The sequence below is a fragment of the Taudactylus pleione genome, unplaced genomic scaffold (assembly GCF_031769625.1).
Source record: "Taudactylus pleione unplaced genomic scaffold, aTauple2 ptg000199l, whole genome shotgun sequence".
Lineage (NCBI taxonomy): Eukaryota > Metazoa > Chordata > Amphibia > Anura > Myobatrachidae > Taudactylus > Taudactylus pleione.
In genome coordinates, this window is record NW_028284601.1 from 676,563 (window position 1) to 748,651 (window position 72,089).

Sequence of the window (72,089 nt, forward strand, 5' to 3'; positions counted from 1 at the left end):
GGGAGATCGCAATGGCTAATTTATGCATGCTCCCATGAAACGGCAATTAAAGGCATGCCTGCATTTTCTAACCCCACCCCCACCCCCCGTTACACACCCAGATGAGGCATCGCATTAGGATGCATCCTGCCACTGTTCGCATGCATGCCAGTGTTCCTTACATCAGTATGCATGAAAGAATGCGCAAAGGACCGCTCTATGGGTAAGACCAGTCCTTTGTGAATGAGGGACTTCTAGGTTTATTCCAGGTCTAAAGGTGCCCATACACATAGCGATTTTTTCCCCGATCTGGCCGATTCCGGCACATTGGAACGAGAGATCAGGTAAAAAATGCCCAAATCGTGAGTCCCCACTCGGTAGGGTGGGGTGGGGTGGGAAGGGTTAGGTTAGGGGCTCTCAGGGGGACTTAGGGCTAGGCACCCCCCCCTGGAGGGTTAGGTTTAGGCTTGAGGAAGGGGGAGTTAGGGTTAGGCACTTAGATGGGGGTTAGGGTTAGGCATTTGGGGGGGAGTTTAGGGTTAGGGGGTTTAGGTTAGTTTATATTTACTTTTAGCGCAGTCAGGATCTTCACCTCTGCCGTGCTTCCGCTGTCGGGATTTGAACCACTGCCCATGCGGCCGGCAGTAAATCATACCGATCCCCTGAGGCTTGCCCTGTGTATGCATCAGTGATAATAAACAAACACATCTTAACTAAAGTAACGACACAGAGACATGAATTTGGCAGAAACTGTTAGCTACTTGTTTAAATGAGCTGAAAACTTAAAATACGAACAAGAAAATAAAATGAGTATAAAATATGGTGGCAAAGAAAGAACGGCTAAAATCCTCAACCCCAACAGAGTAGGCATTACTACCAGAACATAAATCCAAAAGAACTAAGGGCCTGATTCAGGTTTGATCGCAAGGTTGCATTCGCAAGCAGCCAATCGATGTTTGCATTCTGCGCATGTGTATAAGATGCAGTGTGCGTGCGCGAACAGGCCAGTGTGATCAGGAAGCGATCGCAGTGAGCACGCAGAGTCCTCACACAGTGATTGAGAGGAAGTGACCGTTTGAGGGTGGTGATGGGGGCTGGTCAGAGAAACGCAGGCGTGCATGGTAGTTTAAACGCCGTTACAGGGCGTGCATAATTAAGCCCCAGCGATAGCATACGCTGGCAGAAGTCTAGATGGCGACGGGAAGTTTAGCAGTTTGTGCGGTAGGGTCAGGTCAACCACAACTGTGCCGATGGTTCCGATGTTACTCGATGTTACCGAAGTTTTTGCTGACTTGCGGATGCTTGTCATGGGAAGTGGGCGGCTTTATACAGTGGTGGGCATCTTGGTATAGAGCTGCGGTTGCCGTGCGATTGCATTCATTATCATATTTCCGCAGCGAGCGGGGTGTGTGCGAATGCAGCCTTGCGAAGCAACCTGAATCAGGCCCTAAAACCACAAAGGTATCCACTCCCTTCTACCTTGACTACCCACCTGGAAGACCGATGACACTGCTGCCGGTAAGCAGATATAAACAGTCAACGAAGGCGAGCGCATCTAAAAACATAGCGCTAATCCAACTCGAACCGAGGAAAACGCCCCAAAACAGGTAACCTGCCATTCTTTCCCACCTACAGATAGCCAATGAATGAAAAACAAAATGAAAACAACAATCAAAATAGGGAGGGTGACAGGACAAAATCAAAAAAGGTTGAGCTAATCCCCACATCAGTCCCAATAACAGCACCATGGGCGTTTCTAGTGAGGAGGGGGCCTGTGTGCAGTCTCCGTCATGGGCCCCCTCCTCTCCGTTCGGCAGCCGACAGCGCGCGGAGCTGGAGTTATAGACTCTGGGCACTAGAGTGTATCCATGGTCTATAGCGGATGTGCAGGTCACAGGGAAAATGGCCGCTCGTACTGGTTCGAGCATGCGCATTACGATGCGTACGCATGCACAGAATGCAAACAATTGGCTGGCTGCATGTGAACACATCCTAGCGAGCAGGTCTGAATCAGGTCCCCTGTTCATAGTGGGCTGATTCTGATAGCAAAGTCACCTGCCGACTCTCACTAGCTGACTGTGGAGCCTATTCATCATACTTTAAAACTCTCTGGAGGTAATTAGGTTTAGAACTCCCATGGAGTTCTACCTAATTACTGGGGGAATTCATCATTCCTCCTCTCCATAACTATCTATTCTGAAAAGCTGTCATTTTTGCGATGACAGCTTTTCGGGTAATAGATAGTTTTCTCTATCTATTCTACACTAACTTACCGCAGCTGGAATCCGTTCTGCACATGCGCTGTTATATTCATAAAGTCAGCGCATGCGCAGCACTGCCTAGAGCGGCGGTAAGTTTGTGTGTCCCTGTGATAGGATCACTGGTAAAGTGGTCTGTGGCAGGTACATTTGTCCCAGATCCCTGTCTTTTGTGTTTTAAACCCCCAGGAGAAAGTCTGCAGTGTAGCAGGCTTGAGTTTCGGCTTTTTGAAAAGCCGGTTTGGGACCTGGGGGTTGTGGGTGAGAGGAGAGGGAGGGCTCCACCCACGGCCACTCCAGGTTTTGGTTCTCGCAGCCTGGTAACAGGCTTGTTAGTTTTCCACCTGAGAGTGGCCAATATAAGCCTAGTGTGTTTAGGGCTGATTGTCTCACCTGGGAGAGCAGACAGGGAGTTTGCTCAGAGACACTTGAAAACCTAACTGTGAGTGTTGTGCTGTGCCTTTTGTTGCTGGTGAGGGCATTAGGCCCTGCCAGGTTCTGGTAGTGAGGGAACCACCTGTGAAGTTAGTACCCCGACAGGGCTAGGATTTATGTTTATGTTTTCTTTATGTTATTTCTGACATTTGTACAATAAAGACTGGCGCCGACCAGCTTGTACTCGCATCCAGACTGGTGTGCTGCTTCCCTGCTGCTGTGTGTGTGTGTAAGGAAGGAGTCCCCTACCCAGGAGAGGGACCTCCTAATCTGACTGTGTCACAATATGGTGGAGAATGCGGGCACCCACACATACTGAAGTTGCAGCGAGAGAAAAACTTTCCGTTTAAAAATTAAAGGGACAGACACCCAATTTGTGAGTGTGGAAATAACACTGTGTCCTTGGAGTCCCATAGAGGAGGCGTCAGCCAATGCTCAGAGAGGCAAGGTTCAGCTTCCAACCTACACCCCAGGACAAAATGGAGGACATTATTAAGGCCTTGCTTCAAGCTACAGCAGCTCAGCAGGAGACAAACAAAATTCAGCAGGAATCTACCAGAGCTCAACAGGAATCTACCAGAGCTCAGCAGGAGACTAACAGACTTCAGCAGGTCGCCATTGAGGAAACCCGCCAGGCCTTAGCGGAAAACAGCCAGGCCATAAGAGAGGTGGTACAGCACCTGGTCGCCCGGCCCAGGGATGTTAATACTGGTCCTCCCACCACCACTCACTCCATACGAGCCAGTCAATTCCTCCAAAAGATGACTTTGGGCGATGATGTGGAGGCCTACCTCACCGCATTTGAAAGAACGGCCGAAAGGGAGAGTTGGCCCAAGGAGCAGTGGGCAAGTCTGGTGGCACCTTTTCTGTCGGGGGGAGCCACAAAAGGCTTATTTCGACTTATGCCTGGCTGATGCCAAGGACTATAAAAAACTAAAACAGGAGATCCTAACTCGCTTGGGAGTCACCACCTTTGTTCGTGCCCAACGGGTTCACCGCTGGGAGTTCCATATGGATAAGCCTCCACGTTCACAGATGCATGACCTCGTCCATCTGTCCTCAAAATGGCTGCAGCCCGAGACGCTGACGGGATCACAGATCGTGGAAGGGTCGTGATGGACCGGTACCTGCGATCATTACCTGTAGCTCTGCGCAAGTGGGTGAGCCATGCAGACCCTAAGTCCGCAGACCAGTTGGTCGAGCTGGTGGAGAGGTACATGGCGGCTGAGGAGCTGATGAGTATGCCCCACCGAGCCCCGATGGCGCACTGGCGAACTCCCACAGACACTGGTAAGACTGTTCCAGGGGAGAAGGGTGCTGGGCGGTGGAATGTACCTAAGACTAAGGGTGTAGAACCTGGAGACAGGCCTGCCAGGCCGGGAAGGTTCTTGCCCCGTAAACGACTAGACATTAATATGACTCAGTGTTTCCGATGTGGTGGCTTCGGCCATATTGCCGCTAATTGCTCACTTACAACTGAACCTATGCAATGTGATACTGCTCATGTCTACCGCAGGGGGTCTTTCTTTGCACATATAGCCTGTACGGCTGACCGGCAGGCTGAGACTGATAAGCACATGTGTGTACTCACTGTAGCTGGCAACCGAGTAGAGGCACTGTTAGACTCTGGTAGCTTGGTGACACTTATAAAAGCTGAGCTGGTGAACCCCTTGCGGCGTGAAGGGAAAACTGTTGGTGTGACCTGCATACATGGGGATACTCGATATTATGTTACTGCTGAGGTGAACATCGAGACACCATGTGGTTCTGCTATAGTTTCTGTGGGTTTGGTGCATGGTCTGATGTACGATGCAATAATGGGGAGAGACTTTGCTCACTTCTGGAAGTTGTGGGAAAGCCGTTTTGTTCCAGAGGTGAACAACCCCAATCCATTTGAGAAGGTTGTCAATGTAGTGGAGGAGGGAGTTTCTTCTGAGTCAGAGTTATTCCCTTTTTCTACTATGATTGGCGAACTAGAGAATGCGGAGCGTGACGGTGGCCCGCCAACTGATGTGCCTCCCATTGAGGTGGGAAGTGTTGTTGGGCCAGGTGATCGTCTGCCTGACTTAGAGGTCAGAAGAGAGGTCTTTGCCGTGGAGCAGTTGAATGACCCTACTTTGGTAAAAGCCAGGGAGAATGTAAAAGTAGTTGATTGTAAACCTGTAGACTCTGATAGTCCTTTGTCCTATCCCCACATGGCAATGTGGCAGGATTTGTTATATCAGGTGACTAAGAAGGGGGAAGATGTTGTGGAACAACTAATAGTTCCCAAAGCCTACAGAAGAACAGTGTTGGATCTGGCTCATGGTTATATAACGGCAGGCCATCTAGGGGTAGAGAAGACCACTGAGCGAATAATGCAGAGGTTTTTCTGGCCCGGGCTGCATAAAGAGGTATCTGACTTTTGCGCATCCTGCCCTGAGTGTCAGTACCATGCTCCCAGGCCACATTTTAAGGGTCCACTAGTTCCATTGCCTATTATAGAGGTGCCGTTTGAAAGAATAGCGATGGATTTGGTTGGACCCTTGATGAAGTCTGCCAGGGGACACCAGTATATTCTGGTCATAATGGATTACGCTACCAGGTACCCGGAAGTGATCCCGTTGCGCAATACGTCAACCAAGACCATTGCCAGAGAGCTAGTTCATGTCTTTAGCAGGCTGGGTATACCTAAGGAGATACTAACTGACCAGGGTACACCGTTTATGTCAAAAGTCATGAAAGAATTATGTCGTCTGTTCAAAATTGAACAGTTAAGAACTTCGGTTTATCACCCCCAAACCGATGGGCTGGTCGAGAGGTTTAACAAGACGTTAAAACACATGCTTAGGAAAGTGGTTGACAAGGATGGTAGGGATTGGGATTACTTATTGCCGTATTTATTGTTGGCCATAAGAGAAGTTCCCCAGTCCTCCACCGGGTTTTCACCCTTCGACTTGTTGTATGGAAGACACCCAAGGGGGTTACTAGACATTGCCAAAGAGACATGGGAGGGGCAGTCTAGTCCTTACAAAACGGTGATTGAGTATGTTTCTCAAATGCAGGAGAGAATTGCTGCGGTAGTGCCGATAGTGAGAGAGCACCTGGAACAGGCTCAACAGGCACAGCAGAGGGTATACAACTGCAATGCTCGGTTACGCAGCTTTGCTCCTGGGGACAGAGTGTTAGTATTGGTTCCCACTGTGGAAAATAAACTTTTGGCTAAATGGCAAGGGCCCTTTGAAATCTTAGAAAGAGTGGGGCAGGTCAATTACAAAGTTTACCAGCCGGGGAAAAGAAAGCCGGAACAGATACACCATATAAATCTGTTAAAGCCCTGGAAAGATAGAACGGTACTGTCGGCCGACCGAGCCCCTCCAGTAAATCCAGGGCCCTTAGTTCCCGAAGTGACCGTGGCAAAAACCCTGTCGGCAATTCAACAACAAGAGGTCAAGGAGTTTCTGATTAGAAATAGGGTGCTGTTCTCTGACGTACCTGGGAAAACCTCGGTCATTAAACATGACATCATCACTGACCCAGGGGTTAAAGTTAATCTAAAGCCCTATAGGTTACCAGAAGCACAAAGAGAATCGGTGTCGAAAGAAATTAAAAATATGCTAGAGTTAGGGGTAATTGAAGAATCACATAGTGAATGGTCAAGTCCCATTGTGTTGATTCCAAAGCTCGACGGGAGTGTGCGTTTCTGCAATGACTTCCGAAAGTTGAACAGCGTTTCAAAATTCGATGCCTACCCGATGCCAAGAGTGGATGAACTGATTGAGAGACTAGGGACGGCAAGGTATTTAACCACTCTTGACCTAACCAAAGGGTATTGGCAAGTACCGTTAACGATGAGCGCCAAACAAAAGACAGCTTTTTCAGCGCCAGAGGGCTTGTTTCAGTACAAGATGTTGCCCTTTGGGCTACATGGGGCACCTGCTACCTTCCAAAGAATGATGGACAGGATTCTAAGACCCCATAGATGGTATGCGGCTGCTTATCTGGATGACGTGGTCATTCATAGTCCTGATTGGCAGTCTCACTTACCCAGGGTACAAGCAGTGTTGGACTCCATCTATAAGGCAGGTTTGACAGCCAACCCAAAAAAGTGTTGTCTAGGCATGGAGGAAGTAAAATATCTGGGATACACCATTGGCAGAGGCCTGATAAAGCCTCAGCTCAATATGGTTGATGCCATACAAAACTGGCCACGGCCTCTGAATAAGAAGCAGGTGAGAGCCTTCTTGGGAATTACGGGGTACTACAGGAGGTTTATACCCAACTTTGCCACCATGGCAGTCCCACTGACTGACCTAACCAAAGGCAAACAAAAAGTCATGGTAGAATGGAGTCCTGAGGCAGAGAAAGCTTTTCAGGAGTTGAAAGTAGCGTTGTGTTCCCAACCAGTCCTGATGACTCCTAATTTTGAAAGGGAATTCATAGTACAAACCGATGCATCAGAAGTAGGTATAGGAGCAGTCCTGTCCCAGAACAAGGAGGGTGAGGAACACCCTATTTTCTATCTTAGCAGAAAGTTGAATGTACATGAGAGAAACTATGCTACAGTGGAGAAGGAGGCGTTGGCCATAAAGTGGGCGTTAGAGGCTCTCAGGTACTACTTGGTCGGAAGAAAGTTCAAATTGATCACTGACCATGCCCCTCTGAAGTGGATGTCTGAAAATAAGGACAGTAATGCGAGAATTACAAGATGGTTCTTGGTGTTACAAACTTTTAAATTTTCAGTGGAACACAGGCTAGGAAGCCAGCTGGTCAATCTGACGCGTTGTCACGCGTTCATTGTTTGGGGGCTTCAGTTGTTCCGCCCCACAGGTCGAAACAAAGGGGGGGGATATGTGATAGGATCACTGGTAAAGTGGTCTGTGGCAGGTACATTTGTCCCAGATTCCTGTCTTTTGTGTTTTGAACCCCCAGGAGAAAGTCTGCAGTGTAGCAGGCTTGAGTTTCGGCTTTTTGAAAAGCCGGTTTGGGACCTGGGGGTTGTGGGTGAGAGGAGAGGGAGGGCTCCACTCACGGCCACTCCAGGTTTTGGTTCTCGCAGCCTGGTAACAGGCTTGTTAGTTTTCCACCTGAGAGTGGCCAATATAAGCCTAGTGTGTTTAGGGCTGATTGTCTCACCTGGGAGAGCAGACAGGGAGTTTGCTCAGAGACACTTGAAAACCTAACTGTGAGTGTTGTGCTGTGCCTTTTGTTGCTGGTGAGGGCATTAGGCCCTGCCAGGTTCTGGTAGTGAGGGAACCACCTGTGAAGTTAGTGGCCCGACAGGGCTAGGATTTATGTGTATGTTTTCTTTATGTTATTTCTGACATTTGTACAATAAATACTGGCGCCGACCAGCTTGTACTCGCATCCAGACTGGTGTGCTGCTTCCCTGCTGCTGTGTGTGTGTGTAAGGAAGGAGTCCCCTACCCAGGAGAGGGACCTCCTAATCTTACTGTGTCACAGTCCCCCAACCCACTCCCCCCCGCTCACCTCCCACCCATCCCTGCATTTATCTGCCCGCTGCAGCAACTACGGCTCCGGTGGCTGTGCTGTCACGTGTTCTCCCAGCAGCCCACAGTACAGTTTAGAAAAAAAAAAAAAAATAAAAATTTTTTTTTTCTAAACTTTATTGTGTTCTGCTGGGAGAATACGTGTCTGCACAGCCACCGGAGCCAGAGGACGGACCAGAGTGCTGGAGGAAGACGCCGGGTGACCTCACCAGCTGAAAGCAGGTAAGTGTCACCTGCTATTCGCCACCTCACAGTGGCGGATAGTAACTCCATCAAATTCCGAAAATACATAATTTTCGGAATTTGATGAATAGCATAATTTCCACATCCCCATACTAATGTACTAATGTATGGGGAGTGTGGAAATTAACGCAGGGGGACTTAGCAAGGAGATATCAGTGATATCTCCTGTGCTAAGTGTGTTCATGAATACTAAAATAACGTTAATTAAGGAAAATGTCCTTAAAAACGTTATTTTAGTGTTGATGAATAGGCCCCTGTGGCTGTTAGATGGATCAATTGTTAGGCTGGGTAAAGCAACAGGGTGGCTGACAGCAGGTTTATTGTTGGCTTCAGTCACTGTTTAGGAAAGAATAATCTATTTCTACTGTTTTGCTTCCTTGACTGCAGGGAAAATAGCTGCACTGGCACTAACAGGGAGAGCAGTGTAGTGAATGACTGTCCCTTAAATAGATAGTTGGGTGTGCTGTGAAGAATCTGTCAGCCGGGTGACACAGCATTAACATGGGACGGTGCTTGTGTTTAATTGTTTTTACAGACCTCTCCTGTAGCTTCTCGGGTGATGGGAGTCTCCCTCCGGGGAAATGACCCACCCCTTTAACTGGCACCTCCCTCAGTCTGCCTCCTGGATCAGACAGACCCGCCTCCGCTCTGCGCTCACCCCAGACTTCCTCTGTTGCAGGCAGGGAAAGGAAGTCCCTGAAGCTCCAGTGACTTGTGCGTCAGCAGTCGCGGCTCCCTCCTTCCAGTACTACCGGCTCACAGGTAAGTGCCCCTGTGCAGGTCCGCTCCATCTTCTGCTACCTCAGGACTGCCCAAAGGTCAGCTGGGCAGTCTCCTTTATAACCTTCCTCCGGGTCCCTGGCACGTGCCGGCTCTCCTCCCGCCAGTCTTGTGCGCTAGCCTCCTGCTTTGTTGATGACAGCTGGCCACTGCCTCGCGGGCATGCAGAGCTCATCTCCCAGGTCCAGTGGGGAAGCCCCTGTCTCGTGCCCACACAGTCACCAACAGTCCAGGCCAGCGGGAGGGACCACAGGACCGGGGGGGGGGGGGGGGACTAAACAGGGCATAAGCATACAATGTGCATTTTAGTATACCAGCAATACATATATAATAAAATAGATAACTCTACTAATGGTAGAGGGGTATTTTAACAGAAAATGGTACTCATAAGTGGTACTCCAGAGGCTTTGGGTTCCACACTGCGCATGTGCAGTATGGGTCTGCAATCCCGCACGCAGGCCAACAACAGGCTGTCAGTGATTGACAGTCTGCTGTCCTTTCTGGCTGGAGAGCAGGTGTAGATGGCCTCCGTTTCCCAAAACTGAGGCGTGTCGCTGCCGTTATTGAAGAAGACAGAATCTCCATCGGCTGACGGAGATTTCTTGGCCTCATTTACTCATCTGTGGCGGCCTACTTGTGTGACCCCATGGTCACTCAGCCAGTCGAATGGATTGCAGATGATTCAATGCTGTGTCCTTGGATGCAGCTCGAATCAGAAATGCATGCAGGAGGCGTAACGCCTCCTACTGCCTTACCATATTACAGCAATAGCATATCCATCCTCAGCTGAATCATCCCCTCTCTTCTGCAGTGATTTTTGAAACTTTAGTTGAGCTATACCGATTTCTGCTCTGTAAGTCAGTCTGCTCCCGATACACCCCATTCAAAACAGTATGAGAATACGCTACCTGCACTGTCATTTACTCCTAATTTGCTTAGTTATCCAGGTTATAGGTGAGGACAATGTAAAAAACTGAAGGCTGCAGGTGTACTTCAGTGTCCAGTCTTCAACCCGGAGCCAGAGTAACTGCTGTGTATAGCATGGACAGTAGCTAGATGGGCTGGGAGTAACCCAATAAGGTGCTGGTAGGTTGGCACAGGCATCTGGAGCCATGCTGACTGCAGTGCATCCCAACAGCTGCTAGAGGGTACGTGGTGTAGTATCCATAGAGCATTGGTTGCAGGGTGTTTGTTCTACGTTGTTTCTCGCCTGACACGCCAACGTCCATCCATTTCATGAAAACGTGACTCAAAGGAGAAGGCAACCTTTCACCAACCAGCGGAGGTCCAGTTCCGATACAGGTGTGAAAATGTAAGCCTTTTCTGCTGATGCACCTTCGTTAGCATAGGTGCAGTGTCCGTTCGTTTGCTTCGGAGCCCCATACGCAGCAAGGTTCGCTGAACTGTTGTTTTAGACACACATCTGGTGGCCCCCAGGTTCATTTTGACAGTGAGCTGCTCCACTATAGCGTGTCGGTCGGCCCTCAGGTACAGGGCCGGCTCCAAGGGTCTGAGCACCCTGTGCCGGCCCAGTACGCTGGGCCCTGCTTCGCCGCGCGCGACCGAAATTGGGGGCGTGACCTCATTACCATAGACCATGCCCCCTACGTGACGTTATTTGGAGGCAAAGCCCAGCCCTCCGTCACTGGCTGGGCTTCCCCCAGCCCTCTCCCGTCTGTGAATGGATGCCGCACTCATGCGCGCTGCATCCATTCACACTCCGGGGGTCTGGCACCGCCGCACAGCTGCGATGGTGGGGGTCCCCAACCTCCCGATTTCACCACCCGCGGGCTACTTTGGTCCACGGGTGGAACAGCGGGACAGTACTGTCCCACTGAAATCGGGATGTTGGGGAGGGGTGCGCCCTCTATGGGTGGCCCCCCTGTTCGACCGCACTGGTCAAACACCGCTAGAGCCGGCCCTGCTCAGGTACCTTCGTAGCCGACGTTCACATCTCACATCAATGGCATGTGGTGCTCCTCAGTTTCCACGTCTGTTATTTACAATGGTGCCATTTGTCCGGTCACGATACACCTTCACCACTGCGCTGTTTCAGAAATACTGCCATCCTTGGCCCGAAAGCCAATAATCATGACTTTTTGAAACTCGGATAAATCACCCCTTTTACCCATGACAGCAACGAGTGATATGTGTGCAGATGGCATGTGATGTACTTCATGGGCTATGCGCTGCCGACGTCATATGTAGATGGTGGTCATAATAATATGACTCCACTGTGTGTATATATATATATATATATATATATATTATATATATATATATTAAATTCCCCCTAAGAATTGAAGTAAGGCAGCAGTCTCATCAGGAAGACAGGATAATGACATATCTTCCAGCTCATGTACCTAACACTCTTGCTACAGTTCTGCGCTCCCAGTTGAAGCATTTCATTATCCAATGAGCCTTTCTCACAGAGAGCAGGATGCCGCGCACCCTGTCAGACACAAGTGTATTTAACCGAGTAGGGAAAGAGATTAGCTTGATTAGATGGCAGTGCCCACGAACATGTGAGGACACTAACACCACTGTCCTTAATTAGACAATCTTCTCCTTCTGGCATGTCTGAATTTTAGTATTCTGATTATGTGCCTAAAGAAAGGATAAAGCTGCAAATCATTTCTCCTCTTCAGAACCTCTACGTGTTTTTCTCCTCCATAAAATATAATATGTCCAGCGAGAGTAGGGATAAAACAACAACATCCGTGGCCACGGCGTAGACAACATGCGCTTTTCTGTCCATGGAACGGCTGCACATTTACATCGCATGGCAGAGGTCGGAGACTTGTGCTGTGTGTTTAGACCCCAGACAGTCATTGAATGTGTTCTGGAACGTATTAATGATCTGGCAAGGTCCAAGTATCTTTCTCCAGCAGATGTAGGACCAGATAAAATATCGAATGTCGCCCCATTTCTGGAGCAGCTGAAATTAATGTACCTCAAGAGATGCAGTAAAATGCCATATATTGTCAGCAGCTATAGAACGAGCATCTGTTTTCCGGGATTGAGAATGAGCAGTAGGGTAAAATAAGGATTTAGCTTAAAATCTTTGTTTTATAATTTTACACAGGCTTTATAGTAGAGATGAGCTCAGAGAACTGGACCCACCTGAACTTCCAGATCCGAGGCGAGTACCGAGCTGTTGCTGTGGTGTCCATAAAGGGGCTGGGGCTGCATTATATAAAGGGGGGCTTCAATGGGTGCTGCAGCTGCTGTGTCACTTGTCCTGTCAATCAAGGGGCTGGTGCTGTGTTATACATAAGGGCTGCTGCTGTGTTATTGTCCTGTCCATCAGGCTAGGGCTGCAGTCCATAAAGGGGTGCTGTGTTGTCCAGGGGCGATGCTTTGTCAGTTGGGTGCTCTTCCCCAGTGTAAAAAAAAATAAAAGTGAAATACAAATAATATTATCAATCCACAAAAAATAAAGCAAATATATATATTTTTTGTGTGTATGTGCGTTAGCAACTTAACGGTGCTATTATTGTTTGGTGACACTGCCGGACAGACCACAGTTTATTGTTCACGTATTTGGGACTCTACACTGCAGGTGGTCTGTCCGCACTCAGCAGGGGTGCTCTGTTTTCCATAAAGAAGGGGTGCTGTCTGTTGTTCATCAAGGGGCTTCTGCCTCATTCAGGGGTGCTCTTCCCCAGAGTATAAAACTAAGAGTGCTTTGTACACAGTATGGCCCTCATTCAGAGGCGGTCGGAGGATGCAAGCGGTCGCTCAGAAACTGGACTGGCCGCCTCTGTTTCAGTCGTTAGGCTGTGGGTTAACACCCACAGCTCTAACGACCGCTAGGGTGATGGTCGCGGTGGTCATTGACCATCACGACCATCAGGGCTTACGACGAGACCCTAGGGTAGGGCCTCACTTGTCGTAAGCCCCGGAGAGCTTCTGGCTCTGTCAGAGCCGGGAGCTCTCCACTGACATCACTAGTGATGTCAGTGGGGCCTCCCCGAAATGGCAGGTGTTCCCATGGGAATGCCTCCGTTTGGGCTGCCACCCCCCCATCCCGCCTTCCAAACGGGGCGAGCTGTCAATCAACATCGACAGCTCGTCCCCTTTGGAAAGAGACCCGCTACGACCGACGCTGTCGGTCGTAGCGGGTCTCACGCATGCGCACGAAGGAGCTGGCTCCCTCGTGCGCATGCGCACTAGACAAACATCGAGGCGGCCGTGCGGTCGTAGACCGTACGGCCGCCTCTGAATAAAGCCCTATGTGCTCTGTTTACAGTAAAGTGCTGTTTACAGCATGTTCTAGCAGCACCTCCACAAGCAAGGCCACCTCATTTCTATTAGCTGTATAAATATTAAAAAACCTTCTCCAGATCAAATATGTCTTTTAGGAACTGAAGAACTTGATCCTAGATTGATCTTCCCTTGTCCTTTCCCTGTCTTCATTCCACAAACATATTCCAACTCCGTCGGGCCTCTGACCTAGTTAAGGAAAACACTCTTGGTTTTTAAACTGCCGTCCTGTCTACCACTGCAATGCCACTCTGTGCCATGTTGGAAGCTGAACTGCCACATGTTAGTGCCACCCACTGCTCTTGCTTAGCTTAGTCAGCCAGCTAGCTGGATGCAACCTTTTGGCCTAAACTAGATTAATCAATATTGTGAGCTGTGAGGTGGTCAAAAAAGGCCCAAATTATGTGAGTTTAGCTGTTTTTATGATTTTTTTTTAAAAGAAAAAATACAGATCCAAAAACAAAACCAAAACCAGAAACCAAAACACGCAAGGGTGGTTTTGGCAAAACCAATCCAGATCCAAAACAAGAGGAGATACAGATCAAAACCAAAACACGGGGGTCGGCGCATATCTCTAATTATGTGTAATTACTGTGGGTAACTTGACTTTAATTCTCAGGTTAGTAGCCAGGGTCGGATTGGCCTGCAAGGGTACAAGGGAAATCCCTGGTGGGGCCTTCTGCCTGGGGGCCCCACCTCCTCTTCTAATGTTAGGTTATTTGGTAGAGCAGAAACATGGATGAACAGACCACTGTAGTACTGTAATATCCATGTTGTCTGCATGCTATGTCCTCTGTAATCGTTGGGGGCTGGCCACACCCCTTAACCCTTTAACCAGGGCATCAAAATGTTTTTTTGGCTTGGGGGCTTGGGGATATCTAGATTTTTTTATACATATATACAGTGACACATGGGGAGAGGGGGCACTAAATTGGGCAGGAGTGTGGGCACTAGGAGTGTGGGCACTAGGAGGGTGGGGGTTGTTATTGCAGGGAATCTTTTGACACTGGGGGGGCTATTTTTTATGGGGGAGGCGCGGTAAATTACAATGGGACCCACTCGCTAGATGCGTTCGCACGCAGCCGTCAGCTTCCAAAGTATGCAAATCGCGTGATCGCATGGCAAGACATTAGCACGCCCACTATGTCTTGTTGTGCGATCGCGGTGTGTATTTAGATGCCCCCCAGCCTGTCTTAAAATGCCCACTTTCCCTTAGTAACACACGTCATCTCCAGGAAGTGTATTCAACAATCGGTAACATCGAGTAACATCGGACCCATACGCTGCACTTATGGCTGACCATACCCTACCGCAAGCACTGCGAGTGCTTCAGTGTGTAATTCAGCCATGTGACGTGTATGCTGACGCTGCGTCTTAATTATGTACATCCCTGAAACGGCGTTAAGATGCACAGACACGCCACGTTCACACCACCACCACCCCTTTACCATCGACCTCCCCCTGTCACCACCCACAAACGGCTCGTCCTGTCACTCATTTTAGCAAGGCATCTATGTTCAGGGTGCGAATGCTTCCCGATCACATGGACTAGTTTGCGCACACGCACTACGTCTTATACGCTTGCACACATTGCAAACATCGTCAGGCTACGTGCGAACGCACCCTAGCGAGCGGGTCTGAATCGAGCCCTCAATTCAATGAAAAACTATTTCTTTGTGCTTTGATAAAAAAAAAAAAAGGTCAATTAATTGGTGAAGCTTGGGCCTCTACCACTGCCTTCCCCCGGCGAGCCCTTCATGCCCAGGTCCGACACTGTCAGTAGCTGCATTGTAATAAGTTAATTGTACCCTTTAGATGTATTCAGTATTTCAGGGAGCTGTTCCTGATTTCTTTACTGCAGACGTGATTCAGCAGCGATCGCAAATGCAACTACGCACGCAGATCGATCGATTGCTAGCCATTGCTCATGCGTAGCCGCAATGCACGTGCACGCACTGCCGTTAAGGAGGCACAGAGGAATCCATTGCAGGGTGAGTGACAGGCTATGAGCGTTTGGGGGTGGTGACGGGGTACTGGTAGAAAAAACGCAGGTGCGTCTGTCCATTGGAAAGCCGTTGCTTGGGCGTGCATAATTTAGCCACTGTGATTGCATGTGCAGCATGAGAGCCCTCTGCGTGCGAGTAGACTTGCAGCGTCTGTTGCAGGTCAGACATGGTGTAAATGCTGCGTGAGTGGTTGATGTGCGTCGATAGTAGGGGTGTGCGCCGGCAACTTTTCGTGTTTTGTGTTTTGGTTTTGGATCTGGATCTTTCTTCGTGTTTTGGATCTGGATTGGTTTTGCCAAAACCACCCTTCCGTGTTTTGGGTTCTGGGTTTTGTGTTTTGGATCTGTATTTTTTTGAAAAAAAGCATAAAAACAGCTAAAATCAAAGAATTTGTAGGTTTTTCTGCTCCTATGCTATTATTAACCTCAATAACCTTAATTTCCACTCATTTCCAGTCTATTCTGAACACCTCACACCTCACAATAGTGTTTTCATGTCCAAAAGGTTGCACCGAGGTAGCTGGATGACTATGCTAAGCGACACGAGTGGGCGGCACAAACACGTGACCCATCTAGGCGTGATACTGTGGTGGCAGACAGGATGGCAGTTTGAAAAACTAGGCCCCAAACTGTACATAATGCAAAGAAAAAAAAGAGGTGCAAGATGGAATTGTCCTTGGCCCCTCCCACCCACCCTTATGTTGTATAAACAGAACATGCACACTTTAACAAACCAATCATTTCAGCGCCAGGGTCTGCCACACAACTGTGGCTGAAATGATTGGTTCGTTTGGGCCCACACAAAACAAGCTGGCAATTAATCTGTCCCTGCACAAACTGGCTCTACGGAGGCAAGATGTCATCCTCATCCACCGATTCCTCACCCTCTTCAGTGTGTACATCCTCATCCTCACAAAGTATTAACTCGTCCCCACTTGAATCCACCACCACAGGTCCCTCTGTACGTTCTGGAGGCTGGTCTCCCTGGAAGAGCTGATAATTCATTTTGATGAACATCATCTTCTCCACATTCTGTGGAAGCAACCTCCTACGCCTTTCGCTGACAAGGATCCCGGCTGCACTAAACACTATTTCGGAGTACGCACTGGAGGGGGGGCAACTCAGGTAAAATAGAGCCAGTTTGCACAGGGGCCTCCAAATTGCCTCTTTTTCCTGCCAGTACAGGTATGGACTGTCTGACATGCCTACTTGGATGCTGTCACCGATGTAATCCTCCACCATTCTGTCAATGGTGACAGTATCATATGCAGTGACAGTAGACATGTTAGAAATTGTTGCCAGGTCCTTCAGTCCGGACCAGATGTCCAAACTTGGTCCTGCCTGCCCTGCATCACCGCCAGCGGGTTGCTTAGGATACCTAAGTTTTTTCCTGGCAGCCCCAGTTGCGGGAGAAAATGAAGAAGGAGCTGTTGACGTGTCACGTTCCGCTTCAGCTGACAGTGTGTTCACCAGCAGGTCTTTGCACCTCTGCAGGCTTGTGTTGGCCGGAAAGAGAGACACCACATAGGCTTTAAACCTAGGATCGAGCACGGTGGCCAAAATGTAGTGGTCTGATTTCAACAGATTGACCACCCTGGAATCCTGGCAAAGCGAATGAAGGGCTTCATCCACAAGTCCCACATGCCGAGCGGAATCGCTCCATCTTAGCTCCTCCTTCACTTTCTCCAGCTGCTTCTGCAAAAGCCTGATGAGGGGAATGACCTGACTCAAGCTGGCAGTGTCTGAACTGACTTCACGTGTGGCAAGTTCGAAGGGCTGGAGAACCTTGCACAACACGGAAATCATTCTCCACTGCGCTTGAGTCAGGTGCATACCCCCTCCTTTGCCTATGTCATAGGTGGATGTATAGGCTTGAATGGCCTTTTGCTGCTCCTCCATCCTCTGAAGCATATAGAGGGTTGAGTTCCACCGCGTCACAACCTCTTGCTTCAGGTGATGGTGGGGCAGGTTCAAGAGTGTTTGCTGGCGCTCCAGTCTTCGGCACGCAGTCGCTGAATGGCGAAAGTGGGCAGAAATTTTTCGGGCCACCCAAAGCGTCTCCTGCGCGCCCCTGTCGCTTTTCAGAAAATTCTGCACCACCAAGTTTATTGTGTGAGCAAAACATGGGACGTGCTGGAATTTGCCCAGATGTAATGCCCTCACAATATTGGTGGCGTTGTCAGATATCACAAATCCCCAGGAGAGTCTAAGTGGGGTAAGCCACTGGGCGATGATTTCCCTCAGTTTCTCTAAGAGGTTGTCGGCGGTGTGCCTCTTACTGAAACCGGTGATACACAGCGTAGCCTGCCTTGGAACGAGCTGGCGTTTCTGAGATGCTGCGACTGGTGACGCTGCTGCTGTTGCTGCTTAAGGTGATACAGCTACCCAGTGGGCTGTCACAGTCATATAGTCCTTAGTCTGCCCTGTTCCACTTGTCCACATGTCCGTGGTTAAGTGGACATTGGGTGCAACGGCATTTTTCAGGACACTGAGGACACTTTTTCTGACGTTTCTGTACAGTCTCGGTATCGCCTGCCTAGTGAAGTGGAATCTAGACGGGATTTGGAACCGGGGACACACTACCTCCATCAATTGTCTAAATCCCACTGCACTAATGGCGGATACCGGACGCACGTCTAACACCAACATAGCAGTCAAGGCCTCAGTTATACGTTTTGCTTCAGGATGACTGCTGTCGTACTTCATCCTCCTCGCTAAGGACTGTTGGAGGGTAAATTGTTTAGTAAAAGTAGTGGTGTTCCTACTTCCTCTCTGGGATGATGAATGACTCCCAGCAGCAGCAACAGCAGCAGCAGCAGCAGGAGGCGTAGCAATGCAGGATCCTCCGGAGGAATCCCGGATAGGAGAGTCAGTCATGCCAGTGACATGGCCTGCACGACTACTTCCGATCCTGACTAAGGAGGAAATTGACGAGGAGGGAGTTGACGGTGTGGTTTGCAGGCGCTTGGATACAACAGGACAACGGGATTTAGGTGTCCCTGGACTGCTTACGGTCTTAGCCAAAGTTTCTGAACTTGACAGTAACTTTTTATGAACGTGCTGCAGGTGCCGTATAAGGGAGGATGTTCCTAGGTGGTTAACGTCCCTACCCCTACTTATTCCACCTTTACATATGGTACATATGGCAAGACAGTTGTTGTCCAGATTTGGATAGAAATATTGCCAGACCAAAGAGGTGGAATGTTTGGTCTTCTGCCCAGGCATGACCGTGATGGGCTTTTTCATCCCACGGACAACAACTGTCTCCCCCGGAGCCTGATTTAAACAAACCACATCACCATCAGAATCCTCCTCGCCAACTTCCTCCTCAGCGCCAGCTATACCAGTATCCTCATCCTGTTGTACTTCAACAGTGACATCTTCAATTTGCATATCAGCAAGTGGACTGTGGGTGCTCCTTTCAGCACTTGCTGGGGGCGTGCAAATGGTGGAAAGAGCCACCTCTTCCCGTCCAGTGCTGGGAAGGTCAGGCATCGCAACCACCACCACACTTGGACTCTCCTTGGGGATTTGTGATATCTTCTTAGAACGCACCGTTCTTCGCTGTGCTTTTGCCAGCTTAACTCGTTTGATTTTTTTAGTGGGAGGAGGGCTTTCATCGTCATGTGAAGCTGAACCACTAGTCATGAACATAGGGAAAGACCTTAGCCATTCCTTGCCACTCCGTGTCGTAAATGGCATATTGGCAAGTTTACGTTTCTCTTCAGCTGATTTAAATGTTTTTTTCAAAGTCATTTTCCTGAACTTTGTAATTTGGGATTGTATGTGCCCTCTATTATGACATTGGGCATCGGCTTTGGCAGACGATGTTGATGGCATGTTATCGTCTATGTCATGACTAGTGGCAGCAGCTTCAGCACTAGGAGGAAGTGGTTCTTGATCTTTCTCTATTTTATTTTTATCGGAGAAAGTTTGGTCCTTCATTTATGTTATACCGATTTGATATATACGTGTGGCTAAACACAGAAAATATTTTTTTATTTTTGCTGGAGAGTAGTGCACTTTGTGGGTTACACCAGCCTTTAAGAAATGAGCCAGCCGGCCCTTTACTTATGGGACACAGGCGCACGCTTGGCGCTGCTCCTTTGTTGGTGCACGTGCGGCTACTGCGCACACAATTCACAAACACAGAAAATAATTTTTTTTTTGGTTTGGACTGGAGTGTACTTTGGGGGTTACAGCACCCTTTAACGGTCAAGCCAGCCGGCCCTTTACTTATGACACAGGCGCACACTTGGCACTACTTTGTTGATGCACGTGCGGCTACTGCGCACACAATTCACAAACACAGAAAATATATATTTTTTTGGTTTGGACTGGAGTGTACTTTGGGGTTTACAGCACCCTTTAACGGTCAAGCCAGCCGGCCCTTTACTTATGACACAGGCGCACTCTTGGCACTACTTTGTTGATGCACGTGCGGCTACTGCGCACACAATTCACAAACACAGAAAATATTTTTTTTTTGGTTTGGACTGGAGTGTACTTTGGGGGTTACAGCACCCTTTAACGGTCAAGCCAGCCGGCCCTTTACTTATGAAACAGGCGCACGCTTGGCACTACTTTGTTGATGCACGTGCGGCTACTGCGCACACAATTCACAAACACAGAAAATATATATTTTTTTGGTTTGGACTGGAGTGTACTTTGGGGGTTACAGCACCCTTTAACGGTCAAGCCAGCCGGCCCTTTACTTATGACACAGGCCCATGCTTGGCACTACTTTGTTGATGCACGTGCGGCTACTGCGCACACAATTCACAAACACAGAAAATAATATTTTTTTTGGTTTGGACTGGAGTGTACTTTGGGGGTTACAGCACCCTTCAACGGTCAAGCCAGCCGGCCCTTTACTTATGACACAGGCGCACGCTTGGCACTACTTTGTTGATGCACGTGCGGCTACTGCGCACACAATTCACAAACACAGAAAATAATTTTTTTTTGGTTTGGACTGGAGTGTACTTTGGGGGTTACAGCACCCTTTAACGGTCAAGCCAGCCGGCCCTTTACTTATGACTAGGGGTGAGCGGGTTCGGATTTCTGAAATCCGAACCCCCCCGAGCCCCCCCGATCCGAGTCCGATCCGAGTCAGGCTCGACTTTTCCCGCCTGACTCGGATCTGAAATCGAGGCAAAACGTCATCATCCCGCCTTCCGAGTCTCGCGGGTTTTGGATCCTATATAAGGTACCCGCGTCGGCGCCATTTTCTCACTCGGCTGTGGACAGTGAAGAGGGAGGGTGGGAGTTAGGGCTGTGTAGTGTAGTGTAGTGTAGTGTAGTGCTGCTGTTGTCCACTACTTCAAAGTCCATAGGGGCTGGCTGTGTTGTGCTGTGCTGCTGTTGTAAATAGGGGCTGTGTCCACTACTTCAAAGTCCATAGGGGCTGGCTGGACTGTGTTGTGCAGTCAGTTCTCCATAGGGGCTGTGTCCACTCCAAAGTCCTGTGCAGTGTCCCAGTCCTAAAGGAGTGCTGTAGTGTTGTCCAGGGGGTGCTCTGTCCATCAGGGGTGCTCCCCCCAAGTGCTAAAAAAATAATATATTTTCTGTGTTTGTGAATTGTGTGCGCAGTAGCCGCACGTGCATCAACAAAGTAGTGCAAAGCGTGCGCCTGTGTCATAAGTAAAGGGCCGGCTGGCTTGACCGTTAAAGGGTGCTGTAACCCCCGAAAGTACACTCCAGTCCAACCCAAAAAAAAATTATTTTCTGTGTTTGTGAATTGTGTACGCAGTAGCCGCACGTGCATCAACAAAGTAGTGCCAAGCGTGCACCTGTGTCATAAGTAAAGGGCCGGCTGGCTTGACCGTTAAAGGGTGCTGTAACCCCCAAAGTACACTCCAGTCCAAACCAAAAAAAAATTATTTTCTGTGTTTGTGAATTGTGTGCGCAGTAGCCGCACGTGCATCAACAAAGTAGTGCCAAGCGTGCGCCTGTGTCATAAGTAAAGGGCCGGCTGGCTTGACCGTTAAGGGTGCTGTAACCCCCGAAAGTACACTCCAGTCCAAACCAAAAAAAAAATATTTTCTGTGTTTGTGAATTGTGTGCGCAGTAGCCGCACGTGCATCAACAAAGTAGTGCCAAGCGTGCGCCTGTGTCATAAGTAAAGGGCCGGCTGGTTTGACCGTTAAGGGTGCTGTAACCCCCGAGAGTACACTCCAGTCCAAACCAAAAAAAAAATTATTTTCTGTGTTTGTGAATTGTGTGCGCAGTAGCCGCACGTGCATCAACAAAGTAGTGCCAAGCGTGCGCCTGTGTCATAAGTAAAGGGCCGGCTGGCTTGACCGTTAAGGGTGCTGTAACCCCCGAGAGTACACTCCAGTCCAAACCAAAAAAAAAATTATTTTCTGTGTTTGTGAATTGTGTGCGCAGTAGCCGCACGTGCATCAACAAAGTAGTGCCAAGCGTGCGCCTGTGTCATAAGTAAAGGGCCGGCTGGCTTGACCGTTAAGGGTGCTGTAACCCCCGAAAGTACACTCCAGTCCAAACCAAAAAAAAAATTATTTTCTGTGTTTGTGAATTGTGTGCGCAGTAGCCGCACGTGCATCAACAAAGTAGTGCCAAGCGTGCGCCTGTGTCATAAGTAAAGGGCCGGCTGGCTTGACCATTAAGGGTGCTGTAACCCCCGAGAGTACACTCCAGTCCAAACCAAAAAAAAAATTATTTTCTGTGTTTGTGAATTGTGTGCGCAGTAGCCGCACGTGCATCAACAAAGTAGTGCCAAGCGTGCGCCTGTGTCATAAGTAAAGGGCCGGCTGGCTTGACCGTTAAAGGGTGCTGTAACCCCCGAAAGTTCACTCCAGTCCAAACCAAAAAAAAATTATTTTCTGTGTTTGTGAATTGTGTGCGCAGTAGCCGCACGTGCATCAACAAAGTAGTGCCAAGCGTGCGCCTGTGTCATAAGTAAAGGGCCGGCTGGCTTGACCGTTAAAGGGTGCTGTAACCCCCGAAAGTACACTCCAGTCCAAACCAAAAAAAAATTATTTTCTGTGTTTGTGAATTGTGTGCGCAGTAGCCGCACGTGCATCAACAAAGTAGTGCCAAGCGTGCGCCTGTGTCATAAGTAAAGGGCCGGCTGGCTTGACCGTTAAGGGTGCTATAACCCCCGAGAGTACACTCCAGTCCAAACCAAAAAAAAAATTATTTTCTGTGTTTGTGAATTGTGTGCGCAGTAGCCGCACGTGCATCAACAAAGTAGTGCCAAGCGTGCGCCTGTGTCATAAGTAAAGGGCCGGCTGGCTTGACCGTTAAGGGTGCTGTAACCCCCGAGAGTACACTCCAGTCCAAACCAAAAAAAAAATTATTTTCTGTGTTTGTGAATTGTGTGCGCAGTAGCCGCACGTGCATCAACAAAGTAGTGCCAAGCGTGCGCCTGTGTCATAAGTAAAGGGCCGGCTGGCTTGACCGTTAAGGGTGCTGTAACCCCCGAAAGTACACTCCTGTCCAAACCAAAAAAAAAATTATTTTCTGTGTTTGTGAATTGTGTGCGCAGTAGCCGCACGTGCATCAACAAAGTAGTGCCAAGCGTGCGCCTGTGTCATAAGTAAAGGGCCGGCTGGCTTGACAATTAAAGGGTGCTGTAACCCCCAAAGTCCACTCCAGTCCAAACCAAAAAAAAAATTATTTTCTGTGTTTGTGAATTGTGTGCGCAGTAGCCGCACGTGCATCAACAAAGTAGTGCCAAGAGTGCGCCTGTGTCATAAGGGCCGGCTGGCTTGACCGTTAAAGGGTGCTGTAACCCCCAAAGTACACTCCAGTCCAAACCAAAAAAAAAATTATTTTCTGTGTTTAGCCGCACGTATATATCAAATCGATATAACATAAATGGAGGACCAAACTTTCTCCGATAAAAATAAAATAGAGAAAGATCAAGAACCACTTCCTCCTAGTGCTGAAGCTGCTGCCACTAGTCATGACATAGACGATAACATGCCATCAACGTCGTCTGCCAAGGCCGATGCCCAATGTCATAGTAGAGGGCACATACAATCCCAAATGGCAAAGTTCAGGAAAATGACCTTGAAAAAGACATTTAAATCAGCTGAAGAGAAACGTAAACTTGCCAATATGCCATTTACGACACGGAGTGGCAAGGAACGGCTAAGGTCGATCCCTAGTATGTTCATGACTAGTGGTTCAGCTTCATATGACGATGGAAGCCCTCCTCCCACTAAAAAAATCAAAAGAGTTAAGCTGGCAAAAGCACAGCGAAGAACTGTGCTTTCTAAGAAGATATCACAAATCCCCAAGGAGAGTCCAAGTGTGGTGGTGGTTGCGATGCCTGACCTTCCCAGCACTGGACGGGAAGAGGTGGCTCTTTCCACCATTTGCATGCCCCCTGCAAGTGCTGAAAGGAGCACCCACAGTCCACTTGCTGATATGCAAATTGAAGATGTCACTGTTGAAGTACAACAGGATGAGGATACTGGTGTAGCTGGCGCTGAGGAGGAAGTTGGCGAGGAGGATTCTGATGGTGATGTGGTTTGTTTAAATCAGGCTCCGGGGGAGACAGTTGTTGTCCGTGGGATGAAAAAGCCCATCACGGTCATGCCTGGGCAGAAGACCAAACATTCCACCTCTTTGGTCTGGCAATATTTCTATCCAAATCCGGACAACAACTGTCTTGCCATATGTACCATATGTAAAGGTGAAATAAGTAGGGGTAGGGACGTCAACCACCTAGGAACATCCTCCCTTATACGGCACCTGCAGCGCGTTCATAAAAAGTTACTGTCAAGTTCAGAAACTTTGGCTAAGACCGTAAGCAGTCCAGGGACACCTAAATCCCGTTGTCCTGTTGTATCCAAGCGCCTGCAAACCACACCGTCAACTCCCTCCTCGTCAATTTCCTCCTTAGTCAGGATCGGAAGTAGTCCTGCAGGCCATGTCACTGGCATGACTGACTCTCCTATCCGGGATTCCTCCGGAGGATCCTGCATTGCTACGCCTACTGCTGCCGCTGCTGCTGTTGCTGCTGCTGGGAGTCGTTCATCATCCCAGAGAGGAAGTAGCAACACCACTACTTTTACTAAACAATTGACCCTCCAACAGTCCTTAGCGAGGAGGATGAAGTACGACAGCAGTCATCCTGAAGCAAAACGTATAACTGAGGCCTTGACTGCTATGTTGGTGTTAGACGTGCGTCCGGTATCCGCCATTAGTGCAGTGGGATTTAGACAATTGATGGAGGTAGTGTGTCCCCGGTTCCAAATCCCGTCTAGATTCCACTTCACTAGGCAGGCGATACCGAGACTGTACAGAAACGTCAGAAAAAGTGTCCTCAGTGTCCTGAAAAATGCCGTTGTACACAATGTCCACTTAACCACGGACATGTGGACAAGTGGAACAGGGCAGACTAAGGACTATATGACTGTGACAGCCCACTGGGTAGATGTATCACCTTACGCAGCAACAGCAGCAGCGTCACCAGTAGCAGCATCTCAGAAACGCCAGCTCGTTACAAGGCAGGCTACGCTGTGTATCACCGGTTTCAGTAAGAGGCACACCGCCGACAACCTCTTAGAGAAACTGAGGGAAATCATCGCCCAGTGGCTTACCCCACTTAGACTCTCCTGGGGATTTGTGATATCTGACAACGCCACCAATATTGTGCGGGCATTACATCTGGGCAAATTCCAGCATGTCCCATGTTTTGCTCACACAATAAACTTGGTGGTGCAGAATTTTCTGAAAAGCGACAGGGGCGTGCAGGAGACGCTTTGGGTGGCCCGAAAAATTTCTGGCCACTTTCGCCATTCAGCGACTGCATGCCGAAGACTGGAGCGCCAGCAAACACTCTTGAACCTGCCTCGCCATCACCTGAAGCAAGAGGTTGTGACGCGGTGGAACTCAACCCTCTATATGCTTCAGAGGATGGAGGAGCAGCAAAAGGCCATACAAGCCTATACATCCACCTATGACATAGGCAAAGGAGGGGGTATGCACCTGACTCAAGCGCAGTGGAGAATGATTTCCGTGTTGTGCAAGGTTCTCCAGCCCTTCGAACTTGCCACACGTGAAGTCAGTTCAGACACAGCCAGCTTGAGTCAGGTCATTCCCCTCATCAGGCTTTTGCAGAAGCAGCTGGAGAAAGTGAAGGAGGAGCTAAGACGGAGCGATTCCGCTCGGCATGTGGGACTTGTGGATGAAGCCCTTCATTCGCTTTGCCAGGATTCCAGGGTGGTCAATCTGTTGAAATCAGACCACTACATTTTGGCCACCGTGCTTGATCCTAAGTTTAAAGCCTATGTGGTGTCTCTCTTTCCGGCCGACACAAGCCTGCAGAGGTGCAAAGACCTGCTGGTGAACACACTGTCAGCTGAAGCGGAACGTGACACGTCAACAGCTCCTTCTTCATTTTCTCCCGCAACTGGGGCTGCCAGGAAAAAACTTAGGTATCCTAAGCAACCCGCTGGCGGTGATGCAGGGCAGGCAGGACCAAGTTTGGACATCTGGTCCGGACTGAAGGACCTGGCAACAATTTCTGACATGTCTACTATCACTGCATATGATACTGTCACCATTGACAGAATGGTGGAGGATTACATCGGTGACAGCATCCAAGTAGGCATGTCAGACAGTCCATACCTGTACTGGCAGGAAAAAGAGGCAATTTGGAGGCCCCTGTACAAGCTGGCTCTATTTTACCTGAGTTGCCCCCCCTCCAGTGTGTACTCCGAAAGAGTGTTTAGTGCAGCCGGGAACCTTGTCAGCGAAAGGCGTAGGAGGTTGCTTCCACAGAATGTGGAGAAGATGATGTTCATCAAAATGAATTATCAGCTCTTCCAGGGAGACCAGCCTCCAGAACGTACAGAGGGACCTGTGGTGGTGGATTCAAGTGGGGACGAGTTAATACTTTGTGAGGATGAGGATGTACACACTGAAGAGGGTGAGGAATCGGTGGATGAGGAGGATGAGGATGACATCTTGCCTCCGTAGAGCCAGTTTGTGCAGGGACACATTAATTGCCAGCTTGTTTTGTGGGGGCCCAAACGAACCAATCATTTCAGCCACAGTTGTGTGGCAGACCCTGGCGCTGAAATGATTGATTTGTTAAAGTGTGCATGTCCTGTTTATACAACATAAGGGTGGGTGGGAGGGCCCAAGGACAATTCCATCTTGCACTTCTTTTTTTTCTTTGTATTATGTACAGTTTGGGGCCTAGTTTTTCTAACTGCCATCCTGTCTGCCACTGCAGTGTCACTCCTAGATGGGTCACGTGTTTGTGCCGCCCACTCGTGTCGCTTAGCATAGTCATCCAGCTACCTCGGTGGAACCTTTTGGACATGAAAACACTATTGTGAGGTGTGAGGTGTTCAGAATAGACTGGAAATGAGTGGAAATTAAGGTTATTGAGGTTAATAATAGCATAGGAGCAGAGAAACCAACAAATTCTGTGATTTTAGCTGTTTTTATGCTTTTTAAAAAAAAAATACAGATCCAAAACACAAAACCCAGAACCCAAAACACGGAAGGGTGGTTTTGGCAAAACCAATCCAGATCCAAAACACGAAGAAAGATCCAGATCCAAAACCAAAACACAAAACACGAAAAGTGGCCGGTGCACACCCCTACTTATGACACAGGCGCACGCTTGGCACTACTTTGTTGATGCACGTGCGGCTACTGCGCACACAATTCACAAACACAGAAAATATATATTTTTGGGGTTTGGAGTGTTCTTTGGGGGTTACAGCACCCTTTAACGGTCAAGCCAGCCGGCCCTTTACTTATGACACAGGCGCACGCTTGGCACTACTTTGTTGATGCACGTGCGGCTACTGCGCACACAATTCACAAACACACAAAAAATATAATTTTTTTAGCACTTGGGGGGAGCACCCCTGATGGACAGAGCACCCCCTGGACAACACTACAGCACCCCTTTAGGACTGGGACACTGCACAGGACTTTGGAGTGGACACAGCCCCTATGGAGAACTGACGGCACAACACAGTCCAGCCAGCCCCTATGGACTTTGAAGTAGTGGACACAGCCCCTATTAACAACAGCAGCATAGCACAACACAGCCAGCCCCTATGGACTTTGAAGTAGTGGACAACAGCAGCACAGCGCAGCACAGCACAGCACAGCACAGCACAACACTACTCTGCACTACACTACACTACACTACACAGCCCAGCCAGCCCTAACTCCCACCCTCCCTCTTCACTGTCCACAGCCGAGTGAGAAAATGGTGCCGACGCGGGTACCTTATATAGGATCCAAAACCCGCGAGACTCGGAAGGCGGGATGATGACGTTTTGCCGCGATTTCAGATCCGAGTCAGGCGGGAAAAGTCGAGCCTGACTCGGATCTGCCTCGGATCGGGGGGGCTCGGGGGGGTTCGGATTTCAGAAATCCGAACCCGCTCACCCCTAGTCGATAGCATCGATGTTTACACAGAAGAGCGACAGTGGATGGATGTGAGAAAGCAGCAGCGGGCATCTTTATGTCGGCGATGCTTTGGCAGGGATTAGCATATTTTTGCAGCTGCGTTCCGTGCGAATTCGCAGCTGTGTCCGCTGCTGATTCAGGCCCTGTCTCTCTACATTTACAAAGAGAGTTAATTCAAGGAAAACATTTTTATCTTTGGAATTCACATTAAGGCACAACACATAATTCTACGAGATCTGTTAAGATTGCTGCAGAGAATGTACAACACCAATGTTATCAGTTTGTCACTAATTGTCAGGGAGAGGCCAAGGTTTTAAAGATTTTACTGCGGAGATGTCCCTATTTTTCAGTACAAGCTCTCTATCTGTACAGTGCGCTTCTTCAGGTTGTATACTGGATGCAGTTTGCCCCAATTTGTTCTAATAGAGCAGCTTATTTAAAAAATACTTGCAGACTGTTATCACCTCTTCTACAGGAGAAGCCCGGAGAGGAGATTCAGCTGGCTACTGTACTTTGGTGGGTGGGGCCGGGCTCTCACATCATTAGGCCCCACCCTGTCGCTGCAGAATGCCGCAAATAACTGGTCCGTTTGAGGAGGTGGGGCTAAATTATGCATTTTTGTGTAATTTTAGCTCCGCCCCTCCATACAGAACCGGTATTATCTCCCTCTCCTGCCTACTTCACTAGGATGCTGGGGGCTACCATCCGGGAGAGTAGATAAGTATGGTGAAGGTACTTGGAATGCTGCAACACTTGTTCTGTTATCCCCAGCTGAATATGGGGATAACAGATTAATATTCTTTTAAAACATACTTACTAGCTCTCTCGGAGGAGCCATGGGCTGGATGATGGGATTCGCATTGAATTGCATCACAGTGGCCCAACCTTGCTGTGAATTGCAGCATTAAACAGCAAAGACGTAATTGTGGCACACTCCCTCCGCACATTGGACATGGATGCCCCCTCTGGGACTCTGCCAGGGGAGGTCAACTAGAAGTTAGCAGGTATGTTTAAGGGGCCTATTCATGATGTTAATTATTAGACCCCAATAATTAACATTCTACCTCGCCACGAATTCCTCAGACATCTGCTTCTTGAAAAGGCTGTGTACCATGGGGAAACGCGCGTTGAAGTCACAGGTGCCATTTCATTTGGAGCACTCATCTGCCACTTGTTCCACACCAGAGCACTTTGTTTCACTGGCTTGCCGGAGCAAGCAGATACAGCCGAACAGAGACCCTGCTTATAGAGGCCCAGCGTGGCCCAGGGCTCACTCGGGAGACCGGCGGTCAGCTGACATGACCTTCTGGAGCTGACCTCCAGGACCCTCCACTTACAGATTGGCAGTTACATCGCATCCTTTAGCCGTTGGAACCACCACATTTAAATACTCAGACTGGAGTCTGTTAAAGAGGACTATACTGGAGTCAGTATTTCTCCTACACATCATTACATCAATTTTACTCCCAAAAAGAATTACCATCCCAGTACATTTGCACTCTATTTAAACAGCTGTGGAACTCATAGTATATCTCTTCTGTTACCATTAACACTGGAGACTTTGGGCCTGATTCAGAGCCGGACGCTATTTGCGCTCGCTCGTTCATTAAAAAGGGGTGGCTATTCAAATGAACCGTTCGCACTTTGCGGTCTGTTCATGCCTCTATGTCTGAACGAGCGAACAAAACTTGCGGTCGTAATTTTGAAAAAGACGCCCCCTGGCCGCTCGCACCATATGTCCTGTCCGCTATTTAATAGATTAATCGAGTACATCGAACAGCGTATGAACTGCTCGCTATTCTTGTGGTTGGTTTTTCCTACCACAATCTTGCGAGCAGTTCTGACTATAAATCAGCGAAGTGACTTGGTAATGAAGCTCCTGTATTAATTATGCACACCCATAAAACGCCCTTTTTGACCTTTAAGCACGCCTGCGTTCTGATCTCCACTCCCCCGTTTTCAAGCACCTTCCCCTGTTACCACCCACATACGCCTCTTCCTGTCACTCAAAATAGCAGGCATTCGCTATTTAGCGAACAAACGATTTTCGGCCGCACTGACATGCGTATTACAACTAGGGGTGTGCACTGGCCACTTTTCGTGTTTTGTGTTTTGGTTTTTGATCTGGATCTTTCTTCGTGTTTTGGATCTGGATTGGTTTTGCCAAAACCACCCTGTGATGTTCTGGGTTGTTTGTGGACCCGGGGTGGTAGCAGGAGCGATCACAGAAGCAGATTTGAAAATAAAACTAGGATTTTTAATAAGTGCTTGAGTAGACATATAATGGCAGTAAATAAAAGTCCAGGAATATATAAATGTGCACAAGAGTTCTGTGGTGTTAGTAAAAGGGTTAATGTCCAAGTAGAAACAATTAGAGCTGTCCAGGTGTGCAGGTAGTGAAACTGAAATTAATCAAACCAGGTATGCAGGGAGTGAACTGAAAATAAACAAGCCAGGTATACAAGTAGTGAACTGAAGCGCAGGATGTCAGCAGGCTCAGGCACTCAGGTATGGGCAAGGGTGATGGAGGAAGCGGGGTAGTCCAGTGGGAGCTAGGAGCTGACAGGCAGACTGGCAGACAGCGAATTTACAGGAACAGGAAAGCACAGAGAACTCCCTCTCAGCTAGGCTGAGATACACGTTGCACTGGCAAAGAAGGAAGGCACTGACCCTTCCTAAATACCCCATGCCGTGCTGTTACTGGCCGGAGGGAACATGTGACTCACCAGGATTGGCCAGCCGGATCACCTGGCCAGAAGGCAAGATGGCGGCGCCCATGCCAAACGGAATGGAGACACCGCCAGGCCTTACCAGCGCAGAGTGACAATAGGCCCGCAAAACAACGCGCGCAGCCAAAGCCCCCCGCCAGACACCAGCTCCGCCACCAGACAGCCCGCACCACAATGACCTCACAGGTAACACTCGCCTAGCGCCATGCTGAAATACCCTGGCCGTGACAGTACCCCCCCCTTTTGGGGTGGCCTCAGGACACTCACCAGGCTTCTCCGGATGGGCAGAATGGAATCTCCTGATGAGCGTGGGAGCGTGGACATCACGAGCATCGGTCCAGCAATGTTCCTCTGGACCGTAACCTTTCCAGTCCAGCAAATACTGTAGACGACCTCTGCGTAGACGAGAGTCCAAGATCTGGGCGACCTCAAACTCAACTCCTCTCTCCGTCTGGACTCGAGGAGCAGCAGGTAGAGCACTATGGAATTTATTCAGGACCAGGGGCTTCAATAAGGAAATATGGAAGGAATTAGGGATTTTTAGGTATGGGGGTAACTGTAGACGATAGGCCACTAGATTAATGACTTCTGTTATGGAGAAGGGACCGATGAAGCGTGGTGCAAATTTCATAGAAGGAACCCTCAGACGAAGATTCCGGGTGGATAACCAGACCTGGCTTCCAACTTGCATGCGTGGAACTATTCTACGCTTCTTATCGGCCTGGGTCTTATAGCGAGAGGATGCCTTCAACAAATCAGACCGTACTTGAGTCCAGATGGCAGCAAAATTCCGCACCGTGTCCTCCACGGCCGGAACATCGAAAACAGGCAGACTTCGAAATTCGGGAACACGAGGATGAAGGCCATATACAACCTGAAATGGCGTTTGGTTAGTTGATGAGTGGTAGGAAGCATTATGTGCAAACTCAGCCCACGGCAGTAAGGCAGCCCAATTGTCCTGGGAAGATGACATAAAAATTCTTAAGAAAGTCTCTAGATCTTGATTAACTCTCTCGGTGGAGCCGTTGCTTTGCGGATGGTAGGCCGTGGAAAAGTTTAACTTCACTTGAAGAACTGAACACAAAGCCCTCCAGAATTTTGCAGTAAACTGCACACCACGGTCAGAGACAATTTCAGCAGGAAGGCCATGTAGACGAAATATGTGTTGGACAAACAACTGTGCGAGGTCAGGAGCAGAAGGTAACTTCTTCAACGGTATATAGTGGACCATCTTAGAAAATCACCTAGCGCCATGCTGAAATACCCTGGCCGTGACACACCCTTCCATGTTTTGGGTTCTGGGTTTTGTGTTTTGGATCTGTATTTTTTTTAAAAAAAGCATAAAAACAGCTAAAATCACAGAATTTGTTGGTTTCTCTGCTCCTATGCTATTATTAACCTCAATAACCTTAATTTCCACTAATTTCCAGTCTATTCTGAACACCTCACAATAGTGTTTTTATGTCCAAAAGGTTGCACCGAGGTAGCTGGATGACTATGCTAAGCGACACGAGTGGGCGGCACAAACACATGACCCATCTAGTAGTGATACTGCAGTGGCAGACAGGATGGCAGTTAGAAAAACTAGGCCCCAAACTGTACATAATGCAAAGAAAAAAAAGAGGTGCAAGATGGAATTGTCCTTGGGCCCTCCCACCCACCCTTATGTTATATAAACAGGACATGCACACTTTAACAAAGCAATCATTTCAGCGCCAGGGTCTGCCACACAACTGTGGCTGAAATGATTGGTTCGTTTGGGCCCCCACAAAACAAGCTGGCAATTAATCTGTCCCTGCACAAACTGGCTTTACGGAGGCAAGATGTCGTCCTCATCCTCCTCATCCACCAATTCCTCACCCTCTTCAGTGTTGTGTACATCCTCATCCTCACTGAGTATTAACTCGTCCCCACTGGAATCCACCACCACAGGTCCCTCTGTACGTTCTGGAGGCTGGTCTCCCTGGAAGAGTTGATAATTCATTTTGATGAACATCATCTTCTCCACATTTTGTGGAAGCAACCTCCTACGCCTTTCGCTGACAAGGTTCCCGGCTGCACTAAACACTCTTTCGGAGTACACACTGGAGGGGGGGCAACTCAGGTAAAATAGAGCCAGTTTGTACAGGGGCCTCCAAATTGCCTCTTTTTCCTGCCAGTACAGGTATGGACTGTCTGACATGCCTACTTGGATGCTGTCACCGATGTAATCCTCCACCATTCTGTCAATGGTGACAGTATCATATGTAGTGACAGTAGACATGTCAGAAATTGTTGCCAGGTCCTTCAGTCCGGACCAGATGTCCAAACTTGGTCCTGCCTGCCCTGCATCACCGTCAGCAGGTTGCTTAGGATACCTAAGTTTTTTCCTGGCAGCCCCAGTTGCGGGAGAAAATGAAGATGGAGCTGTTGACGTGTCACGTTCCGCTTCAGCTGACAGTGTGTTCACCAGCAGGTCTTTGCACCTCTGCAGGCTTGTGTCGGCCGGAAAGAGAGACACCACATAGGCTTTAAACCTAGGATCGAGCACGGTGGCCAAAATGTAGTGGTCTGATTTCAACAGATTGACCACCCTGGAATCCTGGCAAAGCGAATGAAGGGCTTCATCCACAAGTCCCACATGCCGAGCGGAATCGCTCCGTCTTAGCTCCTCCTTCACTTTCTCCAGCTGTTTCTGCAAAAGCCTGGTGAGGGGAATGACCTGACTCAAGCTGGCTGTGTCTGAACTGACTTCACGTGTGGCAAGTTCGAAGGACTGGAGAACCTTGCACGACACGGAAATCATTCTCCACTGCGCTTGAGTCAGGTGCATACCCCCTCCTTTGCCTATGTCATAGGTGGATGTATAGGCTTGAATGGCCTTTTGCTGCTCCTCCATCCTCTGAAGCATATAGAGGGTTGAGTTCCACTGCGTCACAACCTCTTGCTTCAGGTGATGGCGGGGCAGGTTCAAGAGTGTTTGCTGGCGCTCCAGTCTTCAGCACGCAGTCGCTGAATGGTGAAAGTGGCCAGAAATTTTTCGGGCCACCCAAAGCGTCTCCTGCACGCCCCTGTCGCTTTTCAGAAAATTCTGCACCACTAAGTTTATTGTGTGAGCAAAACATGGGACATGCTGGAATTTGCCCAGATGTAATGCCCGCACAATATTGGTGGCGTTGTCAGATATCACAAATCCCCAGGAGAGTCTAAGTGGGGTAAGCCACTTGGCGATGATTTCCCTCAGTTTCTCTAAGAGGTTGTCGGCGGTGTGCCTCTTACTGAAACCGGTGATACACAGCATAGCCTGCATTGGAACGAGCTGGCGTTTCTGAGATGCTGCTACTGGTGACGCTGCTGCTGTTGCTGCGTAAGGTGATACATCTACCCAGTGGGCTGTCACAGTCATATAGTCCTTAGTCTGCCCTGTTCCACTTGTCCACATGTCCGTGGTTAAGTTGACATTGGGTACAACAGCATTTTTCAGGATACTGAGGACACTTTTTCTGACGTTTCTGTACAGTCTCGGTATCGCCTGCCTAGTGAAGTGGAACCTAGATGGGATTTTGAACCGGGGACACACTACCTCCATCAATTGTCTAAATCCCACTGCACTAATGGCGGATACCGGACGCACGTCTAACACCAACATTGCAGTCAAGGCCTCAGTTATACGTTTTGCTTCAGGATGACTGCTGTCGTACTTCATCCTCCTCGCTAAGGACTGTTGGAGGGTCAATTGTTTAGTAAAAGTAGTGGTGTTCCTACTTCCTCTCTGGGATGATGAACGACTCCCAGCAGCAGCAACAGCAGCAGCGGCAGCATGAGGCGTAGCAATGCAGGATCCTCCGGAGGAATCCCGGATAGGAGAGTCAGTCATGCCAGTGACATGGCCTGCAGGACTACTTCCGATCCTGACTAAGGAGGAAATTTACGAGGAGGGAGTTGACGGTGTGGTTTGCAGGCGCTTGGATACAACAGGACAGCGGGATTTAGGTGTACCTGGACTGCTTACGGTCTTAGCCAAAGTTTCTGAACTTGACAGTAACTTTTTATGAACGCGCTGCAGGTGCTGTATAAGGGAGGATGTTCCTAGGTGGTCAACGTCCCTACCCCTACTTATTTCATCTTTACATATGGTACATATGGCAAGACAGTTGTTGTCCGGATTTGGATAGAAATATTGCCAGACCAAAGAGGTGGAATGTTTGGTCTTCTGCCCAGGCATGACTGTGATGGGCTTTTTCATCCCACGGACAACAACTGTCTCCCCCGGAGCCTGATTTAAACAAACCACATCACCATCAGAATCCTCGCCAACTTCCTCCTCAGTGCCAGCTACACCAGTATCCTCGTCCTGTTGTACTTCAACAGTGACATCTTCAATTTGCATATCAGCAAGTGGACTGTGGGTGCTCCTTTCAGCACTTGCAGGGGGCGTGCAAATGGTGGAAAGAGCCACCTCTTCCCGCCCAGTGCTGGGAAGGTCAGGCATCGCAACCGCCACCACACTTGGACTCTCCTTGGGGATTTGTGATATCTTCTTAGAACGCACAATTCTTTGCTGTGCTTTTGCCAGCTTAACTCGTTTGATTTTTTTAGCGGGAGGAGGGCTTCCATCGTCATGTGAAGCTAAACCACTAGTCATGAACATACTAGTCATACTAGTATGACACACACTAGTCATAGGAAAAGACCTTAGCCGTTCCTTGCCACTCCGTGTCATAAATGGCATATTGGTAAGTTTACGTTTCTCTTCAGATGATTTAAATGATTTTTTTAAGGTCATTTTCCTGAACTTTGTCATTTGGGATTGTATGTGGCCTCTACTATGACATTGGGCATCGGTCTTGGCAGATGACGTTGATGGCATGTTATCGTCTATGTCATGACTAGTGGCAGCAGCTTCAGCACTAGGAGGAAGTGGTTCTTGATCTTTCTCTATTTTATTTTTATCGGAGAAAGTTTGGTCCTCCATTTATGTTATATCGATTTGATATATACGTGCGGCTATGGCGCACACAAACACAGAAAATATTTTTTTATTTTTGCTGGAGAGTAGTGCACTTTGTGGGTTACACCACCCTTTAAGAAATGAGCCAGCCGGCTCTTTACTTATGGGACACAGTCGCACGCTTGGCGCTGCTCCTTTGTTGATACAGGTGCAGCCACAGTGCACACAATTCACAAACACAGAAAATATTTTTTTATTTTGTTTGGAGTGTACTTTGGGGGTTACAGCACCCTTTAATGGTCAAGCCAGCCGGCCCTTTACTTATGACACAGGCGCACGCTTGGCACTACTTTGTTGATGCACGTGCGGCTACAGCGCACACAATTCACAAACACAGAAAATATTTTTTTATTTTGTTTGGAGTGTGCTTTGGGGGTTACAGCACCCTTTAACGGTCAAGCCAGCTGGCCCTTTACTTATGACACAGGCGCACGCTTGGCACTACTTTGTTGATGCACGTGTGGCTACTGCGCACACAATTCACAAACACAAAAAAATATATTTTTTATTTTGTTTGGAGTGCCCTTTGGGGGTTACAGCACCCTTTAATGGTCAAGCCAGCCGGCCCTTTACTTATGACACAGGCGCACGCTTGGCGCTGCTCCTTCGTTGATGCACGTGCAGCCACAGTGCACACAATTCACAAACACAGAAATTTTTTTTTCTATTTTGTTTGGAGTGCCCTTTGGGGGTTACAGCACCCTTTAGCGGTCAATCCAGCCGGCCATTTATTTATGGGACACAGGCGCACGCTTGGCACTACTTTGTTGATGCACTTGCGGCTACTGCGCACACAATTCACAAACACAGAAAATATTTTTTCATTTGGTTTGGAGTGTACTTTGGGGGTTACAGCACCCTTTAATGGACAAGCCAGCCGGCCCTTTACTTATGACACAGGCGCATGCTTGGCACTACTTTGTTGATGCACGTGCGGCTACTGCGCACACAATTCAAAAACACAGAAAATATTTTTTTATTTTGTTTGGAGTGTACTTTGGGGGTTACAGCACCCTTTAACGGTCAAGCCAGCCGGCCCTTTACTTATGACACAGGCGCACGCTTGGCACTACTTTGTTGATGCACGTGCGGCTACTGCGTACACGATTCACAAACACAGAAAATATATATTTTTTTTGTTTGGAGTGTACTTTGGGGGTTACAGCACCCTTTAACGGTCAAGCCAGCCGGCCCTTTACTAATGGGAAACAGGCGCATGCTTGGCGCTGCTCCTTTGTTGATGCACGTGCAGCCACAGTGCACACAATTCACAAACACAGAAAAAATATTTTTTTTTTTAGCACTTGTGGGGAGCACCCCTGACGGACAGAGCACCCCCTGGACAACACTACAGCACCCCTTTAGGACTGGGACACTGCACAGGACTTTGGAGTGGACACAGCCCCTATGGACAACTGACTGCACAACACAGTCCAGCCAGCCCCTATGGACTTTGAAGTAGGGGACACAGCCCCTATGGACAACAGCAGTACAGCACAACACAGCCAGCCCCTATGGACTTTGAAGTAGTGGACATAGCCCCTATGGACAACAGCAGCACAGCGCAGCACAGCACAGCACAACACTACTCTGCACTACACTACACTACACAGCCCAGCCAGCCCTAACTCCCACCCTCTCTCTTCACTGTTCACAGCCGAGTGAGAAAATGGCGCCGGCGCGGGTACCTTATAGAGGATCCAAAACCCGCGAGACCCGGAAGGCGGGATGATGACGTTTTGTCTCGATTTCAGATCCGAGTCAGGCGGGAAAAGTCGAGCCTGACTCGGATCGGGGTGGCTCGGGGGGGTTCGGATTTCAGAAATCCGAACCCGCTCACCCCTAATTACAACCCGTACGCATGCGCAGTTGTGTGAACATCGGTCGGAACGAACGAGCGGCCGCTTACGAGCGGCCCTTTGTTTCTATTTGAGACTATCATTTACCATCTAGTTTTGCCATCAGCATTACTGAGGTTTCAATACAAGATTTTTGCTATTAGCTATTACCAATTATCAAGCTCTCATACAACTGTTTTTATTATTGATTGTTATGTGTTATTATTTATTTACTCCCGGGAGGAACTAGTTTTTTTTTTTATTTATATGTATTAATATTACATTAAATTTGATAAATTTTGCATTAATTTGGTGTTTTTTATGATGGTATAAGCGCATTTGCAGTATTCCCCTGTTTAGTACTTCTGTTTCCTACCTTGCGTCGCACCCTCTCACCTTCAGGCAGTATGTTTAGCAGACGGTCCTGGAATTCCCAAACAGAACATGGACACGATGACCTAGGAGGAAGAAGATGATGTGAGAGCCGTCCTTCCTCACGTTGACCAACACGCCCGACCAGACCGAGGGATAGATTCGGGTATAAAGTGAAGATCATCACTAGCACTTTTGGCCTCAGATTGTGAGTTTTCACCTATAGGTATTCGCGCACCAGGTGAAGACCCGACCTTGCACCGAGATGCAAGACCCACTGTTCGCCCTGAAGGAAGGTAGACAGAAAGAAACAAACATACAATGAGAGACAGTACATACAGATATTGCTCACCATGATTACTCTTGCTCTTCGTCAGCTCACTCGCCTACAGGGCCTAAATCTGTGTCGCGATACTACACATACGACAACATCGCCCTCAACCTACAGTGTGTGTAGTGTGGCATGTATAACAATAAACAACTAAACTTTTGCCCTGCATGGAAAACAATCACAGATGGTAATTACACAAGAGTAAAACACGATGCTGTCCCTTTAAATGTTTGTTTCCTGCCTAACTAGAGCTGGCCAACTCCTCTTCTTGGTGACTGGGAAATTTACCTTCTGGTGGGAGCCTGACAGCTCTCCACGGGGTATTTGGAGGGTGAGAGTCGCACAACTGCTCACACCTCTGTAGATTCACACAGGGGGCTACCTACTTGTTATACCAGTGGTCTGGGCCTACTGCCCAGAACCACTCTCCATGGGCTGGCGGCTCAGGCCGCCAGCCCATGGAGAGTTTTCATGTTGATGGCTCAGGCCTATGGGCCTGCCTAATGGTGGGGCTCAGGTAGTGGCCTGGGCCTAATGTCCTGGGCCACTTTATGCAGGACTCAGGCCTATGGGCCTGCCTACCGTGGGGCTACTGAATTGGGCCTAGTGCTCTCCTGAATAGGTACAGGCCTAGGCCTGGCTTATGGCCATGAGCCTAGTGCCCGCCTACTTTCTCCATTAGTGACCTGGGCCTAGTACCCAGATCACTCGCACCTAATGGGGGCAATGAATCCCTATAGGGCCTAATGCCCGCTACTGCACCCGGGCCTTGTGCCTGCCTATATGACCACAGGCCTAATGCCTGAATGTGTTCCACGGGCCTAGTGCCCGATAGCCCGGGTGGTCTAGGGAGGGGTCAATACCGGTGGCCCAAGGCAGCCTACCTGTACATTAGTAGAGGCTGCAGTGGGGAGCTTCGTTAGCTCTTTTGCTTCCCACCACTGCAGCACGTCTCTTGTCCTCAACTTCTGTCTTCTGCCGCTGACCAGTCGTGGCCAGCAGCGCTGCCTCCTCTTCTCCGCATCCAGCCGGCCCCTTCTGTCTTCAGTCTTGTTCAGGGCATCTTCTGGCCTCTTATGCAGCCGCCGGACCTGTTGCCGCGACGATCTTCTGTTCTTTGGGAGGTCCTCTCTCCTCCTCCACCGCCGGACTGAGCTTTCCCGCTCAGCGGCGTCTAATACAAGATGCCACAAGTGGGCGGGGCTAAGATGCGGCGAGCCACGATTAGCTCGTCGCGTCTGCCTCCTATTGGCTGCTGGCCCATGAGCCGTGTTTGGCTCGCGGCCAGAGCCAAACACCCGCCGCCGCTTCTTGGTGAGCTACGCTTAGCTTTCGCCCAGAGCCAAGCTTCTCCTGCCGCCACTTTACTGCCGCTGCTCCACGGGAGGTTTCTGTCCTCCCTGAGCTCGCCTCACCAGGTACCCGCCGTGTCTGCTTACTTGGCGCTGGGAGCAGAAAGAGCATCCCAGCGCCGGACAGGGATGTGTCCCACAGGGGACACATCTCCCTTGTCTGCCCCTACAGCCGTGCCGATGCTGGGATCAGACACTTGAACCCAGCATGGCTTTCCACACCTGCCCCTTCCCAGAGGGAAGGAGTGGATATCGGGAGCTTTCACTATCTGAAGATGGCGAGTGCTCCCGCACTCAAGCTTGATGAATTCTGTCCTCCACAGGAAGGTAAGTAGGAGATGTCTGTGTTATCTCCTGCATTCCCTGCGTGATGAATGACCAATAACTTGCTTTTGTAAAAATTAAGTGATGATGAATAGGCCCCTTAGAATGTCAGCAACTTTGAAAGTTACCAACTGTCCCTAATTTCCAAGACCAGTCCCAGGTTTTAAAGAAATGATTTGTCCCAGAATGCTTTTGTTCCTGCCCAACTACACAATAAATATCCTCTTCTAGAGTGCCCATGCCATCCTTTGTGTTGTGGTTGCTTAGTCAGTGGCCACATTGTTGTGTACAAGACTATAGGGAGCGGTGGGCGACTGATGCCACCACCCATTGCTGTCCCTGTGTCACCCTTCTTTGGCATGTAGGGTGCCTGGAATGGCACTCTGCAGCCTGGAGAGGCGCTTTTGCGACATGTCTGTAGGAGGCGCCCAGCTACCTGTCTGCTAGCAGCTCCCTCTTTGTGATGTCATGGTGTCACATGTTCTGGGGTGGGGGTGGTCGCACAGGTACGAAAGTGCCCTGCTATGGCCCTGCTTATTTAGTGGTAGACAAGATGAAGTTTAAGCTCAGGGTAAACATTATAAATATATATATACTGTAGTGGCGGATAAGATAGTGTACAGACATAACTGATGAGAATAATAAGCGCTAGGTCTTCTTGAATAAATAAAGTACATGTATTTATTTATTTATAGTATCTGCACACTGTCTCTTGTCTTCCCATCTCTCAGCATATTGCTGCATAAATCACTTGCTCACATCTAAATGTTGCAGTTGAATTACTTTTATATCATCCCACCGTTTAGTAGTAGGCTTATCAGGTGCACTTGGTTCTAGAGCTAATACTCATACCCCTTTCCCACCAAAAACCCAGCTCCAACCCAGGACACTGAGCACAGGTCTGAGCTGGATTTTACCCCTTTTATACCGATGGCTGGACGCGGATGATTTCCCGGGTACAGCTGTTCACACTGGACCCAGGTCTTCCGTGACCCTGGTCTTCTGACATTATAGTCGATTGTTGGAAATTATGTAATCTCTAAGTGCTAATGAAGAAAACCAATCTGCCGGTTTGAGGCATGACAAGGGTTCATAGTGACCTGGGTCATGCCATTTACACCAGACTGTTACCCGGTTCCTCCCTGGGTTTAAATCTGGTCACGATCAGGGTTAGATTCCCAGGTCACTGGACCTGGGTTAGTTTTCAGGGGACCCTTTTCCACTGAGCTGCTACCAGGGTTACTGCAGCAGTGGAAAAGGGGTATCATTGAGTGACTGTCGCTGTCTAATTTACTTCCTTGAGGGTAACATTGCTTGTTTCCCTATAACCCCACCTATAACCCCACCTTTAAGGTCTCTCCCTATATCAGATAGTCATATATACTCTCCAAACCCAACTCACATAGATCCAGATTTCGGGATTAGCTGTACGCTTACTAAGTTCTCCTCTAGTAATTGACACCTGTTCTATCTGCATCTATATCAGGCTTGTGAACCTCACATGTTCCTATATCATCATCGCTACTTCCCACCAACTCTGATAAACAAAATGACTGTATGGGAATGGAGTAGGTTAAACTTTGTAGGCTGGGGGCGGACCTATGTGAGGCATCATGTGATGATAGGGGTCCGAGGGGGTTTAGGGTGTAAGTTTAGCTATGATATTAGGTTTGTTTGGAGGTTGTGTCAGCCTCTTTTGTTCCTGTCTTACCACCCTCCCTCCCTAGTTTTCTTGGCATTTGGTGATTTCTTCGTTGGCTAGTTTAAGTGGAAAGGAACGTCAGGTTACCTATTAGTGCTGCGGATCTTGGTTTACTTTTTGTTGCGCTCAACTTTGTTGACTGTTTATGTCTGCTGGACCACCCTGTCGGAGGCAGTATCATCGTAGAAGGCTTGAGTGGATGTGTTGGGGTTAGAGTGTTTATAGTGTTGGGTTTGGGCTGTTGTTAGCCGTTCTTTCTTTGCCACCATACATAAATTAATTGGTTTTAGTAACTAATCAGTTAATTTCATTTGTTTGTTATTTAAATAAAATAGCTAACAATTTCTGCCAAATACATGTCTCTGTGTCTTTATTTCAACATGGTATATGTTATTAACTTATTATCGCTGATTCACACACAGATCAATCCTCAGCCGTTAGGAGGTTTATAGATCTTCAGACCATTCATTTGTGATAGGCCATTGCCGGGGAGGGATCCCTCTCCCAATAAATGCTGCGGTGTGTAGGCTATAGGCTACAATGGCTAAAGCCTTTTGAAGATACCTACCAAAATCTGTAATGGTACTCCCTACTTACATCCTGGGGATGCTTACATTTTTGTCAGTATCCCCTATAAATGGTAGTTTTTTTTTCATGATTTCAAGCAAAATTACTTTAATAAATATGGCCCATAGACTCATATGTATTACTGTAGAGATAAAGGGGCCTATTTAGCAATTTAAATTTGCAGGATAGCTCAGAAAACACCCATATTTGGGGGTTACCTGCAAATACTAAGTATCCCCCTAATGTACAGTATATGTACATGAGAATGTAGCAGATATTATAGACACCGGCAGTGTAGGTTTCTATGGGGCTGCTTTATTGCAGAATTTACCAAGCTCTGGTAGCTAACGCCATTTGTCGTAATGGCCAGCCGCGCATGTCTGGTAAGTCGCACCACGGGGTCGCAAAAAAAAGAAGTGAAATTATCGCATTAGCCCCTGTCACTGCGTGAGTTCGTTTACACATTCAGGCGAGCAATATTTTTCTTATTGCCACAAATGGCTTTGATAAAAAACTTTAATTATTGGCCTATAATTAATCAATATGCCCCAAGAGTCCTGATGCAGAGTTGGTTGCTGATTTAGTGTATATTGCTCCTGCATTGCGTGTACGGAAATAAATGCGTGTATTCATCCTTATGCAGAGTGACACAAATCTTGCACTGCACCAACCGCCTGTTTGTTCGTACAAACGGTTTGCGATTCGCCATCATCGTTAGTGCGCACATTCACCAACCTATACCTGGTGCAAATGATTTACCTTATGCACATCTCTATATAGCCCGCCATTCCGTCGACACAGACTCACTGAACTTTGCTGAGACCACTCAAGTACAGCGCTGTTACACCTCTGCATTCATAAGTGGATATGTGATTGGAAAGCTCTCGGACTTGTATACACTCATTTCCGGAACATGTGCAGTGTGAAAACGCACAAGATCCCTCTGCAAACAGGTAAACGTTAAACTCTGTATTAGGCCAAATTTGTATAATAGTAATTTAAATAAGTATATATATATATACAGTCAGGTGCATTGACAGAATTTTCATATTTTGGCCTCTATTCACCACCACAATGGCTTTGAAATGAAACAAACAAGATGTGCTTTAACTGCAGACTTTCAGATTTAATTTGAGGGTAATTACATCCAAATCAGGTGAACGGTGTAGGAATTACAACGGTTTCTATATGTGCCTCCCACTTTTTTAGGGGCCAAAAGTAATGGGACTATCAACTCAAAAGCTATTTCATGGACAGGTGTGGGCTATTCCCTCGTTATTTCATTATCAGTTAAGCAGGTAAAAGGTCTGCAGTTGATTCTAGGTGTGACATTTGCATTTGGAATCAGTTGCTGTCGACTCTCAATATGAGATCCAAAGAGCTGTCACTATCAGTGAAGCAAGCCATCATTAGGCTGAAAAATCAAAACAAACCCATCAGAGAGATAGCAAAAACATTAGATGTGGCCAAATCAACTGTTTGGAACATTCTTAAAAAGAAAGAACGCACCGGAGAGCTCAGCAACACCAAAAGACCCGGAAGACCTCGGAAAACAACTGTGGTGGAAGACAGAAGAATTATTTCCCTGGTGAAGAAAAACCCCTTCACAACAGTTGGCCAAATCAAGAACACTCTCCAGGAGGTAGGTGTATATGTGTCAAAGTCAACAATCAAGAGAAGACTTCACAAGAGTGAATATAGAGAGTTCACCACAAGATGTAAACCATTGGTGAGCCACAAAAACAGGAAGACCAGATTAGAGTTTGCCAAGCAACATCTAAAAAAGCCATTACAGTTCTGGAACAACATCCTATGGACAGATGAGACAAAGATCAACTTGTACCACAGTGATGGGAAGAGAAGAGTACGGAGAAGGAAAGGAACTGCTCATGTTCCAAAACATACCACCTCATCAGTGAAGCATGGTGGTGGTAGTGTCATGGCGTGGGCATGTATGGCTGCCAATGGAACTGGTTCCCTTGTATTTATTGATGATGTGACTGCTGACAAAAGCAGCAGAATGAATTCTGAAGTGTTTCAGGCAATATTATATGCTCATATTCAATCAAATGCTTCAGAACTCATTGGACGGCGTTTCACAGTGCAGATGGACAATGACCCGAAGCATACTGCAAAAGCAACCAAAGAGTTTTTTAAGGCTAAAAAGTGGAATGTTATGCAATGGCCAAGTCAATCCCCTGACCTGAATCCGATTGAGCATGCATTTCACTTGATGAAGACAAAACTGAAGGGAAAATGCCCCAAGAACAAGCAGGAACTGAAGACATTTGCAGTAGAGGCCTGGCAGAGCATCACCAGGGATGAAACCCAGCGTCTGGTGATGTCTATGCGTTCCAGACTTCAGGCTGTAATTGCCTGCAAAGGATTTGCAACAAAGTATTAAAAAGTGAAAGTTAGATTTAGGATTGTTTAGTTTGTCCCATTACTTTTGGCCCCTTAAAAAGTGGGAGGCACATATAGAAACCGTTGTAATTCCTACACCGTTCACCTGATTTGGATGTAATTACCCTCAAATTAAATCTGAAAGTCTGCAGTTAAAGCACATCTTGTTTGTTTCATTTCAAAGCCATTGTGGTGGTGAATAGAGGCCAAAATATGAAAATTCTGTCAATGTCCCAATATTTATGCACCTGACTGTATATATATATACTGTATATATATAATTCTATATATACATAGTACATACATACAAATGTAGAAAATAGTCAATATAGTAGTAATAAATAAACCTTCTGATGCTGCTGTGAAATTCAAAAGTGTGCAAAGCCTATAAGATATAAAAAAACGCAGGCAAAAGGAATGGGGGCCTAATTCTGCAGTCCTGGAGCTGAGCTGTATGCGACACTCCAGGACCTTAGAGACACAAAATGAAGGGACGCTATAAATGGTTGCTAAATGTCCTATCATTTCTGCACAGTGTTCCAAAGATTGCCTTGTCCTCATGCAGTAGCAAGAGCTACTTGGTCTAAAAAAAACCCCAAAAACTCAAGTTACCTAAAAAATAAAAAAAAATAAAAATACAAATGTTACTGTTTTTCTTATCTGTAACTTACACTAAACAAACAGTGCTATAAAAGTGAAATTATATTTGTAGTGTTCCTCAGTTTCTATTTTGATAGAAGTCTCAAAAAAAAAAATCTTCAGAAATAAATAAATAAAAAAAATGTACAAAACTAGCATTTACCCTCGCGTCTAACCCACTATCTTTCCCTAAACTGCCAAAAAAAAAAAGAATTTTTAAAAAATAATTTGGGTGTCATAATAAACTGGAGAAACTGAGGAACACATTTAAGAACATATATCTAGATGCACGATAATTGCTTGAAAACAATCCTGAGTATAATCACAGAAAAGTGCATTTCTTACAATTATCATGCACTTTAGCTTTTAGAACATTAAAAATATTACATTAAAAATAAAATACCATTTATTTAAAATGGCAACTGTAAGAAAGCCTTAATTGCCAGGTTCATTGTGGCATACAAAAGTGCCTAACGTTCAATAGAGATGAATTACTCACTACTAAAATGAAGAAGGAAGACAGTGAAAGAATGATATTCTCCAGTACCTACTCCATTGCGTCTGGTATTTTATGTAAAGCCATTTTGGAAAACATTGGCATATTATAGACTCAGGACCTCATTCAGAGTCGGTCGTTGTGGCCGCACGGTCGTACGCCACCGATGTTCGCTAAACTGCGCATGCATAAAATTCGCAATGCGCGTGCGCAAAATAGCTGTTACGATCGGAAATATCTCTCTCCTTGAACTTGGCCAGGTTGTTAGTTTGAGTGACAGGATGAGGCGTTTGTGGGTGGTAACAGGGGAAGGTGCTTGTGAGTGGGGGAGTGGAGATTCGAAAGCAGGCGTGCCTGACTATGCAAACGGCGTTTTATGGGAGTGCATAATTAACAAAGTAGTGTCATGGCACATGTGACATGGGAGGTTTTTACACTGACTTGATCGTAGAGCTTAAGAGAGGGTATGGTCAACCTTAAGCTCTACGACCTGCTCCGATGGTTCCCGATGGTCAAGATTAATCCTTATATGCCCGGAGATGACGTGTAATGCGAACGAGAAGGGGGCGTATTTTTAAGCTTACAGCCGCATCCTCCCCTTGGTCGTCCAGCTAACGATCCCATCTTAACGACGCAACTTGCGAGTGCATCATTTACATATACGGCCCCTTTTCCCTTACGACCGTGCGGCCGCAACGACCGACTCTGAATGAGGCCCTCAGACCCTATATTGGGTAAGTGCTCTCAAAACGTGACACTTTTTTGTAATAAAAGAAGCCAGAACATTAAGGAACAAATTAGTTATTCGGGTATTAGCCCACGAGCCTCACAACCCAAAAGCTGGCTCAAACCACAGACTGGTGCCTTTAAATGACCTGGATGTGTGAATTCCTGGTATATGCTAACGGGCGATCTATTTCACCATCCGGCTACTGGAATTACATACAATTTGCGACATCGTATGAACGTTGTCTATGTGATCATGTGCCCATGCAAGTTCATTTACGTAAGAAAACCCATACCAATGTTTAAAGTAGGGGTGTGCACCGGCCACTTTTCGTGTTTTGTGTTTTGGTTTTGGATCTGGATCTTTCTTCGTGTTTTGGATCTGGATTGGTTTTGCCAAAACCACCCTTCAGTGTTTTGGGTTCTGGGTTTTGTGTTTTGGATCTGTATTTTTTTTAAAAAAGCATAAAAACAGCTAAAATCACAGAATGTGTTGATTTTTCTGCTCCTATGCTATTATTAACCTCAATAACCTTAATTTCCACTCATTTCCAGTCTATTCTGAACACTTCACACCTCACAATAGTGTTTTTATGTCCAAAAGGTTGCACCGGGATTTAGGTGTCCCTGGACTGCTTACGGTCTTAGCCAAAGTTTCTGAACTTGACAGTAACTTTTTATGAACGCGCTGCAGGTGCCGTATAAGGGAGGATGTTCCTAGGTGGTTAACGTCCCTACCCCTACTTATTTCACCTTTACATATGGTACATATGGCAAGACAGTTGTTGTCCGGATTTGGATAGAAATATTGCCAGACCAAAGGTGGAATGTTTGGTCTTCTGCCCAGGCATGACCGTGATGGGCTTTTTCATCCCACGGACAACAACTGTCTCCCCCGGAGCCTGATTAAACAAAAAAACATCATCATCAAAATCCTCCTCGCCAACTTCCTCCTCAGTGCCAGCTACACCAGTATCCACATCCTGTTGTACTTCAACAGTGACATCTTCAATTTGCATATCAGCAAGTGGACTGTGGGTGCTCCTTTCAGCACTTGCAGGGGGCGTGCAAATGGTGGAAAGAGCCACCTCTTCCCGTCCAGTGCTGGGAAGGTCAGGCATCGCAACCGCCACCACACTTAGACTCTCCTTGGGGATTTGTGATATCTTCTTAGAACGCACAGTTCTTCGCTGTGCTTTTGCCAGCTTAACTCGTTTGATTTTTTTAGCGGGAGGAGGGCTTCCATCGTCATGTGAAGCTGAACCACTAGTCATGAACATAGGGAAAGACCTTAGCCGTTCCTTGCCACTCCGTGTCATAAATGGCATATTGGCAAGTTTACGTTTCTCTTCAGATGATTTAAATGTTTTTTTCAAGGTCATTTGGGATTGTATGTGCCCTCTACTATGACATTGGGCATCGGCCTTGGCAGACGACGTTGATGGCATGTTGTCGTCTATGTCATGACTAGTGGCAGCAGCTTCAGCACTAGGAGGAAGTGGTTCTTGATCTTTCCCTATTTTATTTTTATCGGAGAAAGTTTGGTCCTCCATTTATGTTATATTGATATATACGTGCGGCTAAGGCGCACACAAACACAGAAAATATTTTTTTATTTTTGTTGGAGACTAGTGCACTTTGTGGGTTACACCACCCTTTAAGAAATGAGCCAGCCGGCCCTTTACTTATGGGACACAGGCGCACGCTTGGCGCTGCTCCTTTGTTGATGCACGTGCAGCCACAGGCACACAATTCACAAACACAGAAATTTTTTTTCAATTTTGTTCGGAGTGCCCTTTGGGGGTTACAGCACCCTTTAGCGGTCAATCCAGCCGGCCCTTTATTTATGGGACACAGGCGCATGCTTGGCACTACTTTGTTGATGCACGTGCGGCTACTGCGCACACAATTCACAAACACAGAAAAATATATTTTTTTATTTTGTTTGGAGTGCCCTTTGGGGGTTACAGCACCCTTTAACGGACAAGCCAGCCGGCCTTTTTCTTATGGGACACAGGCGCACGCTTGGCGCTGCTCCTTCGTTGATGCACGTGCAGCCACAGTGCACACAATTCACAAACACAGAAATTTTTTTTTTATTTTGTTTGGAGTGCCCTTTGGGGGTTACAGCACCCTTTAGCGGTCAATCCAGCCGGCCCTTTATTTATGGGACACAGGCACACGCTTGGCACTACTTTGTTGATGCACGTGCGGCTACTGCGCACACAATTCACAAACACAAAAAAATATATTTTTTTATTTTGTTTGGAGTGCCCTTTGGGGGTTACAGCACCCTTTAATGGACAAGCCAGCCGGCCTTTTACTTATGGGACACAGGCGCATGCTTGGCGCTGCTCCTTTGTTGATACACGTGCAGCCACAGTGCACACAATTCACAAACACAGAAAATATTTTTTTATTTTGTTTGGAGTGTACTTTGGGGGTTACAGCACCCTTTAACGGACAAGCCAGCCGGCCCTTTACTAATGGGACACAGGCGCACACTTGGCGCTGCTCCTTCGTTGATGCACGTGCAGCCACAGTGCACACAATTCACAAACACAGAAAAAATATTTTTTTTTTAGCACTTGGGGGGAGCACCCCTGACGGACAGAGCACCCCCTGGACAACACTACAGCACCCCTTTAGGACTGGGACACTGCACAGGACTTTGGAGTGGACACAGCCCCTATGGAGAACTGACTGCACAATACAGTCCAGCCAGCCCCTATGGACTTTGAAGTAGTGGACACAGCCCCTATGGACAAGAGCAGCACAGCACAACACAGCCAGCCCCTATGGATTTTGGAGGAGTGGACACAGCCCCTATGGACAACAGCAGCACAGCGCAGCACAGCACAGCACAACACTACACTGCACTACACTACACTACACAGCCCAGCCAGCCCTAACTCCCACCCTCCCTCTTCACTGTCCACAGCCGAGTGAGAAAATGGCACCGACGCGGGTACCTTATATAGGATCCAAAACCCGCGAGACCCGGAAGGCGGGATGATGATGTTTTGCCTCGATTTTAGATCCGAGTCAGGCGGGAAAAGTCTAGCCTGACTAGGATCGGCCTTGGTTCGGGGGGGCTCGAGGGGGTTCGGATTTCAGAAATCCGAACCCGCTCACCCCTAGTTTAAAGAGAGAATTGTGATACACCATGAAGAGGGCTGCTTTGAAAATTGAATCCAGTACCCCTCCAGTGGCTAAACACTTTGCTATACAGTACATGGGCATACTGTCAACGACTTTCTATTTATGCCCATAGACCATGTCCCGCCAATGCGGAGAGGTGGTGATAGGCAGAGGCAGATTGGGCCACCGTTACTGGGCCGGTCCCCTCTCCCCCCTGCTAGGTCGCTCTACACAGACTGACCGGTCGGCGGCTCTAACAGCCGCTACCGTGATCGGAGCTTCTGTGCATGCGCAGAAGCTCATTGAGTAGTGAAATGGCAGAGGGAGGGCTGCTGTGCACGCTGAGCCGCAGCAGCTCCTCCTGTGGGGCATTTCGGAGCTGGCGCATGTGTGACACCTCACGGCTCCGCCTCCAGCAGCCACCAGTCCATCGCAGGAGCCAGGAAGGTGAAAAGGGGCAGGCCGCAGGGGTGGCGGGGCTATTTCTGGACAGGAGCAAGCGGCCGCGACTGGCAGTGACACTGTGTGAGTCACAATTTATCCATATGATGTGACATATGACTCCTTAAATATATATATATATATATATATATATATATAATCACATCCCACAAGTTGTGCAAGTTGTGTTGTGATAGTTATTTAGGTGACGCCTAGGATGTGATGTGTTTATAATACGATTACATCACATCCCAGGCATCACCTAAATAACTATCGCAACCTGTGGCATGGGATGTGAAATATATATATATATATATATATATATATACTGTATATATACTGTATATATAATATTAATATATTTAAGGTGTCCTATGTGTGTGTTACTTCAATATCATGTACACTGACATTTATGTAGGTTTCACATGTAGTTAGTAATTAGTTATTTAGTTATTTAGTTAATTAGTTATTTAGTTATTCACACACAGGTCAATGTGATTATGTTATTAATAGAAACCGTGTGTGTATAGATCGATCTATCTATCTATCTCATATCTATCTATCTATCTATCTATCTATCTATCTATCTATCTCATATCTATCTATCTATCTATCTATCTATCTATCTCATATCTATCTATCTATCTATCTATCTATCTATCTATCTATCTATCTATCTATCTCTCTATCTATTTCATATCTATCTATCTATCTATCTATCTATCTATCTATCTATCTATCTATCTATCTATCTATCTATCTATCTATTTCATATCTATCTACCTATCTATCTATCTCATATCTGTCTGTCTGTCTGTCTATCTCATATCTATATCTATCAAACAAATAGTGCGTTAATTTAAATGTCAAAATGGAACAGGTCCCAGAATTGATTGCTTTAGCTGTGAACAACTCTCTCCTTCAGTTGAAACCACCGTATCAGTCCTAGCATGGATCAAAGAATTTTGTGGCTGGCGTCTTTCCCAGTAATTTATCCGAATCCAATCGCCTCACAGGAACGTCAGTGCTCCAAGCGTGGCCTGGCGTTGTGACGTTGCTGTGACGATCCAGTGTCATGTTTGCCCAGAGAAGCCTGGTGTATTGCTGGTGGTTTCTCTGATTGCCTAACCCTGCCCCCTAACCCTCCCACTAACACATCTTTCCCGCAGCCTAAACCTTACCCTCCCCCCATAGTCTAACCCTAACCTTCTCCCTGCAGCCTAACACTAACCCTCTCCCCCACAGCCTAAAGCTGGGTACACATTAGACTAAGTGTACCCATCACGATCTCGTGAGCAATGGGACCCGGCGGGGGTGCCAGCATCGGTAAGTACATTCACACTTGCCGATGCTGGCAGTGACAGAGCAACGGCGGCGGGTAACGGGGGCCATGCTGCACTCGGCAGCGTGGCAACGCTAGTGGCATCCTCAGATCTTTTTGCATGTACAAAAGATTTGAGGATGCGACGGGCGACCGGCAGGAGCGCGTATCAGCATCGTGCGTACACACTGGACAGTATGAATGATTTGTTGTTCCGATGCGTCGGAATCAGCGAAATCACTCAATATATCACCTAATGTGTACCCACATTAACCCCAACCCCTCCCCGCAGCCTAACTCTAGCCCTCCCCCCGCAGCCTAACCCTAGCCCCTCTCCCGCAGCCTAACCCTAGACCTCCCCCCGCAGCCTAACCCTAACCCTCCCCCTAGTGCCTAAACCTAACCATAAACCTAACCCCTAAACCTAATACTTACCATCTGCATTGTGGTGCTGGTATGACGATCCCCGGCATCCTGACCCCAGGGATGTCAACTACATCCCCTCTGAATCTACTATACTAGTTGGTACTTCTAGTGCTTTGATTTTAGAATATATAATAGTTGCGTCGAACTCAGAATCAGGCCGTATGAGGAGAAATGCTGCCCCCCTCGATAGTACCCGCTCCCTCATCAGACCACGCCCCAAATAGGGCTTCTTCCAATAATTTCCCGGGCTGGTTTTCCAACCCAATCCGCCCCTGGTGATAGGCATAAGCTTCTTTCAAAATGCAAATGCCAATGGATACTTATGGCTGATATCTATGATGCCATCTGCAGTGGCAAATGCACAACATCTAGAGGGTGGTTTAAAAATGTTTGATTTTAGAGCGAGTTTGGCCAGTCCATGAAAAGGGCATAGTTAGCACTTAACCAACTGCGTCATACAAAGTGTATTCTGTATCATAATTCCAGCATATACAGGACCAGCGATCACAGAAAGCCTGAGATAATTGTGTTAATTTCAGGTGTGGACACCATTCCAGAGCATGGGATCAAGCCCGGGAGTCTGTGGGAGCAGCAGAAGAACCTAGCATTGCCCTGGACATATATGTACATAATGGTCTCCTTGTGCACTTAATAGTGTATTATTATACAGTGTTAATAATTAACCCTATTGATGGTCTATAGCAGTTCACCCCTAACAGTGCATGTTTTCCAGATCTCCTAGTTGGTGCACAGGTCTATTACTGGCTGACACGTGTTAAAAGATCTACAGGTAGTGCTGATTATTTCATTTGTGATACTGAGAAGAACATGCAGCACTAGTAACCTTCTGTTGTATTAATATTTCTATTGTGGTCATGGTGTGGGCTGGGGAGGGTTGTTTCCAGGCAACCATAACCCCCCGTGTTTGCCTATGGCCGCCTGGATTAAAGGAATTCATTTTGTCACATTTTGTCAACTTTTTTATAATGTTTTGGTTACCATGTGGTGAGCTTGCATGTGTACAGAATGAATATTCAAATATGATGGATCAGATTATTATTATTAATGTCTAATTCGATTATTTAAACCGTTTTTCTCTATGCACTTTACTGTTTTGATACAAGATCCAATTTTATTCATGATGATTTATTAATTAGATAACTTAGGTGGTCCACTATACCAACTGTTGGTGGGTCCTGACGTGAGGACCTACATATGGAAGTTCTCCCGTCGCTTTTTGACATCAGTTGTTGTTACTTTGGTATGTGTTTTATACCTGTTGTTTCTCATGCTCTGCCCCGGCTCCACTTGGTTGGTTTATTTATATTTATAGGTGTTTTCATGCATTAGGTATTTGTTTATTTGGTCTCCATGATGACAGTTCCGGTGCCTGGGAACCTTTTTCCCTTCCCTGTGGTGAGGGACCGCTCTTCTAGTTCCACCTGCCGGCATCACTTCCGTCCCCGATGTTAGTGAGGACTGCTTCTAGCAGGGTGAGGGTGCCAATTGCTCAATATCTCTGCTGACACCACAGCATGTGCATTCGAATTAGCATTATCAGTGAACTTTTTTAAGTTTCAGGGGGTATATTTACTATCCAGCAGATTGACAAAGCCGCCGATTATCAGGGACATTAACTGATAGTTTAAAACGACAAAATAAATAAATGATTAGCCAGCAAGATTTAGTATTTATTTCTATTGCTGATTGAAATCCTTGATGAAACATACCCCTAGTCTCAGGGGCCTATTCACCATCGGGGGCCGTATGGTTCATCTTGCTGAGAGGGTTATTTAAGTATCCAACTCGCAGCGGGGGATACTTTACATCGGAGCAATTTATCATTGTTACGGTGCGGGGACAACTGCTATCTTTTGATGAATACGCCCCTTAAGTTGTTGACTTTGGGCTTAGTTCAGAGATATATCTACTCCTAATGTTTACGCACATCTTTAATGTTTTTAGACCTAGGAGCCGCATTGCACACATGCAGATCCAGGGCTGCGAAGACGCTTGCAGTGTGTGGACAAGATCCACATTGGGAACTACGAGATTGATGCGTGGTACTTTTCCCCCTTTTTCAGAGGATTATGGGAAGCAGCCTAAACTACAGGTATCGCTGTGCGAGTAGAGCCTGAAGTACATGAAGTTTGAGAAAAGTTATCGGTTCCACCTGGGACTGGCGGCAGCCCCCAGGTAAGGAAATATACAGAAAGAACAACATATCTGTGTATGAGCAAGAGGTCTATAAATAAATATAGAGGGCGCTGACAAGAGGTGGTTCTCACAGCAGCTGTAACACGGAGACAGTTAATCTCCAATAGATATGAAAAACAAAGCAAAATACAAGACAGCGCTGATTGACAATAGATTTGACACTTTTATTGACTAAAAAAACTTAAAACACTGATATATGAAACCATATAAATCGGCATTGATGTAAACCCTGGAGCACTAATGGTGAATATAGTCCTCAAGCAATAATAGTAATAGACATCAAATGTTATCCTGGAATATTGTTTGGTCAAGGCCACCACATGTAGTCAAGGCCACCACATGTAGTGCCAAATGATACCAATAATCCAGGAGGTGTTAATTGCAAATCCAAGTGTCCAGGGGCAGCTGATAATCACCTACGCGTTTCACTGCTCTAGGTAACTTTTTCAAGGTCACCTTTGGCACTACATGTGGTGGCCGCCACTCGGGACTTTGGATTTTATTATTTACATCACCCACTTCCAACCATCTGGTCCGGTCATCTTCGTTGGACAAACCTCAGTGTGGGACCATCGCTAATTCAGGACAGTGTGGACTTCTTCATTTAGTGGGTAACTATACAGCACTGGTGTGCAGTTCAATTGGATTGCCTTGACCAAACAATATTCCAGGATAACATTTGCTGTCTATTACTATTATTGCTTGAGGACTATATTCACCATTAGTGTACATCAGGGTTTACATCAATGCCGATTTATATGGTTTAATATATCAGTGTTTTAAGTTTTTTTAGTCAATAAAAGTGTCAAATCTATTGTCAATCAGCGCTGTCTTGTATTTTGCTTTGTTTTTCATATCTGTGTATGAGGTGGACGGGAAGGACCACAAAATCTATTGCCAGAACCTGTGCCTCCTTGCCAAGCTCTTCCTGGACCACAAGACGTTGTACTTTGACATAGAGCCCTTCGTCTTCTACATCTTGATCGGCAAGGGGTTCACATTGTGGGATACTTCTCGAATGAGAAAGAGTCCTCAGACCAAAACAATGTGGCTTGTATGTTAGCCCTCCCTCCGTACCAGGGATGTGGCTATGGGAAGTTTCTCATCGCCTTCAGTTATGAGAACACTGTAGGATCCCCCGAGAAGCTGCTGTCCGACCTGGGCAAGCTCAGCTGCCACAGCTACTGGTCCTGGATTCTGCTGGAGATCTTGCGTGGATTTCAGAGGGACTCTCTCCATCAAGAACCTCAGCAGTGTGACAAGTAAAAGGCAGAATGACAACATCGGGACCCTACAATCGCTGATCATGGTGAAATACTGGAAGGGACAGCATGTTATATGTGTCACCCCCAAACTAGTGCAGGAACATCTCAAGAGCGCACGGTTACAAGAAGCCCCCCATTACAGTGGATTCCCTGAACCTGAAGTCGGCAACGCCAAAACATAAGCTAGTGAAGGTGTCCAAAAAATGAGGAGATCGTTTGGTGGAGGCTCAGAACAGGTCCTTGAAGCATGCATGACTGTATCCCACACGTACCAGATTTCCCTCCACTTGCCCTGTGCAGAGAGATGTCTAGTCTGTCTGAAAATAATATTCTGTACCGTAGAAAGTAACAAACATTTTATTTCTGTTTACAAGACATTTTTTACCAAACAAATTTACATTTCTTATGAAAATAGATTTCAGAGTTAGGAATACTGAGAGCCGTCTCCCACCACCCCACGTGTGGCAGTGATACTGGGAATGGTCGGGGATGAGGAAGAGCTCCAGATAGACGGCTATTACGCTTATACTCTCGTTTAAACAGGTAGCTGTGGATACACTGGCGTAACTATAGAGGGTGCAAGGGGTGCGCTTGCTATGGGGACCGGCGGCTTAGGGGGCCCACCGTCCCAGCAAGCAACCCCCCGCATCCTCTACAGTCAAGTACAGTGCCGATGTTATTTTTAATCAGGAGCCGGTCGCGAGCAAATAGGAACTTGTGGACCAGCAGCCAATCAGCAGCGGCTGCTGGTCCGTGAGTTCTGTTTGGCTTGCGACTGGCGCCTGATTAAAAATGACATTGGCTCTCTCAGAGGCTGGAAGGAGGCGTGGTTAGGACGACATTCCGGGACCACAGCCATGCATCCTGCCAGCTTCAGTAAACAGTGAGGAGAGATTGAGCGGCGCACTGGGCTCAGGAGGAGGTAAGTAGTGCGGGGTGGGGGAAGTTGGTGCATAGGTAGACCTAAGGGGTCCCGAGGAAAATTTGCTATGGCGCCCCATACCTCTGGTTATGCACTTGTGTGGATATAGGGCCTGATTCGGACCCATTCGCAAGCGCTATGCGCTCATGAGCGGGTCGATGTTTGGCCACAGCGCATGCGCACGCCGGCTCCGGCTCCGAAGTGCGCATATGCGAGACCCAGCTAGCGACGGGTGCTCCGTCACTCCGGGTCTCGCACCAAAAGGGGGCGGCTGTCGATTTTGATCGACAGCTCGCACCGTTTTGGAGGCGGGCAAGGGTGGTGGCTGGCCAAACTGAGGTGTTCCCGATGGAGCGCCTGCCGTTTGGGGGCGGCCCCACTGACATCACGAGTGATGATAGTGGTGAGCTTCCGGCTCTATTAAGAGCCAGAATCTCACTGGGGCTTGCGGGAATGAGACCCTGGTGCAAGGGTGTCGTCGCAAGCCCCAATGGTCGCGATGGTCGAGACCATCGCGACCATCACCTGGCTGCTCGCAATAGCTGTGGGTGGTCACCCACAGCTATGCGAGCGGCCCGGAGGCCGCACCCGAAAAAAAAAAAAACGCCCTGATTCAGAGTGACCGCTATTTCAGAGCGTCCGGCTCTGAATCAGGCCCATATCCCCTTATACGTATACTAAATGCACCCTGGTCTTAAAAAAAAATAATAATACACAAATACATGCATACAAATACACAGCAGCTGTGTGATCTGCACCCATTTCTGAAGCAGGCCCTTTAGCCCACCAAGAAATGGGTTTTTGGTAGTGTAGTAAGAATGGAATGGAGACAGATTAAAGGTCATTTATTGACTGCAGCAAAATGATAAGATCCATAACCCCTCACGTTTGGTACAACTTCAGATAGTACATTGTATCCAGTTTGAATGACCAGAAAATTAGTTTTATTACAGACAAAAAATGAAACAACAGGTAGCAGAGGAAATAGGTGCAGCTCATTAGACACGGCAATGATGTCTGCTACACGGGTGGATTTCAGAAAAACTTTTTATAAAAAAAAAGAAGATTGAAAATCCCATTTTAAATTATAGCAGTGTATCTGTAATACAAATACTATTTTATATGATCCATTTCTTCAAATGAGAACATTTTTTGGTCTTTAGTTTACCTGACACAAAATCCATTAACACAAAGATAAGGAAACAGCAAGCAGGTTTTACACATAGCCAGAAAATGAGAAATAGAAAATTACATGGAAGGTAATGAGCTGGAGATCACTGTGAGAGATGAAATGTGAGTTGTGGCGGGGACATTTAATTTGCCGCACAATTCCGCAAATATCACACTTCCCTTTGATTTAGAAATGAACATTTATTTTACTTACATACTGTTTGGCATAATCATATAAAGGAATTGTTAATCGGTAAGATCTGCATCTGTTCCTACACAGGAATGACAATGCAGGAAAATGAGGCACTCGCCTTGGGCGTCACTGTTCTGCGGGAAGAATAAAATCCAGCTGGATGGTATTCCTCTTCCTTTTTTGTTTTCACCATCAATAATAATAATAATAATAATAATAATAATAATATTAAAGTCAATGGGATCGAAGTAGGTGGGTAAGAGCTTGTGGGGTTGAACTTAAGTTGCTACATTGTTTATTACTATTAATAAGGTTCCATGAGGGCAAATATTTTATCTTACTTTTTTTTTATGAACTTTGAACCCAAGTCATACTTGCCCAATTTTTTTTCTCCATGTGGGAGAGATGTCGGCTGCCCTTGAGGGAGCTGAGATACTCAAATCCACACCCACAGCAGACATGGCAGGAGAAGCTGCTGCCATGGGGTATGCCCAGCAGCTCAGTTCCGTTCCTTTATATTTGCATGTTCTGGCACAAGCTCTACTAAATCATATTAAATACTTCTACTATAGTAATCCTAATTCGAGACACTGGGCGTGCCAGCATATGGAGTTTCCTGGCAACTGGAAATCCCCCCAGGACATATTAGATCTGTGGGTGAAAATGTAACGAGAGAAGTTAGAACAGGGTTTAGGAAGGCAACAGTAATTCAAATAACCAGGTGGTACAAGAGCACAGAGAAGCATCTCTGAAGTGAGCGGGCTATAGCAGAAGAAGACCACACCGGGTTCCACTCCTGTCAGATAAGAAAAATACACTAAAGCTACATTGAGCACAGGCTCGCCAAAAACTGGGCAGCTAAAGATAAACATTGTCTAGTCTGCAGATGGTAGGGTACGAACTTGCCAGAAAGTACATGACTCTGTGCATCACCTGTTGAGACTGGTTGTTGTGGTGTAATGGCGCGGTGAATGTTTCTTGGCAAATATTAAGCACTATAATATACCAACTGAATACAGTTTAAATTAGAGGTGTGCGGTTCGGTTCTCCAGAAATCTGAATCCACCCGAATTTAATGAATCTGGACAGGTCTTAGTCGCGGTTCTGATCTCTTGAGGAGATCCGGACAGATCCGAGTGGCGGTTCTCATCTTCCCGCGGTTTGGAATTCTGATTTTTAAATCCAAATTTTGGGGTTTGGATTGCAAAAGATGACAAGATTTTAGCTGTTTTTAAAAACTTTTTTAATTTTTAATTTTTTTTTAGTAAAAACCCAGATCCAAAACCAAAACCAAAACACTTGAGGGTGGTTTTGCAAAACCAAAACAGGAAGATGAATCCAGACCCAAAACCAAAATCAAAACATGGTGGTCAGCGCACATTTCTAGTTTATATGCCAATGGCTACTTGAGTATTGTTGCGGACCAAGGCCCTCATTCAGAGCCGGACACTCTGAGCAGAGCGCTCGCTCTGAATGAGGGCCGTCCTCCATAAAAATGGAGCGTCCTCCTGGACGCTCGTATAGCTGTGGGTCACCACCCACAGCCTATACGAGTGTGCAGGTTGATGGTCGCGATGGTCTTGACCATCGCGACCATCGCCACTGCGAGCCGGAGCCTGCGGTTGAGTTTCTCAACCGCAAGGCCCGGAGTGATTTTGGCTCTATCAGAGCCAAAATCACTCCCACTGACATCACTAGTGATGTCAGTGGGCCGGCTTCTGACGGTAGGCGGTCCCTTGGGAACGCCCCCGTCTGGGAGGCACGCCCCCGGCACGCCCACCAAAGGGGGCGTGCTGTCAATCAACATCGACAGCACGCCCCCTTTGATCAGACACAATGAGCAAAGGAAAGTCATTCGCTCGTCGCGTCTCGCGCATGCGCACGACGGAGCTCCCTCCGGCGTGCGCATGCTTAGTGCACACCATCGACCCACTTGCGAGCGGACAGCCGCTCGCGAGTGGGTCTGAATCAGGCCCCAAGTGCAATCCTTCATGGCCATTTGTCTACCCTTCTACAGCGCTTCCGGCAGGACAACGCGCCATATCACAAAGTGTATCTCATCTCAAGCTGATCCCATGAACATGACAATGAGATCCGTGTACTCCAATAACCTCCACAGTCACCAGGTCTCAGTCTGGTAAGGCACCATTGGGATGTGGTGGAATTGGAGATTTGCAACATGAATATGCAGCTGACAGATCTGCAGCAACAGTGTGATGCCACCATGTCACCATCTCTAAGGACTGTTTCAGTCACTTTGTTAAATACGTGACACAAAGAATTTAGGTTGTTCTGTTTCAAAGGGGTGGTCTAACCCAATACTAGAAAACCGTTCCTAAAAAAAGTGTCTGCTAAGTTTATATTATAGTAAAGGTGTGTACACACTAGGGGTGTGCACTGGCCACTTTTCGTGTTTTGTGTTTTGGTTTTGGATCTGGATCTTTCTTCGTGTTTTGGATCTGGATTGGTTTTGCCAAAACCACCCTTCCGTGTTTTGGGTTCTGGGTTTTGTGTTTTGGATCTGTATTTTTTTGAAAAAAAGCATAAAAACAGCTAAAATCACAGAATTTGTGTGTTTTTCTGCTCCTATGCTATTATTAACCTCAATAACCTTAATTTCCACTCATTTCCAGTCTATTCTGAACACCTCACACCTCACAATAGTGTTTTTATGTCCAAAAGGTTGCACCGAGGTAGCTGGATGACTATGCTAAGCGACACGAGTGGGCGGCACAAACACGTGACCCATCTAGGCGTGAAACTGCAGTGGCAGACAGGATGGCAGTTTGAAAAACTAGGCCCCAAACTGTACATAATGCAAAGAAAAAAAAGAGGTGCAAGATGGAATTGTCCTTGGGCCCTCCCACCCACCCTTATGTTGTATAAACAGGACATGCACACTTTAACAAACCAATCATTTCAGCGCCAGGGTCTGCCACACAACTGTGGCTGAAATGATTGGTTCGTTTGGGCCCCCACAAAACAAGCTGGCAATTAATGTGTCCCTGCACAAACTGGCTCTACGGAGGCAAGATGTCATCCTCATCCTCCTCATCCACCGATTCCTCACCCTCTTCAGTGTGTACATCCTCATCCTCACAAAGTATTAACTCGTCCCCACTTGAATCCACCACCACAGGTCCCTCTGTAACTTCTGGAGGCTGGTCTCCCTGGAAGAGCTGATAATTCATTTTGATGAACATCATCTTCTCCACATTCTGTGGAAGCAACCTCCTACGCCTTTCGCTGACAAGGTTCCCGGCTGCACTAAACACTCTTTCGGAGTACACACTGGAGGGGGGGCAACTCAGGTAAAATAGAGCCAGTTTGTACAGGGGCCTCCAAATTGCCTCTTTTACCTGCCAGTACAGGTATGGACTGTCTGACATGCCTACTTGGATGCTGTCACCGATGTAATCCTCCACCATTCTGTCAATGGTGACAGTATCATATGCAGTGACAGTAGACATGTCAGAAATTGTTGCCAGGTCCTTCAGTCCGGACCAGATGTCCAAACTTGGTCCTGCCTGCCCTGCATCACCGCCAGCGGGTTGCTTAGGATACCTAAGTTTTTTCCTGGCAGCCCCAGTTGCGGGAGAAAATGAAGAAGGAGCCGTTGACGTGTCACGTTCCGCTTCAGCTGACAGTGTGTTCACCAGCAGGTCTTTGCACCTCTGCAGGCTTGTGTCGGCCGGAAAGAGAGACACCACATAGGCTTTAAACCTAGGATCGAGCACGGTGGCCAAAATGTAGTGGTCTGATTTCAACAGATTGACCACTCTGGAATCCTGGCAAAGTGAATGAAGGGCTTCATCCACAAGTCCCACATGCCGAGCGGAATCGCTCCGTCTTAGCTCCTCCTTCACTTTCTCCAGCTGCTTCTGCAAAAGCCTGATGAGGGGAATGACCTGACTCAAGCTGGCAGTGTCTGAACTGACTTCACGTGTGGCAAGTTCGAAGGGCTGGAGAACCTTGCACAACACGGAAATCATTCTCCACTGCGCTTGAGTCAGGTGCATACCCCCTCCTTTGCCTATGTCATAGGTGGATGTATAGGCTTGTATGGCCTTTTGCTGCTCCTCCATCCTCTGAAGCATATAGAGGGTTGAGTTCCACCGCGTCACAACCTCTTGCTTCAGGTGATGGTGGGGCAGGTTCAAGAGTGTTTGCTGGCGCTCCAGTCTTCGGCACGCAGTCGCTGAATGGCGAAAGTGGCCAGAAATTTTTCGGGCCACCCAAAGCGTCTCCTGCACGCCCCTGTCGCTTTTCAGAAAATTCTGCACCACCAAGTTTATTGTGTGAGCAAAACATGGGACGTGCTGGAATTTGCCCAGATGTAATGCCCTCACAATATTGGTGGCGTTGTCAGATATCACAAATCCCCAGGAGAGTCTAAGTGGGGTAAGCCACTGGGCGATGATTTCCCTCAGTTTCTTTAAGAGGTTGTCGGCGGTGTGCCTCTTACTGAAACCGGTGATACACAGCGTAGCCTGCCTTTTAACGAGCTGGCGTTTCTGAGATGCTGCTACTGGTGATGCTGCTGCTGTTGCTGCATAAGGTGATACATCTACCCAGTGGGCTGTCACAGTCATATAGTCCTTAGTCTGCCCTGTTCCACTTGTCCACATGTCCGTGGTTAAGTGGACATTGTGTACAACGGCATTTTTCAGGACACTGAGGACACTTTTTCTGACGTTTCTGTACAGTCTCGGTATCGCCTGCCTAGTGAAGTGGAATCTAGACGGGATTTGGAACCGGGGACACACTACCTCCATCAATTGTCTAAATCCCACTGCACTAATGGCGGATACCGGACGCACGTCTAACACCAACATAGCAGTCAAGGCCTCAGTTATACGTTTTGCTTCAGGATGACTGCTGTCGTACTTCATCCTCCTCGCTAAGGACTGTTGGAGCGTCAATTGTTTAGTAAAAGTAGTGGTGTTCCTACTTCCTCTCTGGGATGATGAACGACTCCCAGCAGCAGCAACAGCAGCAGTGGCAGCAGTAGGCGTAGCAATGCAGGATCCTCCAGAGGAATCCCGGATAGGAGAGTCAGTCATGCCAGTGACATGGCCTGCAGGACTACTTCCGATCCTGACTAAGGAGGAAATTGACAAGGAGGGAGTTGACGGTGTGGTTTGCAGGCGCTCGGATACAACAGGACAACGGGATTTAGGTGTCCCTGGACTGCTTATGATCTTAGCCAAAGTTTCTGAACTTGACAGTAACTTTTTATGAACGCGCTGCAGGTGCCGTATAAGGGAGGATGTTCCTCGCTGGATGACGTCCCTACCCCTACTTATTTCACCTTTACATATGGTACATATGGCATGACAGTTGTTGTCCGGATTTGGATAGAAATATTGCCAGACCAAAGAGGTGGAATGTTTGGTCTTCTGCCCAGGCATGACCGTGATGGGCTTTTTCATCCCATGGACAACAACTGTCTCCCCCGGAGCCTGATTTAAACAAACCACATCACCATCAGAATCCTCCTCGCCAACTTCCTCCTCAGCGCCAGCTACACCAGTATCCTCATCCTGTTGTACTTCAACAGTGACATCTTCAATTTGCATATCAGCAAGTGGACTGTGGGTGCTCCTTTCAGCACTTGCAGGGGGCGTGCAAATGGTGGAAAGAGCCACCTCTTCCCGTCCAGTGCTGGGAAGGTCAGGCATCGCAACCACCACCTCACTTGGACTCTCCTTGGGGATTTGTGATATCTTCTTAGAAAGCACAGTTCTTCGCTGTGCTTTTGCCAGCTTAACTCTTTTGATTTTTTTAGTGGGAGGAGGGCTTCCATCGTCATGTGAAGCTGAACCACTAGTCATGAACATACTAGGGATCGACCTTAGCCGTTCCTTGCCACTCCGTGTCGTAAATGGCATATTGGCAAGTTTACGTTTCTCTTCAGATGATTTAAATGTTTTTTTCAAGGTCATTTTCCTGAACTTTATCATTTGGGATTGTATGTGCCCTCTACTATGACATTGGGCATCGGCCTTGGCAGACGACGTTGATGGCATGTTATCGTCTATGTCATGACTAGTGGCAGCAGCTTCAGCACTAGGAGGAAGTGGTTCTTGATCTTTCTCTATTTTATTTTTATCGGAGAAAGTTTGGTCCTCCATTTATGTTATATCGATTTGATATATACGTGCGGCTAAACACAGAAAATATTTTTTTATTTTTGCTGGAGAGTAGTGCACTTTGTGGGTTACACCAGCCTTTAAGAAATGAGCCAGCCGGCTCTTTACTTATGGGACACAGGCGCACGCTTGGCGCTGCTCCTTTGTTGATGCACGTGCGGCTACTGCGCACACAATTAACAAACACAGAAAATTATTTTTTTTTTGGTTTGGACTGGAGTGTACTTTGGGGGTTACAGCACCCTTTAACGGTCAAGCCAGCCGGCCCTTTACTTATGACACAGGCGCACGCTTGGCACTACTTTGTTGATGCACGTGCGGCTACTGCGCACACAATTCACAAACACAGAAAATTATTTTTTTTTTGGTTTGGACTGGAGTGTACTTTCGGGGGTTACAGCACCCTTTAACGGTCAAGCCAGTCGGCCCTTTACTTATGACACAGGCGCACGCTTGGCACTACTTTGTTGATGCACGTGCGGCTACTCCGCACACAATTCACAAACACAGAAAATATATTATTTTTTTAGCACTTGGGGGGAGCACCCCTGATGGACAGAGCACCCCCTGGACAACACTACAGCACCCCTTTAGGACTGGGACACTGCACAGGACTTTGGAGTGGACACAGCCCCTATGGAGAACTGACTGCACAACACAGTCCTGCCAGCCCCTATGGACTTTGAAGTAGTGGACACAGCCCCTATTAACAACAGCAGCACAGCACAACACAGCCAGCCCCTATGGACTTTGAAGTAGTGGACAACAGCAGCACTACACTACACTACACAGCCCTAACTCCCACCTTCCCTCTTCACTGTCCACAGCCGAGTGAGAAAATGGCGCCGACGTGGGTACCTTATAGGGGTGTGCACCGGCCACTTTTCGTGTTTTGTGTTTTGGTTTTGGATCTGGATCTTTCTTCGTGTTTTGGATCTGGATTGGTTTTGCCAAAACCACCCTTCCGTGTTTTGGGTTCTGGGTTTTGTGTTTTGGATCTGTTTTTTTTTGAAAAAAAGCATAAAAACAGCTAAAATCACAGAATTTGTAGGTTTTTCTGCTCCTATGCTATTATTAACCTCAATAACCTTAATTTCCACTCATTTCCAGTCTATTCTGAATACCTCACACCTCACAATAGTGTTTTTATGTCCAAAAGGTTGCACCGAGGTAGCTGGATGACTATGCTAAGTGACACGAGTGGGCGGCACAAACACGTGACCCATCTAGGCGTGAAACTGCAGTGGCAGACAGGATGGCATTGAAAAACTAGGCCCCAAACTGTACATAATGCAAAGAAAAAAAAGAGGTGCAAGATGGAATTGTCCTTGGGCCCTCCCACCCACCCTTATGTTGTATAAACAGGACATGCACACTTTAACAAACCAATCATTTCAGCGCCAGGGTCTGCCACACAACTGTGGCTGAAATGATTGGTTCGTTTGGGCCCCCACAAAACAAGCTGGCAATTAATCTGTCCCTGCACAAACTGGCTCTACGGAGGCAAGAAGTCGTCCTCATCCTCCTCATCCACAGATTCCTCACCCTCTTCAGTGTTATGTACATCCTCATCCTCACAGAGTATTAATTCGTCCCTGCTGGAACCACAGGTCCCTCTGTACGTTCTGGAGGCTGGTCTCCCTGGAAGAGTTGATCATTCATTTTATGAACATCATCTTCTCCACATTTTGTGGAAGCAACCTCCTACGCCTTTCGCTAACAAGGTTCCCGGCTGCACTAAACACTCTTTCGGAGTACACACTGGAGGGGGGGCAACTCAGGTAAAATAGAGCCAGTTTGTACAGGGACCTCCAAATTGCTTCTTTTTCCTGCCAGTACAGGTACGGACTGTCTGACATGCCTACTTGGATGCTGTCACCGATGTAATCCTTTAACAGACAGACGCACGCTTGTCGCTGCTGCTTTGAGGATTCAAGTGCGGCTACAGCCCACACAATTCACAAAGACAGAAAAAAAAAAGAATATTTTTATTGTTTGTGGAGCACACTTTGAGGGTTACACCACCCTCTAACAGACAGACGCACGCTTGTCGCTGCTGCTTTGAGGATGCAAGTGCGGCTACAGCCCACACAATTCACAAAGACAGAAAAAAGAAGAAGAATATTTTTATTCTTTGTGTAGCACACTTTGAGGGTGTCACCACCCTTTAACAGACATACGCACGCTTGTCGCTGCTGCTTTAAGGATGCAGGTGCGGCTACAGCCCACACATTTCACAAAGACCGAAAAAAAAAGAACAATATTTTAATTGTTTGTGTAGCACACTTTGAGGGTGTCACCACCCTTTAACAGACAGACGCACGCTTGTCGCTGCTGCTTTAAGGATGCAGGTGCGGCTACAGCCCACACAATTCACAAAGACAGAAAAAAGAAGAATATTTTTATTGTTTGTGTAGCACACTTTGAGGGTGTCACCACCCTTTAACAGACAGACGCACGCTTGTCGCTGCTGCTTTGAGGATGCAAGTGCGGCTACATCGCACACAAGTCACAAACACATAAAAAAAATAGTTTTTTATTTTTTGGAGCACTTCGTGAGTTACACCACCCTTTAACAGACAGATGCACGCTTGTCGCTGCTGCTTTAAGGATGCAGGTGCGGCTACAGCCCACACAATTCACAAAGACAGAAAAAAGAAGAAGAATATTTTTATTGTTTGTGTAGCACACTTTGAGGGTGTCACCACCCTTTAACAGACAGACGCACGCTTGAGGATGCAAGTGTGGCTACATCGCACACAAGTCACAAACACATTAAAAAATTTTTTTTGATTTTTTGGAGCACTTTGAGAGTTACAACACCCTTTAACAGACAGACGCACGCTTGTCGCTGCTGCTTTGAGGATGCAAGTGCGGCTACAGCCCACACAATTCACAAAGACAGAAAAAAAAAGAACAATATTTTAATTGTTTGTGTAGCACACTTTGAGGGTGTCACCACCCTTTAACAGACAGACGCACGCTTGTCGCTGCTGCTTTAAGGATGCAGGTGCGGCTACAGCCCACACAATTCACAAAGACAGAAAAAAGAAGAAGAATATTTTTATTGTTTGTGTAGCACACTTTGAGGGTGTCACCACGCTTGGCACTACTTTGTTGATGCACGTGCGGCTACTGCGCACACAATTCACAAACACAGAAAATAAATTTTTTTTTGGTTTGGACTGGAGTGTACTTTGGGGGTTACAGCACCCTTTAACAGTCAAGCCAGCCGGCCCTTTACTTATGACACAGGCGCACGCTTGGCACTACTTTGTTGATGCACGTGCGGCTACTGCGCACACAATTCACAAACACAGAAAATACATTTTTTTTTGGTTTGGACTGGAGTGTACTTTCGGGGGTTACAGCACCCTTTAACGGTCAAGCCAGCCGGCCCTTTACTTATGACACAGGCGCACGCTTGGCACTACTTTGTTGATGCACGTGCGGCTACTGCGCACACAATTCACAAACACAGAAAATAATTTTTTTTTTGGTTTGGACTGGAGTGTACTTTCGGGGGTTACAGCACCCTTTAACGGTCAAGCCAGCCGGCCCTTTACTTATGACACAGGTGCACGCTTGGCACTACTTTGTTGATGCACGTGCGGCTACTGCGCACACAATTCACAAACACAGAAAATAAATTTTTTTTTGGTTTGGACTGGAGTGTACTTTGGGGGTTACAGCACCCTTTAACGGTCAAGCCAGCCGGCCCTTTACTTATGACACAGGCGCACGCTTGGCACTACTTTGTTGATGCACGTGCGGCTACTGCGCACACAATTCACAAACACAGAAAATAAATTTTTTTTTGGTTTGGACTGGAGTGTACTTTGGGGGTTACAGCACCCTTTAACGGTCAAGCCAGCCGGCCCTTTACTTATGACACAGGCGCACGCTTGGCACTACTTTGTTGATGCACGTGCGGCTACTGCGCACACAATTCACAAACACAGAAAATAAAATTTTTTTTGGTTTGGACTGGAGTGTACTTTGGGGGTTACAGCACCCTTTAACGGTCAAGCCAGCCGGCCCTTTACTTATGACACAGGCGCACGCTTGGCACTACTTTGTTGATGCACGTGCGGCTACTGCGCACACAATTCACAAACACAGAAAATAATTTTTTTTTTGGTTTGGACTGGAGTGTACTTTCGGGGGTTACAGCACCCTTAACGGTCAAGCCAGCCGGCCCTTTACTTATGACACAGGCGCACGCTTGGCACTACTTTGTTGATGCACGTGCGGCTACTGCGCACACAATTCACAAACACAGAAAATAATTTTTTTTTTGGTTTGGACTGGAGTGTACTTTCGGGGGTTACAGCACCCTTAACGGTCAAGCCAGCCGGCCCTTTACTTATGACACAGGCGCACGCTTGGCACTACTTTGTTGATGCACGTGCGGCTACTGCGCACACAATTCACAAACACAGAAAATATTTTTTTTTTGGTTTGGACTGGAGTGTACTTTGGGGGTTACAGCACCCTTTAACGGTCAAGCCAGCCGGCCCTTTACTTATGACACAGGTGCACGCTTGGCACTACTTTGTTGATGCACGTGCGGCTACTGCACACACAATTCACAAACACAGAAAATATATTATTTTTTTAGCACTTGGGGGGAGCACCCCTGATGGACAGAGCACCCCCTGGACAACACTACAGCACCCCTTTAGGACTGGGACACTGCACAGGACTTTGGAGTGGACACAGCCCCTATGGAGAACTGACTGCACAACACAGTCCAGCCAGCCCCTATGGACTTTGAAGTAGTGGACACAGCCCCTATTAACAACAGCAGCACAGCACAACACAGCCAGCCCCTATGGACTTTGAAGTAGTGGACAACAGCAGCACTACACTACACTACACTACACAGCCCTAACTCCCACCCTCCCTCTTCACTGTCCACAGCCGAGTGAGAAAATGGCGCCGACGTGGGTACCTTATATAGGATCCAAAACCCGCGAGACTCGGAAGGCGGGATGATGACGTTTTGCCTCGATTTCAGATCCGAGTCAGGCGGGAAAAGTCGAGCCTGATTCGGATCGGACTCGGATCGGGGGGGCTCGGGGGGGTTCGGATTTCAGAAATCCGAACCCGCTCACCCCTAGTACCTTATATAGGATCCAAAACCCGCGAGACTCGGAAGGCGGGATGATGACGTTTTGCCTCGATTTCAGATCCGAGTCAGGCGGGAAAAGTCGAGCCTGACTCGGATCGGACTCGGATCGGGGGGGCTCGGGGGGGTTCGGATTTCAGAAATCCGAACCCGCTCACCCCTAGTACCTTATATAGGATCCAAAACCCGCGAGACTCGGAAGGCGGGATGATGACGTTTTGCCTCGATTTCAGATCCGAGTCAGGCGGGAAAAGTCGAGCCTGACTCGGATCGGACTCGGATCGGGGGGGCTCGGGGGGGTTCGGATTTCAGAAATCCGAACCCGCTCACCCCTAATATATATATATATATATATATATCTTCCTCTTGATAGGCAGCAGGCTATGTGGAAATATAGGCACCGGTGCCCTCCGTAGGTAGCTCCAGCCCGGGATCCAGCATAAACAACAAAACTATGGCACTCAGATAAAGACTCAGGGCCTGATTCAGACCCGCTCGCAAGCGCTATGCACTCGCAAACGGGTTGATGGTGGGGCACTGCGTGACAAATTCACTTGCTCCGGGGCTCGCTACCAACGGGGTGGCTGTCGATGTTGCACCGTTTTGTAGGTGGGGAGGGGGGGTGGCTGGAAAAACAGATGAGTTCCTGAAGGAACGCCTGCCATTTGTGGGTGGCCCTACTGACATCACTCGTGATGTCAGTAGTGAGCTTCCTGCTCTATTAGAGCAGGAAGCTCACTGGGGCTTGCAGCAAATGAGACCCTACCACAAGGGTCTCGTCGCATGCCCGATGGTCGCGATAATTGCGACCATCACCTGGCCGCCCGCTAAAGCTGTCGGTGGTCACCCACAGCTTAGCAAGCGGCTAGGATCCTGGGTTTTAAAAAAAAATCGTCCGCCCTGATTCAGAGTGAGCGCTCGCTTTTTGCGAGCGCCTCTGAATCAGGCCTCAGCACACCGGTAGTTGTGCTGAGTCTTTATCCGAGTGCCGCCATTCAGTTGTATGTGTGTATATATATATATATATATATATATAATATATATATATATAGACGTTTGTGTGTATTGATGTCCTGTACTAGGTTAGTACTTACCTTAGGGACGATCGGGATTTCCTCCTGTGTCGGGATTAGAACTACCGGCCATGCGGACGCCGGTAATCATAACGATTACTTAATACCGATCCCATGCATGCATCTCTGTTAAAATAAAAAAGGCACACCAAAAAAATGACATGCCCCTCTAAATCACAACCAGCCAAGACCTTTTCAGAGCCAGTCCTGGTTGTCATAATACCGGGGACAAAAGACATACGGTTCCCCTGTATTTAGCACAACTACCACTAGGCACAATGGGCTCATTAGAAATACAGGGGTCACAATAAGTAGAGGCCTCTTTATTTTCCATAACTAGCACAGGACTCTTTCTAGAGGGGTGTAATGCCACAGCCTGGGGAACCCTTGCACCGGGTCCCCCAACCAAAACATTACGCCTGTCCGCTAGTCAGCCCAGACTGTGGATCTCTGGGGAGGAGGCTACCCCCATCCCCCAATAAAGGTGTCCTCCAGGATGGGGCTATCCCCTGGGCGTTGGGTGCCAGGTTGATGGTGTAAAGTGTGGGGTAAAAATAGATGAAGTTACATTGTCTTTTGCATTATCACTACATATCCCCAGCAAGCCTCCCCCTCATGCTGGTACTCGGAGAACTACAGGTACCACAATTCGGGGCATTACGGGTCCGCTGGTACCTGTAGTTCACCTGCACAAGAAATGTTAAACAAAATACAGAACACACACACCATGACAGTAAAGTTTTATTAAACACTCAATGTGCCCATCCACTTGTAGATGTGGGGACGACGGCATGATTACGACATTGTAATCGTGCAGTCATTTTCCTTGGGGTGAGGTGCATACACTGAATGTTCAGACGTTCAGTGTATGCACATCAATCATCTCCGATCATGGTCAACCTGACGACGGTTGTCAGGTTGACCGTCATGTTCGGGCGATGATAGATGTTGGAAAGGACCAGCGGGCATGTGCGCCTGTCTGGTCGTTTTAGACATTTAAATGCCTGATTTGCAGCCAATAACTGAGCGATTGTATGATTACAATGTTGTAATCGTGCAATCACTCAGTATTATCGCCAAGTGAATGGGCACCTTCACACATAATTAACTTCAATACCTGGACATATCTTCTTGTCCAAATAGGCATCCACATTCTTAAAACGCAATGTCCCAGCCCACGAACTTAGTACCGTTTTTATATATATATTGTGATAGGATCATTGGTAAAGTGGTCTGTGGCAGGTACATTTGTCCCAGATTCCTGTCTTATGTGTTTTAAACCTCCAGGAGAAAGTCTGCAGTGTAGCAGGCTTGAGTCTCGGCTGTTTGAAAAGCTGGTTTGGGACCTGGGGGTTGTGGGTGAGAGGAGAGGGAGGGCTCCACCCACGGCCACTCCAGGTTTTGGTTCTCTTAGCCTGGTAACAGGCTTGTTAGGGTTTCCACCTGAGAGTGGCCAAAATAAGCCTAGTGTGTTGAGGGCTGATTGCCTCACCTGGGAGAGCAGACAGGGAGTTTGCTCAGAGACACTTGAAAACCTAGCTGTAAGTGTTGTGCTGTGCCTTGGTTGCTGGTGAGGGCATTCGGCCTTGCCAAGTTCTGGTAGTGAGGGAACTACCTATGAAGTTAGTGCCCCGACAGGGCTAGGCTTTATGTTTATGTTTTCTTTATGTTGTTTCTGACATTGTACAATAAAGACTGGCGCCGACCAGCTTGTACTTGCATCCAGACTGGTGTGCTGCTTCCCTGCTGCTGTGTGTGTGTGTAAGAAAGGAGTCCTTCTACCCAGGAGAGGGAACCCCTAATCTGACTGTGTCACTATATATATATATATATATATATATATATATATATGTGTATATATATATTAGGGGTGTGCACCGGCCACTTTTCGTGTTTTGTGTTTTGGTTTTGGATCTGGATCTTTCTTCGTGTTTTGGATCTGGATTGGTTTTGCCAAAACCACCCTTCCGTGTTTTGGGTTCTGGGTTTTGTGTTTTGGATCTGTATTTTTTTTTAAAAAAGCATAAAAACAGCTAAAATCACAGAATTTGTTGGTTTCTCTGCTCCTATGCTATTATTAACCTCAATAACCTTAATTTCCACTCATTTCCAGTCTATTCTGAACACCTCACACCTCACAATAGTGTTTTTATGTCCAAAAGGTTGCACCGAGGTAGCTGGATGACTATGCTAAGCGACACGAGTGGGCGGCACAAACACGTGACCCATCTAGGAGTGACACTGCAGTGGCAGACAGGATGGCAGTTAGAAAAACTAGGCCCCAAACTGTACATAATGC

General features: G+C 47.5%; 1 pseudogene; it reads left to right on the forward strand.

The window, feature by feature from the left end:
* The first annotated feature begins 11,924 nt into the window (after positions 1 to 11,924).
* Positions 11,925 to 55,356, forward strand: LOC148518690 (histone acetyltransferase KAT8 pseudogene; annotated as a pseudogene).
* Positions 55,357 to 72,089: the final 16,733 nt, after the last annotated feature.